Below are 71,755 nucleotides of genomic sequence, written 5' to 3'. Positions count from 1 at the left end.
TAGTAAAAAAGAAATTTAAACCGGGTCAAGTTGAACTACAAACACCACCAAGTGTGGTTCAATTTCTTACTCTTAAAACCCCCAAATTACTATCCAAAATATACAGAATGCTTTCTAAAATAGATGAATCAATATCACTTCCTATTGCAAAATGGGAAGCGGATTTATCAGTTAACTTAGACCAAAACTTCTGGTCTCAGATTTGCTTAAAAACCTTTCATCTAATTAGAAATCCCAGTCTTCAATTAATTCAATACAAAATACTACATAGAGTGCACTATACAGGTCATCGGATGTTCAAGATGGGCTTTACGTCTACCAACAACTGCTCACACTGCCAAACCAATTCACCGGACAATTATATCCACGCTCTTTGGTTCTGTCCACCAGTTCAGAAGTTTTGGCGTGAGATATGTGAAGACTTATCGAAGTGTCTGAAATGTAACATTCCAACTTCTCCTTTAGTGTGTTTGTTGGGCAGCTTAGATAATGTCACTTCAGAAAAGAATATAGCCCACATGGTTTTCACTGCCCTATGCATAGCCAAGAAAACAGTCCTCATGAACTGGAAAAATAAAAATAATCTTAATTCTAACCAGTATAGAAATTATCTATTAGATTACATTAGTCTTGATACAGCCTCTGCCACCACATCAGATCAATTGCTCTGGGCTCCTTTGATCAGCTCCATCACCTAGTGGGGGTGGGGGGGTCATAGTTTGGTCCCGCCTTCACTGTTGTGATTGGTGTGGGGGTAGGGACAGGCTTAGGGCGTCGGGGGGTTCCCCAGGAGCATCTTCCTTGGGGGGCTCAACCCGGGGTAGCGGTCATGGCCAATTAGGGGCTCTGTTGGCTCTTAGGTGACGGTTTCCTCGTGGCTGCGTGCAGCGGGGCTAGGGGAGGGTCTGTGCTGACGGACGTGGGTTACTGACCTGGTAGCCTGGCTGCCCCTGGGTGGGTCCGGGATGGGCGTGAGGTTCTGGGGGCGCTCCGTCTCTGGGCTGGGGCCCTGGCCGGGCCTCGGGGGCTCGGGTCCTGGTTGGTGTGTTGCTGGGGTTGTGGGCGGGTGGGTATATGGGGGCCCAGTCCTGGCGCAGGGCGCCGCCAGTGCATCGAGCCACCTGGGGGACTCTTCAACTGGTGGGGGAGGTTGTCACATCTTGCAGGAGCTTTCCTCTCCTCAGGAATTCTCTCTGCAGGAGGGGGAGATATAGGAGAGGTGGAGGAAGATCTCAGCCTGGGCGTCTATTGTCTTGTGTAGTCTGGAAGATGAGTGGATGATGGGGTGGGTGCAGTTTTCTCTGTGGTGGGGTCGGGTGGGCTGTCCCGGGCTCTGTGGGGCCGGGCGGTGCTGCTGCACTGGGCCCTGGTCCGGATGGGCCTGGGCCCCCTTTCCCTGGCGGGTTGCAGAGCATGGGGGTGCCTACTGGGGTCAGCGGGGGAGCTGGCCCCAGGGAGGGGTCACTTGCCCCTTCCTTTCTTCCCTCCCCATCTCCAGCTGCCTCCCTCTTCCCGCTCCACCACAATCACCCACACATGCAGGTCCTTGGGGTAGGGGTGTGTCACCAGGGTGCAGAGGAGGCATCCCCCCCCCTCTGTCCCCTTCTAGCTGCCTCTGCCTCAATTTTATCTCACAACTTAGACATTCACATTACTCACACTCTCATAACACATACATATAGGATCTTGGGGGTGGGCTCACAACACGGACTCCAAATTACCATCAGGGTGTACACCTCACCCCTGGCGTCGTTGCCCACCTCTCAATTTTAAATACACGTAGACATTGAGGGCTATCAGGAGGGGCTATGCGCTTACCTGCTGCTCTCTGGCAGGTAGCTCCATGCCCTCCTGGGTTTTAATTGCACCTTAGAACACATATACATCAACACTACATATGAGCGGGTAGAGGGAGGTTTGGAGTCTTCTCACACCCCCGGTCTCTGCGGCCTGCTGGAGCGGGGGGGCTAGGAGGAGGAGTTGGCCGTCCGACTGGGGTCTGGTGTGTGGGGCCTCCCTGCTGCTGCGGAGTCGGGGCGGTCTGCTTCTCCCCACTGCAGGGAAAAGGGTAACACCACGTGGGTCTGGGTGCAGTTTCCCCCTCCAGGGGCAAGGGTACCTAGACCCGGTTCTTAGAGTACGCTTGGGGAGTGTGATTGTGTGTACAGCGTCTCTTTATGTCTGTCTCCACGTTGATTGAGTGTGGAGTAATTGCCTATGAGAGCATGAGGGTGGGAATGGATGTTTGTATTTGAGTGTGCCTGTATGTCTGTGTCTATATGTCAGGTTGGGTATCAGACGCCACCTCTCTGGGGACATCTCAGGCCCTCCAAGGTTTGGAGGCCTATCTCCCCCCACCACTTCCCCTGCCGGTGGCAGACGCCCTCAGACATCGATGCGTTGGTGGTTCTTTGTGTCCGGGGGTGGGCGTCCGGGTACACACCGGCTCACTCCTTGGTGGCTGCTTATCCGGGCCTGGAACCTGGGGCTCGCTCGGGCCACTTCGGGGGTGGGGTGCCCTCGGCCTCTCGGCCTGGGGCTCGGTCACTCAGGCACAGCTGGCTGCCGGCGGAGCTCACGGGCACGTCACTGCAACCCCCCCTGGCTTCTGCTCCGCGGCTGCTGAGTGATCCCTCATCTGGGACTCTCCTCAGCTCTTTCTGGGACAGTGGCGCGGCTGCCCCTCTGTTGGTCTTCCTTGGTCTCTTGTGTTCTGGGGGCCTCTGGATGTCTGGAGTTTTGATCTCCTCCATACCTGCTTCATGCCCTGGAGGATGGGACTGTGGCCCCCCACACCCTCTAGCAGATCATTACATGAAGGAACCTTTTAAATACAAGCGCGCTCATGCTCACAGGTGTACACACAGGTGATCACACACACAAACTACACCCTTTTTGGCTCCTACCTCAAAGCACACTGTGCGCTGTCGATCTTACGTGCTGCACAATAATGTTTAATATTAAGTATGTAGTGTTATATTCCCATATATCATTGTGATGTTGTTTATTCTATTACTCTCGTTTTCTTCTGCTTGTTTTCTTTTTTTCTTTCTCAACAGGTGATCCAGGTGATCGATATATGTATTTTTTGTCTGCTTATTTTGTTGGTTTTTGTTTTTTGCCCTTTATCCCCGTCCCTCTTCTCCGCTGTTTTTTTTTTTTGTTTTGTTCTGTTTTTTCCCCCCTCTTTCTTTCTCCCTTTTCTTTTCCCCTGTCCCGTATCTAGCAAGTAAAAAAAATAAAATAAAATAAAATAAACAATAAAAGGTAAATCAAATGGACCATTACGGCAAGGCTGGGATGGTCCATTTGGTAAAGTAAATCCGTTGGGCATCTTTCTTCGCCTTTAGACAATAATTCTGATGGCAAAAGAACCAAACGGGACAGGTTTAAAAAAAAAAAAAAAAAAAAAAAAAAAAAAAAAAAATTGCGGCTACTTCTAACCTATTTTACGCGTATCACGAAGTAATTCTGGCTACAGAAAACCTATAATGCGCATTCTTCTAAACCCTTCCGGCGGTTTAAGACCAAACAGTGTTTTCTCACCCTCAGTCATCTTTTGCTGGTTGTAGGCCGTCTGGATCCCAGCGTCATGGACCAGGACCGGCCTGGATGCGAATTAATGTCCAGGGCTTTCACCTCTACCTGGAGAGGGCTGTCGACAGACTTCGGTGCTGGCTTTCCACGACGTCAGGATACAGCAGTGAGACCTTATTGGAGTCACAGAAATGTGTCTGTTGTTTCCATCGCTAGGCTCGAAGGACCAATTTAAATGACAGGGGATTTCTTTAAATCACCCTGCCGTTCTTCAGCTTGAGACATCTGAGTTAGAAAACACAAACACTGCAGATTGTCTTTCACTCGCCAGGGCAGCCATGGACACATGACCTGCGTCTCATCACTGCCTGCGTTCTTTATTTATACAAGTCTGTGTCTGTGTGTGTGTGACAAAGATGACAACATTATTCTTAGAACTCAGAGCTGAGGTTCCCTTTTTCTATCTGTATGTTCTAGAAGAGAGGAAGCTGCTAGTTGGTAAACAAGTTTATCATCACAAAAGTTATTAGGTGAAAAGTCATGTAGACATTTGCTTAATGATAAATGAAAAAAATACATTTCATGTAGCTGATCACATTATATACAATATTCTCTTGACAGGGCCTAAGGGTCCATCTGTCACCATCGTACAATGCTGTGATTGCAGCCATTCCCCAACTCTCTGTGAATGGGACTCATGGCCATTGATCAGTGTTCTTTGATCAGTGGGTTTTGGTCAGTGATTGTTGATCAATGGTCATGAGAATTTGCATAATTATGATTAAGGAACTGACCTCCCAGCCCATTGTTCCTTCAGTGGGCTGGTTTCAGTCATTATGCAAATGTACTGTTTATAAGATTGGAAACCTGCAGTCAGCTGAGACTGAAGAAGTCACCTGGATGATGACGAAACGTTTCTCCCACAAAACGCTACGTCCAGATGAACAGAATCAACTTTTGGAGATTTACTTTCCTGGATGATTGAGAATGCATCAAGAGAAGCAGTTTATCTCCAGGGAAAGTTGCCTGAGTCTCGGCCCTCTGTGGTACAGGCGCTGTTGACGTTGTTGGACCTGGAACAAAACCCCAACACGTGCAGCCTTGCTCTCAGGTTCACGGCATACTGAATCTTGTTTCTCGCCTGGCTCGGACCTTCCTCAGAGTTTTCTTTAATCAGGTCCAACAACCCCTGCGGCTTCCTGCTGACAAAATGAATATCTACAAAATGCAAAAACTGTTCCTTAAACATGAATCCAGGAAGATTTCCAGACTAAGACCCAGACAGACTTTTAATTCATTTGAAAGCCTGATGCTTAGCCTCGTCCACCCCAGCTGTAAAACTCAGAAACCAGCCTTACTTGTTATCATCTATCGTCCACCTGGGCCTTACACAGAGTTTCTCTCTGATTTCTCAGACTTTTTATCTGATTTAGTGCTCAGCTATGATAAAATAATTATTGTGGGTGATTTTAACATCCATGTAGATGCTAAAAATGACAGCCTCAACATGGCATTTAATCTGTTATTAGACTCAATTGGCTTCTGTCAAAATGTAAAAGAACCCACCCACCACTTTAATCACACTCTAGATCTTGTTTTAACATATGGCATAGAAACTGAACATTTAACAGTGTTTCCTGAAAACCCTCTGCTGTCTGATCATTTCCTGATAACATTTACATTTAGAATAATTGATTACACAGCAGTGGAGAATAGACTTTATCAAAGTAGATGTCTTTCTGAAAGTGCTGTAAGTAAGTTTAAGAATATAATCCACCCACTGTTATCATCTTCAATGCCCTGTACCAACATAGAGCAGAGCAGCTATCTGAACGCTGCTCCAACAGAGGTCGATTATCTTGTTAATAATTTTACCTCCTCACTACGTACGACTCTGGACATAGCTGGACTGGCCGGTGGGCCGATGGTGATTTTTTTGTTTTTATGGTTTTTTGTTTGTTTTTGTTTTTTCCGTAACAGTATAAAAACTGAAAGGTGGTGGATTGGCCAGATGCTGGCAGATGTGTAAAAATAACTCAGTTGTACAGATTCAGTAACATAAGCAAGTGGTGGAGGCCAACAGGTGAGGCCTGTCCAAGTATCAGGTTAACTGAACTTCAGGTAAGAAGTTATGACCTGCAGTCTATCTGGGTCAGATATAAACCAAGTTTAGGTGGAGTTTATTTTCGTTATGCTGACTTTTTACAGTCAGTTACAATAACTCGTACTGCGTGCTAGCTAGCATGACGGAGTTTCTATACAGCTGGGTGGGTGCTATGATGTTACTGATAGTGAATTTTATTTTATTCATAAGGTTAGTTAGTAGAGTTGCCAACCGTCCCATAAAAAACGGAATCGTCTCGTATTCAGAGAAAATACGAGACGATTCCGAGCTGAAAAGGAACACAGTTTGTCCCGAACTTCAGCTAGAATGGAAAAGACACAAAGCTGGATTTATTCTGTCTTTATGCTGCACAGCTGCTTCTTCTTCTCTCATTCTCTCCCCCTCCCTCAACTGTTATTACTTCAATCATGAAACTAATCAATGATCAGCTGATCGGCTTTTCTGTTGCAAGTCCCGTCTTTCTTGTTTGTTTATCGCTTACTTTGCGCCAGAAAGAAGAAAGCAGCGGATGTCGCGTATTAAATTCCGTTCTTTTGAATTCTTTTGGCGACAGAGAAAGGCTGGACTCAGAGTGGTCAAGCTGAAAAAATAATCTTTATTCTTTACATTTCCGGAAATGGAGACCTGCCACATGAACACACAAGCTCAGGTCTGACAGCATTAGAAGCCAGCATGGTTATATAGTTCTGCTGCACATCACACACACACACAGTTTACTTAGTTCCGCTTTTTCTATACTTCCTGTTTTCTGCACAAGACATACAGTCTACTCTGTGACTTTTGGCATACATTCTAACTCACAAGGGCGTTTTCCTACACTGGGCTCTATAAAACAATATAAACAGAAAATAAGCATTAAGAATATATATTCATATCGTAACACGCGTTAAACAACAGCAGCAGCACGTTTAAGCTTGATCAGCTGTTGTTAGAATTTATTTAATATTAATTTCTAGTATCAGCTGATGTTTGCTGGAGCCACAGCTGTAAAGCTGCTGGTCATGATGTCGGTTTGGTTATGTGGTGAGAGGGAAACATGAAGATGAAACCAGGAGATGTCCTTACTGAATCATCAGAGCTGAACAGGTGATGTAGAAACAGGTTTACCTTTTAGGTGACATGAATGAGTTGAAGTTATGAACTGTTTCTGAGAGACAAATAACACCAGGATCCTTTTCTACGTAGCTGACAGCTGGTAACTGTGCAGGGGCGGGTCTAGCAAAGTTTTGCCAGGTAGGGCATTAACAGGGAGAGGGGGGCACAAAGAAATACTTTTCTTTCTTATTCTCATTTAAAATGTCTATTTTTTAATAAATAATTATCTGAATCTTACAACCAAAGTTTTCATCTGATGTAAAATGTATAGAAATCCATTATTATAGTAATTTTTTTCAGGGTCCCATCATAATTACAAACATCAAAATACTGGCATCATATACAGTACTCATATACTGTATATGATGCCAGTATTTTCCCACATTTTCTAGATTCTGTACCAGTACTGTGTGTAAAATGCCATCAAAAAGTCAATTAAGTTTTATTCTTTCTCACCTGTCTTTCTGTCTCCTTTCACTTTTTAAAGGTTGCCATGTTAGAAAAAATATTTTGCCCTGCCATGCTGTTTATTGATGTGGTAAATGAAGAGTTTATGAAAATATATCTAAATCTGTCATTTATTATTTTTAATATTCAGTAATGATCATGTCTCACCTCTAGTCTTCTCTGTCTTAATTTCAGATTTCCTCCATGTGTTGTAGATAGTTCAGGAGGTTAACTCAACCAAGCAGTCTTTGGGTTTCGGCTAAGTACTGTTTAGAATACCAGAATAAGGAGGATGGTGTAGGTTTAAGTTTATTAGATACATATACCAACAAGACAGCGTACATCACTGTCACAACAGCGTTTGTTTTCATTCAAAGGCTTTATGGTTTTTCCTATAATGGTGGGCCGGTCTCTAGTCAGAATGGCCGGTTCTTCATCCCAGTCCAGCCTGTGTGGTGATGATGCTGCGTGGCTACATTTCACCTCACAGGTGAAGCAGAAGAACTCCTGCACTGGTTTGTCCTTCAGTCTCAGACTCTCACACATCATCACTGTATTTTCATAAATGTATGTAACTGAACTTTTCTTTTTCAGACCCTGATGAGGTGACCGGTCCTTCCTCGTCCCTCACTCATCATCATCAGTTTACCTTATAGAGATCAGAGACTTCATCTCAGACTCATCAACCAACAGCTCGTCATCAGATCCATCAGCGGGACAGCCTGGTAGCCCACCTGCCTCCCACCAGACACGGGCACACCTCAGCTTCAGGCGTCTCTTTGACTTTTTACTGCTTCACATTTCACAGAAAATGAATAAACCCCGTTTCACTGCTCTTCATTATTTTGTTGTATTTATTTATTTATTTATTTTAGTCATGGTTCTGGGTCCTCCTGACGCAGCACTTTGTGTTTCCTTGTGATATTTCTGTATTTTGATTTAAGTCTTGGTTCATTAGTTATATTCCCTGTTCAGGTCCTTGATTATTTAGTATTTTGCCCTCTGTGTCTCAGTTTTATATTGTGGTGTGACTTCTTGTGTCGTGGTTTCCTTCATGTTTTATTCTGATATATTTCCTCAGCATGTCATGCCACCAGTAGGCAAACATGGTGTTAGTATTTGGCATGCAGCCAGGAGGCAGCCTGGGATCGAACCACCAACCTTCTGATTAGTGGCTGACCTGCTCTGCCCCCTGAGCTACAGCCACCCAACACACACCTGACGTGTAAAATCTCAATCTCAATATTTTTCAGACTTAAACAGCCAAAGTAAATAAACTTTATTAATAAATTAGTAAATAAACTTTCTTTATACAGCACCTGTCACAGTACTGAGTGTGCGACCCTGGATTTGTGCTTCTGTAACTATATTATTTGATTATTGTTGTTCATAGTTTGGCTCCTTTAGTTCTTAGTGATTGTAGTCCTTCCTGCTCTGAGCCTGTGTTTGGTTCCCATGTCTCCTCTCTGCCTGTCCCGTGTTCCACGTCTAGTCTCTCCCCACTCAGTCACGTCTCGATGCTTCAGTGTGAAGCGAGATCATTCAACTGGAGACCAGAACAACTAACGACGGAGGCTCCAGAAAAGTGCAATCAAACGATGAGTTTATTAACCCAGGAGAGGCAACATCAGCATATGTCTTCCTCTGACAAAAATACATGAAAATGTACGCCCCCACGTACACGTCAAGTACAGGTCAAAAATACATTGTTGACAGACATGGGTACATCTTGTACAGTTTTAATAGCTATAAACAGACATATAACTTCTCTTTTCTATAACACTTGCCTTTTAAGGTAATAAACTTCAAGCCTCAGGGTCTCTAGTGGCTAATTATTGACCCTCGTCACCAATCACTAAGTAGACAGAACTGGCGCAGGTCTTAAAAAGAAGCAGAAGACACTTGGGCCTTCACTCACCCTGCTGCTAGATTTATGTGTATTGTAAGCATGCATGCAATTAACCTGCTATGTTCTCATCCTCCCTCAACATGTATCACCTGAACATCGCGCCAGTGAAGCTTACAACCCTCCTGGATGGAACATCAACTCTAAACAAGCACAGATAAGCAATGTGTATAAACTGAACTAAGCCTGTGAATAGAAAGGTCAATATGGTGACAAACATCTTCAATATAACCCTGTAAGAAATATTACTGATAGACTAATGCTGTAAAACATGTTATTAATGCAGTTATCATAAGGCAGGTTATATGGCAGCAATAAAAGAATTTCTGAATCCTAACATTCTCTCTTTTGACATTCCAACAAGGAATGTCACCAAACTTCGTGTTGTATCACTCCCTTCCCCACTCTATGGGTTCTAAGTTCATCTGGTAGATGCCCTCAACCCAGCCAGGGTTCGCAACCCTCGCCATTATCTTTACCAACAATCCTCTGAGACAAGGAATGATACAACAACCACCGATGACCAGTATTCCCAAAAATGTGGCCAAGGAAAACATCACTGACATAGCCGCACCTTTCCATTGTCCAAACACGGATGTCCTCCAGAACTCCAGCAGGTTTTCGATACCTGAGTGCTCATGCATAGTTTTAGACAAAGTTTTCAGGCCCTCCAGATCTTGGGTTACTGAGCCATCTGGGGCAATATTATTGGGGATAAAGGTGCAGCACATGTCTCCGAACATGGCACGCACACCCTTCTCTGCCAACAACATGTCAAAGGCCATTCGATTCTGCACTCCCATCAGCGAACTCGGACCTAATTGTTCTGCGAACCCCACCATGGCGTCCCTGGTTAGGTTAGAGAGTCTCAGCAAGTTGTAATGAACATAGTTAATGCGATCAGCATTCTTATTAGGCGTTATCCAAATGAATATACTTTCAAATCCTGCAGCTACAGGATTTACCAGCTTGTACTCATTAGGAACTCCCCTGGGCACTCCTATGGAGTCTATCCAGGTCGGCGAGATCAGGCAAGGATCATAAGCATGTGTACCCTGGGTCCCTCTTTTGGCCAAAATGTGTCTCTTACGTCTAGCGGAAACGTGTTTGCCCCACGAGGGGCCCCAAACAGCCTTACGGAAGTGAGTGGTTGACTGGTTACCGTTGCCTTTCTATGAACTTGAAGTAGTCTGGCCATTCTCCTCTGACCTCTGCCATCAACAAGGTACTTTCATCCAGAGACCTGCTGCTCACTGAGTATTTTCTCTTTTTTTGGGTCTTGGTAAACCCTGGAGATGACTGTGTCCATAAATCCCAGTAGATCAGCAGTTTCTGAAATACTCAGACCAACATCCATGCTGCTTTCACTTGCCTTTCTTCCTGATACTCAGTTTGAACTTCATCAGGCTGTCTTGACCATGTCTAAATGCTTTGGATTGCTGATCGGTGATTGGTTGATTAGATATTTGCATTAACCATCAGTGGAACAGGCGTACCTAATAAAGTGGCTGCTGAATGTACGTAGTCAGACTTTACTGGACACTCCAGTAGTTGGTGATATGCTCTCATCTTTGTCTTTTTTCTGATGCTTATAATTTCACAAGTATCATTTTTCTTTTCTCAGTTTCAGCAGTTCTATTGTATAAAGTTTATTGTATAAATAAATCCTTCACCTTTCATGTTTGTGTCTGAACACTTTTTACTCTACATTAGGGCTATGTTTATATAGAACTGTTTCTAGAATCAGTCACGTTTTTAAAAAAGTTATAAACAAGAAACATTTTGATGTTTAAGTCTTAAAATTGTGGTTAAAGGTTTTAGTCATTCATCGCTGAGCTGAAGTGACTGACTGACTTTTTGTGTTCTGAGAAATGTGAAAAAGGTTTTTATTGATGAAGTTTCTTTTGCACAGATGAGTCTGTGTTATGAAAATTATCTTAGCTGTTTTGAGAACAGTATGATGAGTGGTAAAAATGACTTCTCTGTTGTGAGAATTGCACCCATGAGACTGAGAAAAGCTGTAAAAGCTACATTTTAAGCCTACAGCCTATCACATATGGAGTAGAATAGCCTTTTATTATGATTGTACATGTTACATACAAAGTTGTGAGTGCTTTGCACCAACTGTGCATGGAGTAAATATATATAAATCATATGAAGTTACACTTCTGTCTATCATTGTTTGTTTGCTTTTCTGGTCTGTAACAATTATCATTTTCTCTCTCTTCCTTCAGTGAACGTTTTCAAGCATGGCTTGATCAGATAGAAAAACAGAGAGAACTGCTAAAGCTGATTTCTGACTTCACTAAGAAGAAGGAGCGCTGTGCAGAGAAACTGAGGGAACTGGCCCGGGAGCTGGAGTCCATCAGAGGGAATTCCAACATTGCGCAGTGTGTTGGTGGTTCAGCATCTGTGTTGGGAGCTGCATGTCTGATTGGGTCAGGCATAGCCATGATGCTCACAGGTGGAGCTGCTGCTCCTCTTTTAGTTGCAGCAGCAGGATTTGGAGGGACTGGTATTACAGTCCAGATTGGAACTTCACTGACTGAACATTTTTTATCCAGCAGCAAACTGAAGAAGCCGAGAAGCTAACAAAGGAAAGTGAAACAGTTCGACAAGAAATCAATAAACTGTTGGAGAAGCTAGAAGAAAAAAAAATACTATGCTGACTATACTTCATGGGGATGGAAATATCAAGGGAATACTGATGGAAACACAAGGCATTCTAGACAACATAATTGCGATATTCCCAATCCATTTGTCCCAGAAATTTTAATTCCCATTGTAACATTAATCATGTTGTTGTCTGATAAAAGCTTTAGGAAACAACTGAAAAATACTGCAATAAGAATCGGACTTAAAAAAGGTGCCATGGTAAGTTTTTAATAATTTATGTATAAAGGCTGATTATAAATCAGCGATGTCTTTGCATTGGCTACTGTTCACTGATGTATACGAAAGGCTTGCCTGATATTACTCTTATCATTGCTGTACACACACACATATATTATATTTCATCATCAGATTATAGGTGGAGCTGCTGGATTGATGTTTGAGCTCCCTGAATTAATTGGCAACTGGGCGAAAATGATTGAGAAGAATCATGTGACTGAAGCAAGCCAATCAATGAGAGAAACAGCGGACATAATCTTGAGGGAAACTGATGGCATCAGGTAATTTTTAGTTGTGTTTTTTTTTTTAAAGAAATCTGAATAAACAAATTGTATAAGTCAGTGGTTCCCAAACTTTTTTTGCTGGGCCCCCCTTGTTTTACAAGAAAAATGTTCGCGCCCCCCCCACCCCCCGCGCGTGCACGCGCGCACGCACAAACACATCCTCCAACCACACACACCCACATTTTGCTCCTTTGCAGTTTATTTCACACCTCAAACATTTAGTAAACAATTAAGCAAATACAAGTAATCTGCAATAAATTACAGGTAGTAATAAAATAAACTATTAACTCTTTTACGCTGCGTCCGCACCTACACGGGTATTTTTGAAAACGCAGCTGTTTCATCCACACGTAAACGCCGTTTCAAATCACTGAAAACAGAGATTTTTTTAAAACTCCTTTTTTGCGTTTACGTGTGGACGAGGAATACAGAGTTCGTCACGCAACGTCAAAGGTATGTGCCTTTTTTCACGTCACGCTGTGTGCACGTTACTGTTTACATGAGATGAATTGCAGAATGGCAGATAGAGACAAAATACTGTTAATCTGACTGTCTGCAGGTTTTACACACTTACATACACACACGCAGTTACTGTCCCTCCATTTAGAAAGGCAGAGGCATCACGGTGTGATTATTTTACATGTAGTTGTTTTTTTTTCCTGTGTAATAATGTTCAACATTGCTATCAATACATTTTTCAAAAAAATCCCTCTCTGTGCAAAATGGGTTCAAAAACATAAACAACTGTGGGATACTGTTTGTCCGTGATTTGAACCGGGGGAACAAATCGTGGCAGGATCAGCCTGATGTTATTTGTATCCCGCTGTAACTTTACTGTATAAAGAGCTAACATCTCCAAAATGTCAGGAGTAGTTAGTCATTACAACAAGTGTTTGTGAACTAAAAATCAAGAATATGGGATCCTGTTTGTCCGTGATTTGGAGAGCCGAGCGCTGCTCCCGACGAAGGGAAAACCAATTATGCAGGGAGACCTACCTCGGCACTTGTGCAGGTGAAACCAAAGGGAAGATATGCTTCACCATATTTTCTAGTCTTTGGCTTAGAATGAAGTTGGTTTGGAAACATATTCAGCGATGCTTCATCTCCTGCTTTGCGTTTGTAGGTGCCCCGTGCTAGCAGTGTCCAAGCGTTGTTGTTTTTTTTGTTTTGTTTTGTTTCCCTTTTCATGCTGCGCCCCCCCTGCAATGGCTCTGCGCCCCCCCAGGGGGCGGGCCCCACACTTTGGGAAGGTCTGGTATAAGTAATTCTCTATTAATTTAATAAAAATTTGTTTCATGTGTGACTAAATGACAAATATTGACACTAACAGTTTTCAAATAGAGTACCAGCTTTGGTTTGAAGATTCATGTTAGTGTGTGTGTTTTTTATTTACAGGAGGACCTTAGACAAATGGAGTGATTTTTTGTCAGACGGATGAGTTCAAGAAGAAAGCAGATGTGAGGCCAAGAGATCAACACTTTCCTAGGCACAGTCAACATCTGTTTTCTCTGCAGCACACTTTAAGCACATTCATAATATGCACAATAAATGTTTTTTTAATTGACATTGTAATAAATAATGTACAAAGAAATGATATTCATCGTGAAATGGCGTGATGGCGCCGCCATTGCGTAAAATTGTAAAGATTACCTCTCCATAAAGATCTGAGCTCTTTCTGTGCCTCTGCTGCAGTTACAGGGAAACCTGACAACAGATGTTTTCTGGAGAATCTGCAGCACAGACTGTATTTTTCTATCAAAACTTTTAAAACTTCTTTCCTTTTGTTTTCTGAAAAACATGTTAAGTCTGATGGATTTTGTGCTTCCACTGAGTGGATGCGTTTAAAAAAAAAAAAAGATTGTTTTTTTCCTTTTCGTTTCTTTGTGGTGCTTTTTCTTTCATTTTTATGATGTAACACAGATACGATGCTAATGTACGAATCAGTGTGTGAAAAGTTTACATAAGAACGAAAAAAATATTCATCAATTAAAAAGCACAAGAAAAAGAAAAGTCCAGCACCTACAACAAACTATTCAGACTTTTGGCAAAAGCCGAATGCTCCAAATAATTCAGAATGAAGGTCATGATGCACGGATTCATGCCAAGGCCTCCATCTCTGACTAGTCGTGTCTGATACTGCAACTTTTCGTATTGAACCAATAACAAATAAACATAGGACCAGTATTGCTGATACCAGTTCTGATACTGACACTTTTAACTAATAAAGCAGTTTATGTAGAGGAGAGTAGTTTCCCATGATTTATAAGAGGAATCATCATCAATTTGTAAATTCTGAACACATTTTAAGGACCACTAAATCACTGCAAATTTGTCTTTTAAAGCACTTTGAGTCAGCTTCTGTTATTTGAATGTGTTATGTAGATAAAGTAGACTTGACACTGAACACAAATTGTTAATATTGCAATGATGACCGATAACACCAATGACCAATAAACGTATTTCATGCTGAATACCTGGCATCCGTTATAACTGAAATGTTATTTTCAGCACTGTTTATTCTTTGATTCTCTGGAGGGACTGTGACAGTGACCTCTGTGGTCTGTGTCTGTCTGAAGAATTTCCTTCCTTCTTTCTTCGTTTCTTTTGCTGCTTGTTTGCTGCACTGCTCGGTGCTGCTGAGTCACCTGACTGCAGAGGGGGCGGAGCAAGGTGTGTCTGCATGAGAGGAGCAGAGGTTGCACAGACGTGTCTATTCTGTGATGAACAGCAGCCACGTACTGACCTTAGAGAAGGCGAATCACTCGTTTACGGGTGACCGTGGTTCACGGGGTTGGAAAGCTCATCTTGTAACCGGAAGATTGTTCGATCCCCAGCTCTGTCTGTCTTGGTCGTTGTGTCCTTGGGCAAGACGCTTCGCCTACCGCCTACTGGTGATGGCCAGAGGGGCCGATGGCGCGATATGGCAGCCTCGCCTCTGTCAGTCTGCCCCAGGGCAGCTGTGGCTACAACTGTAGCTTGCCTCCACCAGTGTGTGAGAGTGAATGAATAGTGGAATTGTAAAGCGCTTTGAGTGCCTAGAAAAGCGCTATATAAATGCAATCCATTGTTGCGGGAATTGTCGTCTTGTGTGTGGCTGGGTGCAGTGAGGAGTGTATGTGATGTGTGTGTGAGCATGCGCGTGAAGGAAAACGCGGTGAGCGGAAGGGAAAAAAAAAGAAAGTGTCACGGGTAGAGAGGGCGACCGGGAGCAGCGTTCTAACGGGCTACAGCCTATGCAGTGTGTTTTGAAGTGTGAAGTACCGTTATTAAAGCATCATCTCTTCATCTCTTATTGTTTAGAATACCAGAATAAGAAGGATGGTGTAGGTTTAAGTTTATTAGATACATATATACCAACAAGACAGTGCACATCACTGTCACAACAGCGTTTGTTTTCATTCAAAGGCTTTATGGTTTTTCCTATAATGGCGGGCTGGTCTCTAGTCAAAATGCCCGGGCCGGTTTTTTGTCCCAGTCCAGCCCTGACTCTGGATACTGTAGCTCCGGTGAAAACTAAGGCCTCAAATCCGAAGTACCTGACTCCGTGGTATAATTCTCAAACACGTAGCCTAAAGCAGATAACGCGTAAGCTGGAGAGGAAATGGCGTGTCACAAATTTAGAGGATCATCATTTAGCCTGGAGAAATAGTTTGTTGCTTTATAAGAAAGCCCTCCGCAAAGCCAGAACATCTTACTATTCGTCACTGATTGAAGAAAATAAGAACAACCCCAGGTTTCTCTTCAGCACTGTAGCCAGGCTGACAAACAGTCAGAGCTCTGTTGAGCCAACAATCCCTTTAACGTTAACTAGTAATGACTTCATGAACTTCTTCACTAATAACATTTTAATCATTAGAGAAAAAATTACCAATAATCATCCCACAGATGTAATATTATCTACAGCTACTTTTAGTACCATTGATATTCATTTAGACTCTTTTTCTCCAATTGATCTTTCTGAGTTAACTTCAATAATTACTTCCTCCAAACCATCAACGTGTCTTTTAGACCCCATTCCTACAAAACTGCTCAAAGAAGTCCTGCCATTAATTAATTCTTCAATCTTAAATATGATCAACCTATCTCTAATAATCAGCTATGTACCACAGGCCTTCAAGCTGGCTGTAGTTAAACCCTTACTTAAAAAGCATCTCTAGACCCAGCTGTCTTAGCTAATTATAGGCCAATCTCCAACCTTCCTTTCATATCAAACATCCTTGAAAGAGTAGTTGTCAAACAGCTAACAGATCATCTGCAGAGGAATGGCTTATTTGAAGAGTTTCAGTCAGTTTCAGAGCTCATCACAGCACAGAAACAGCTTTAGTGAAGGTTACAAATGATCTTCTTATGGCCTCTGACAGTGGACTCATCTCTGTGCTTGTCCTGCTAGACCTCAGTGCAGCGTTCGATGCTGTCAACCATAATATCCTATTAGAGCGATTAGAGCACGCTGTAGGTATTACAGGTACACTTTTGCAGATATGTGATGTCAGTGGTTTGTATCATATCTATCTAATAGACTCCAATTTGTTCATGTAAATGGAGAGTCCTCTTCACACACTGAGGTTAATTATGGAGTTCCACAGGGTTCAGTGCTAGGACCAATTCTGTTTACATTATATATGCTTCCCTTAGGCAGCATCATTAGAAGACATAGCAGAGTTTCTAAAAATAACAGAGCCTTTATTAATGCCATGCAAACGTACACCTATCTGGAACAATCCAGACATATTACAAAGGAATAATATGATCAACTTGCCAGGTTGGAGTTATAAAGGAATTAAATACTTGGAACATATATTAGAAGGAACAGACTTTATTTCGTTTGACAGACTAGTTACACAATATGGGATCAACAAGAAAAGATTTTTAGAATATCAACAAATGAAATCCATAGTAAAAAAGAAATTCAATCCCAGTGAAGCTGAATTACAAACACCACAAAGTGTGGTACAATTTTTTAATCTAAAAGCCCCCAAATTATTGTCTAAAATATACAGAATGCTTTCTAAAATAGATGAATCAATATCCCTTCCTATTGCAAAATGGGAAGCAGATTTATCCATCAGCTTAGACCAAAACCTTTGGTCTCAGATTTGCTTAAAAACCTTTCAATGGATCAGAAATCCCAGTCTTCAATTAATTCAATACAAAATATTACATAGAGTGCACTATACTGGTCATAGGATGTTCAAGATGGGCTTTACGTCTACCAACAACTGCTCACACTGTCAAGCAAATTCACCGGACAATTATATCCACGCTCTTTGGTTCTGTCCACCAGTTCAGAAATTTTGGCGTGAGATATGTGAAGACTTATCGAAGTGTCTGAAATGTAACATTCCAACTTCCCCTTTAGTGTGTTTGTTGGGCAACTTGGATGAGGTCATTACAGAAATAAACACAGCTCACATTATTTTTACAGCCCTATGCACTGCCAAGAAAACGGTCCTCCTTAACTGGAAAAATAAAAATAATCTTAATTCTAACCAATATAAAAACCATCTAATAGATCAGATTAGTCTTGATACAGCCTCTGCCACCACATTTGATCTATCCCTTTGGGCTCCTTTGATCGGCTTCATCACCTAGTGGGGGTGGGGGGTCATAGTTTCGTCCTGCCTTCGCCATTGTGGTTGATATGGGGATAGGGACGGCCTTAGGGCGTCTGGGGAGTCCCTAGGAACGTTTTCCCTGGAGGGCCTAACCCGGGGGTTGTGGCCATGACCTGGTTAGGGGCTCTGGTGGCTCTTAGATGGTGTTTTCCTTGTGGCTGCGAACAGATGGGGAGGGTCTATGCTGGCGGACGTTGGTTACTGGCCTGGTGGCCTGGCTGCCCCTGTGTGGGTCCGGGATGGGCGTGAAGGCTTGGGGGTGTGGGGGTGCTCCACCCCCGGGGCTGGGGCTCAGGCTGGGCCTTGGGGGCTTGGGTCCTGGTTGTTGTGTCGCTGGGGTTGTGGGTGGGTGGGTTCATGGGGGCTCAGCCCCGGTGCGGGGGACGTCTGGTGCATCGGCCCAACTAGGGGGCTCTCTAACTGGTGGGGAGGCTGTTATATCTTTGCAGGTGGTCTCCTCTCTACAGGAGCTCACTTTGCAGGTGGGGGAGAGATATAGGAGAGGTAGAGAATGAACTCAACCTGGGTGTCTATTGTCTTGTGTAGTCTGGGAGATGATTGGATGACGGGGTGGGTGCAGTTTTCTCTGCGGTGGGATCGGGTGGGCTTCCCCGGACTCTGTGGGGCGGGGTGGTGCTGCTGCTGTGGGCCCCAGTCCGGATGGGCCTGGGCCCCGTTGCCCTGGTGGGTTCCAGAGTGTGGGGGTGCCTACTGGGTTCAGCGGGGGAGCTGGTCCCAGGGAGGGGCCGCTTACCCCTCCCTTTCTTCCCTCCCCATCCTCAGCTGCCTCCCTCTTCCCGCTCCACCACACCCACCCACACATGCAGAGCTTGGGGTGCAGGTGTGTCACCAGGGTGCAGGGGAGGCACTCCCCCTCTGTCCCCTTCTGGCCACCTGTGCCTCAATTTTATTCCGTAACCTAGACATCCACATTACTCACACTCTCACATAACACATACATATAGGGCCTTGGGGGTGGGCACGTTTTACAGCATCCAGAGGATGGTCTGTGTATTCAAACCCACCTCTGGCGCTGCTGCCCTACCCTCAATTTTAATGCATATAGACACTGAGGGTTTTCAGGAGGAGCCGTGCTGCTCTCTGGCAGGAAGCACCGTGCCCTCCTGTGTTTTAAATGCACTTTAGAACAGCACACAGCAACACTACACATGAGCGGGCGGAGGGAGGTTTGGGGTCTTCACTCACCCCTGTTCTGTTAACCGTCGGGGCTGGGGGGCTGGGAGGAGGTGCTGGCCGTCAGATTGGGGTCTGGGATGCGGGGCCTCCCTGCTACTGCAGATAAGGAGGCGGTCTGCTTTCCCCCACCCCAGAGAGAAGGGTTACATCTCCTGGGTCTGGGTACGGTTTGCCCATCTGGGTGCAGGGGTACCTGGACCTGGGATATAGAGTATGTTTGGGGAGTGTGAATGTATGTACAGTGTCTATTTGTGTCTGTCTCCCCGTCGGGTGAGTGCCGAGTATTTGTTTGTGTATATGGGGGTGGGAATGCACGTTTGTGTCTGCGTGCGCCTGTTCGTCTGTGTCTATATGTCAGGTTGGGTCTTAGACTCCACCTCTCTGGGAACATGTCAGGCTCTCCGAGGTATGGAGGCCTATCTCCCCTCACCACACTCCCTGCCGGTGGCTGATGCCCTCAGACGTTGGTGTGTTGGTGGTTCTTGGTGTCTGGGGCTGGGCGCTCATGTATGTACCAACTCACTCCTGGTGGCCGATTGGCGGGGCCTGGTGCCTGTGGCCCAGCTGGGCCCCTTCTGGGGGGTTGGGGTGCCCTTAGGCCTCTGGCCTCTGGGCCTGAGGCTCGGTCCTCTCTGGCACAGCTAGCTGCCGGAAGAGCCCGCGGGCACGTCACTGCAATCCCCTCTGGCCTCTACTCCGTGGCTGCTGGGTGACCTCTCGTTTGGGGCTCTACTCAGCTCTTCCCAGGAGGGTGGCATGATTGCCCCTTTGGTGGTCCTCCTTGGGTCCTCGTATTCTGGGGCCTGGATCTCCTCCATACCTGCTTCATGCCCTGGGGGACGGGGCTATGGCTCCCCACACTCCCTAGCAGATTGTTACATGGAGAAACCTTTTTTGTCTCAGATTGACGCTGAAAAACTAGTTCATGCATTTATTACTTCCAGGCTGGACTACTGTAATTCATTATTATCAGGAAGTCCTAAAAACTCCCTGAAAAGTCTTCAGTTAATCCAAAATGCTGCAGCAAGAGTCCTGACAGGGACTAGAAAGAGAGAGCAGATTTCTCCTGTATTGGCATCCCTTCATTGGCTTCCTGTTAAATCCAGAATTCAAAATCCTGCTCCTCACATACAAGGTCTTAAATAATCAGGCCCCATCTTATCTTAATGACCTTGTAGTACCATATCACCCTATTAGAGCACTTCGCTCTCACACTGCAGGCTTACTTGTTGTTCCTAGAGTATTTAAAAGTAGAATGGGAGGCAGAGCCTTCAGTTTTCAGGCCCCTCTTCTGTGGAACCAGCTTCCAGTTTGGATTCAGGAGACAGACACTATCTCTACTTTCAAGATTAGGCTTCAAACTTTCCTTTTTGCTAAAGCATATAGTTAGGGCTGGACCAGGTGACCCTGAATCCTCCCTTAGTTATGCTGCAATAGACGTAGGCTGCCGGGGGATTCCCATGATGCACTGGGTGTTTCTTCTTCACTCACCGTGTGTTAATAGACCTCTCTGCATTGAATCATACTTGTTATTAATCTCTGTCTCTCTTCCACAGCATGTCTTTATCCTGTCTTCCTTCTCTCACCCCAACCAATCACAGCAGATGGCCCCTCCCCTCCCTGAGCCTGGTTCTGTCGGAGGTTTCTTCCTGTTAAAAGGGAGTTTTTCCTTCCCACTGTCGCCAAAGTGCTTGCTCATAGGGGGTCATATGATTGTTTGGTTTTTCTCTCTACCTATTGTTGTGGGATCTACCTTATAATATAAAGCGCTCTGAGGCAACTGTTGTTGTGATTTGGGGCTGGATAAATAAAACTGAATTTAATGTTAGTGGGAGCTTCTCCTCGTAAGGCCATGAAAGTAAGAGATTTGATTTAAAATTGATATCTGAAGCTAACTGGAAGCCAGCGCAGACACTTTAACGATACGTTACAGAATGTGATGCTGGTTGCTGCTAACAGACTTCAGTTTGTTCGCTAACTAGTGACATAACTGACAACTGTGGCAAAACGAGGAGGCTGGCACTAAAAATCATTTTACTGCCCCTCCACGACCTTTGACCCTGCTGCTACTTCCTATCAACATCACTCTCTTCCCCTTATTTAGGCTGTAATTTTGACATCATGTGACCTCTGACCTCAAATGTTTTCCAAAAACACACCTAGAAGACCAAAAAAAGGTGGTGTCCAAAGAACTCAGAGAGTTTGTCTGTAGACTGATTCAGAGGTTGAATCCAGACTGTCAGCTGTAACTGAGTCTGAGTTGGGTTAATGCACCGCCTCCTCACTTCATGGAGAGGAGTCAGAGGTCACAAAAACAGCTGGCGCCCTCTGCTGGTGCAAACAGAACTGACACCACTGCGAAGTTCAATCACAAACATGCCACCAACATTCACACCTGTCTGAGAATCAGCGGTTAGCCTCACAGGCAGGTGTTCGGACTGTGGGAGGAAGCTGGAGAACCCAGAGAGAACCCACACAGGAAGAACCCACACTTAGATTCACATCAAACTGCAAAAAGAGCTTTTGTAGAGCTTCTGCGCTCGCCGACCACTTTATTAGGTAACCTTACTACTGCCATGTTGGTCCTGTGGTGCTGGAAACGTTGGTCAGAGGCTTCACTCCATGATGGCATCTCTGCTGCCACATGCTCCCCCTTCAGAATATTAGAAAACTGTTTTATTTTAAAAATAACATGATTTCAATTTGAATTTGATGCTCACTCAGCTCTTTATCACACACACACACACACACACACAGGGCAGACTCACACAGGCTCATGTGTGGCCATCGTTCTGACCTATGACATAAGACTTTAAGCCTGGTTTTAGTTATTGGGTTTTAGACTCCTCAGGAAACATCATAATTCTGGCTAAAGTTACAGTCTGTAACATTTTTCTCCTCTAGATGTCAGCAGAGGGCTGTTTTCTTACTGTTATTGGACAAATCAAAAACATTCAGTATTGAGTAACTGTAACCACAAATGGCGTGGACATGTTTGTGTAATTACACAGTATTTTATGGATACTTAAGAGCAGTGTTGGTCAAGTTACTTGAAAATAGTAATTAGTTACTAATTACTGATTACTTATTTTCAAAAGTAATTAGTTACTTTATTACTTAGTTACTTTGTAAAAACATGATGCACAACCTGAATACAAAGTAAAGCAATTGACTTTTCAGCCCAATTCTACTTTTTCTGCACAATACGTCATATAAAAAAAATGAAAAAGCCTCTTTTTAAAAATTGTTTTATTAGTTTTAATCTTTTAACTTCATGCATCAAACAAACATTAAATTATATGCAACAGTCTTTGACTTGAAGAAATTTAAATAAATAAAATAATGTTTTGTGTTTAAACTCACTCTTTCACTCTCACAAACAGAATCACTGTTTAGTAACGCAGCATGCTTATGGGAAAGTAACAATAATCTAATTGCTTTTTTGCAATAGTAATCCCTTACTCTACTCGTTACTTGAAAAAAGTAATCGGATTACAGTAATGCGTTACTTTTAACGTGTTACTGCCCATCTCACAGAATGAGTACAGCATCATGTTTTTTTATTAAATATCTTCAAAACATGACTGACTGTACCTTTAGGGGCGATCGTGGCTCAAGAGTTGGGAGTTCGCCTTGTAATCGGAAGGTTGCCGTTTCGAGCCCCGGCTTGGACAGTCTCGGTCGTTGTGTCCTTGGGCAAGACACTTCATCCGTTGCCTACTGGTGGTGGTCAGAGGGCCCGGTGGTGCCACTGTCCGGCAACCTCGCCTCTTTCAGTGCAGCCCAGGGTGGCTGTGGCTACAACGTAGCTTGCCATCACCAGTGTGTGAATGTGTGTGCGAACGGGTGGATGACTGGACGTGTAAAGCGCTTTGGGGTCCTTAGGGACTAGTAAAGCGCTATACAAATACAGGCCATTTACCATTAGTTTATGATGATTCTTCAGGGTGCCACATGTACACTGTACCACTCACTGTCAGCTGGACAGGCTGAGGCTTCAGCTTTCAATCTGACAGCTAACGTCACAGCAGCCAGTTCCAGTTTATCCAGCTGAGGTGAAGCCTAGCAGACAGCTAGCAGCTACAGCTGCCTGTATAATATTAATGCACACTTTCAGCTGTAACACAGGTTAAACAGGTGAGTTATAAAAACAGGTGTTATAAAGGAAGAAATGATCTACAGAGTGCAAACAGTTTGTGTTACTGGCTGTGAACATGTTGACTCTGCTGTAACAAACATTTTCATATAATAAATATTCTATTCTATCCTAAAGTTTGAACAGGGAGCGAATCACTGCTGCCTCTGCTGGACACCAGACGAACTGCAGGCTCATGAGCTGCTTTCTGTTTTCCCAGCATGCACTGCGAGCGAGTCCTCAGTAAACCAAAATGTAACCCTAACACTAAAACCACATTTTGAGTGTGAAAAATGCCTTCAACCCCGTGGGGAACTGGATTTTGGTACGTATGAGGACTGTTGGTCCCCACCAAGATAGTAAGAACCTGTAGACACGCGCACACACACACACACACACACACACACACTTCTGTTTTTCTGGCCGTTAATATGAATATTTATGACCTGCAGGGGGCGGGCTGCAGCGCTTATATAAATGTGTGATTGGCAGCTGCTGATAGCCAATCAGTTGGCAGGCAGTGGCTCCTCCTCATGAATATTCAGCAGCAGGTGAAGCAGAAGGATTCCCCCCCCCCCCCCCCCCCCCCCTAAATGAAGCTGATGAAAAGAAGAAGAAAAAACAAACGGCAGTATCTTTGTTGCCGTGGTCACACACACTGCCGTAACCATGGTGATGGGCTCATTGACACTGTGACTGACAGCTGAATGTAGATGATGATGTAAGGACTTCTGAACAGGGGGAGCTTCCTGCCTTCTAATTGGCTCCTGATCTGTGATGTTAGCAGCGAGCTACCTCCTGCTGTCTTTACATGAGTTTTACTTTCACATGATTCATTTTTCTCTCCTTTCTGTTAAAATATTTTTTTAAATCTTTGTCAGCTTTCTGTGATTTCGTTCTTATTCTCTTATTTTTACTTTGTCTTGGATACTTTAGTTTTTTTTTTTCCATATGTGCAGGATTTATTTCTTCCCTGTTGGTTTGATTCTTTTTCAGCATTTCTTCATTTGTCTGGTTTTACTGGCCGAAGCTTTTTGCTGCTGACTTTCTGTTTAAACTGCTACAGTGTTGCAGCAGCAGGAGGATATTAACAGTATTAACGGAGGCCCACTGTGTCAGCTCCAAATCTCAAGCTTAGACAGCTTCGTCTGTGTGCAGCACAGATGATGATGATGATGATTTCAGAGATTTGTCAGGACTTCACCTGTTTGACCTCAGAACACCTGAACTGTCTGTGTGCAACCAGAGACCACTGAGCATGTACAAACGTGAGCCCCAGGAGTGACACGCGCCATGTTGGGTCAAACATGAACACACACACAGGTCACAGTGTACCTGTGTAATAAAGCTTTCTTTCTTTTTCCGTGAAATCACCTCGTCCTCCAGCCTCACTGTAGAAAAACAGAAACACTGGGTTCAAATATTAGAAAAGTGATGAAGATTATTTGGTAAAAAGCTGCATCAGAGAAAAATAACGCAGTGTTAACAACATGGGGCAGAGGACACACACACACACACACACTGACGGCGGGTTCAACATTAACGAGTTACAGTCAAAGTTAAAAGAGTCGTCCTGCTGTTATAATGTGTAATGATCAGTACAAACGCATACACCATGTATATAGTTCACTCATACATATATATCGCTTATCATTATTATTATTATTATTATTTTTATCATTGCATATTGTTTTCCCCTCTTTACTTTTGCACCTTGTGGTCCAGCTACCCAATTTCGCTGTGCAAGACAATTACAATAAAACTCTCTAAGTCTAAGTCTCGAAACTGCTCCTGAATAAGTCCCGTCGGCTGCAGTCTGGACTCTTGGCTGTGGGGGTCAAAGGTCAAAGGACAGCTGGGATCCTGTCCAATCAGGTGTGCTCCTCAGCCTGCTCCCTGCAGGGATTGGTGATCTCGCCCTGATCATTGATCCTGTACACAGACACGCGTGAGAGCAGCTGGAACATGTGTGTTAGTGTGAGTCGTGTCCTCAGAGTCCGAGCTTCAGGTGAGCAGACCTGAGAACACGCTGTCATGCACAGGTGAGGTCATCCAGACGTGTTCACGCTGAAACAGGCGTGTGTGAGGGAAGCTGGTGCTTGCCGTTATAATCATCATCATTTCTTTGTTTTTATGCTCATGATTTGTGTCTGTGGTGGAGGTGTGGTCTCAGGTGATGGGGGTGTGGTCTCAGGTGGTGCGGTGGTGTCAGGTTACAGCAACATGCTGCTGGTTGCTCCTGCAGGAAGAGGAGCAGGGGCGTGTGTGTCGGGTTACAGTTTGCTGTTCGGCTGATTGTTGCGATCATGTTCCAGCACACAGATCAATAAACGGTCAGGTGACCTCACAGAGAGTCAATAATGTTGGTGTGACACTCAAACCAGGTGACCTCTGACCTCTGTGAAAAGTCCTGGCTGGTCTTTGATCGTGGTTGTGCTAAAGGTGTGTGCGCGCGCGTGCAGGTGGATAAGAGTAACGTGATCTGGAGCTGAAGTCTCGCGGTACTTCCGGCTGAAATGAGCGCTCCTGTCGTCGGGGATATTTCCATATCCATCAATTTTACACCACTGCAAGTAAATGTGTCTGCGCGTGCCCGCCCTGCCCGTGCCGCGGGAGCGCGCAACTGCAGCAGATGAGCGCGGGGAGGGCCGGGGGAGCGTGCACGTTCACACTCACTTCTCATCGCTTTAATTTAGCAGAAGGGGAGGAGAGAGAGGGAGAGAGAGGCAGGGAGAGAGTAAGAGAGAGCTCGCGCACAGTCTCGCGGACCGTCGGAGCTTCCGCAGCATCGGACCTGGAAACCAAACCGAACCAGCACCGCTGCCCAAAAAACCCACAGTACCGGAACGCAGCGCCGGGCGCGTGCTCAGGTGAGGAGCAAGAGGAGGAGCGGACCGAGGCCGAAGCCCGAGCGGAGAGGCCGGGGACGGTGCAGCTGAAGCCGGGGCCGTTGCCACGGAAGAGTCGGTGTGAAAGCAGGAGAGGAGCACGGAGGAGCACCTCCGCCTCCGCCGATGGGGTAGAGCCGGCTGGCGTCCGCAGCAGCCCGCAGAGCCTCGGACGGTCCGCGCTCACCTGCCCGCCCCGACCCGCGGGGCCGGTGATGTAGCAGCCGCCCCCTCCCATCGCATCCACCCACCGAGCACCGCCGCCTCCTCCGCCCAGACTCCCACCATGCCTGCGGGGATGAAACCTCTGGAGAAGTTCCTGAAGAAGCAGACCACGGCGCTGACCCGGGCCGGGGGCTTCGTCGGCGGGGTGGCGGATAAAGCCAGCGGCGGCACCGGGGCGTCCCGCCGCAGGGCCAGCCTGTCCCGGGTCGTCCCGTTCTTCAGGGAGACGTCACCGGAGAGCGGCCAGGCTCGCGAGGTGTTCAGGTGAGACAGAGCGGGTTCGTGGGGGATGAGCAGCAGGTGGACCGCGGTCCTGAAAGGGGTCCCGGGACTCCCCGTCTGCAGGTGAACCCGTGATTCAGTCACGTGATCGCAGACACCTTGTGTAACCCGCCGGTAACGCTGCGGTTACAGTCAGACCCGCGTTACCTGAATGTTACCTGCGTGTTTCCGACACCTGTGACATACTCACACTGTTCACCTTTAAATACAAGCCTGCTGTTGTGTTGTTAACTCCTGTGAGCTGGATTTATTTACACTGTGAGCAGCTGGCGACAGTGGGAAGGAAAAACTCCCTTTTAACAGGAAGAAACCTCCAACAGGCTCAGGGAGGGGCGGGGCCATCTGCTGTGGACCAGCTGCAGGCTTTTCAGGGAGTTTTTAGGACTTCCTGATAATAATGAATTACAGTCGTCCAGCCTGGAAGTAATAAATGCATGAACTAGTTTTTCAGCGTCACTCTGAGACAGGATATTTCTAACTTTAGAGATGTTGCACAAATGGAAGAAAGCGGTCTTACATATTTGTTTAATATGTGCGTTGAAGGACATGTCCTGGTCAAAAATGACTCCAAGGTTCCTCACAGTGTTACTGGAGGCCAAGGTAATGCCATCCAGAGTAAGAATCTGGTTAGATACCATATTTCTAAGATTTTCAGGGCCGAGTACAATAACCTCAGTTTGATCTGAATTAAGAAGCAGAAAGTTAGCGGCCATCCAGGTCTTTATGTCTTTAAGACATTCCTGCAGTTTAACTCATTGGTGTGTGTTACCTGGCTTCATGGACAGATAGAGCTGGGTGTCATCTGCATAGCAGTGTAAATGTATGCTATGTCTTCTAATGATGCTGCCTAAGGGAAGCATGTATAATGTAAACAGAATTGGTCCTAGCACTGAACCCTGTGGAACTCCATAATTAACCTCAGTGTGTGAAGAGGACTCTCTGTCTGAGTATTAATTCTGTGTGAAACTCTTTGTGCTCGTTGTTTCAGTTTTTCTGAAAAACATAAATTCCTTGATTCAGACTTTAGTTTACATCAGACTGATTCACAGCAGGAACAGCAAAAAGATCACTGACATCAAAAACGCAAGAAACAAAACATCAGGAGAGAACTGAGTGAAAGACTGAAACTCTGTGAGTATAATGTTTGGAGGGTCTGCAGGTGGTCTCGGGGTGTTGGGTCACGATGACTCAGACCGGATTTTCTGTAAAACATTAGTCGGTTTAGCCGTCAGTAACAGCTGACTCTGACTCTACGCTGCCACTCTGATGTTGATGTGATGGACGACACTTTAACAGTCTGGGATCTGTCAGCTCCATGTTTTACTCTTGGACTTGTTCCTGGCTTTGCATGATCCATAGTTTATAATAATCCTTCTGTATCTGAGCCTCAGTGCAGCTCCTCACTTCATCCTCTGTGTGAAGCAAGCTGTTTTACCTTCTCATCAAGGTAAACTTCTTCTGATTAGGGGCCTCAGCAGGTGGGTGGGGCTTCTGTCCTTTCTATGACATCATTCAGGTGTGCAGTGTATAAAACGGATAGAGTGTTTCCAGCAGTCTGAGCTCCCAGTGATTACTGTTTACACACTGAGCTCATTACTGGAAACTTAATAGTTAATACAGCGCCTTCTCAACAGGCTTCCAGATACCAGCCAATCAGAACACAATGAGCTTTCAAAGAGGCGGGTTTTAAAGAGACAGGAGCTAAAACGGCTTGTTTCAGCCGGCGATGAGCTGAGGGCCGGTTTAGGGTGAATGAGGATGGTTTTGAATCATGCAAAGCTGACGTCCTCAGAGGTCTCGTCCAACTTTATCGACTCAGTGACGACTCTGATTAAATAAAACATTCAGATTCAAGCCCAAAACTAAACCACCACACACACTCTTCAATAAATCTGCGGCAGAGACAAACTCTGATGTTTGACCTTTGACCACCCCACAGCCCTGACAGTGAGGACCCACCCTCCTGGCCCTCAGCCACAGGGACCGGTGTAGTGACGGCCCCCAGCAGTGCTAATGGCTCTGGCTCTGGTTCGGGGTCCGGTTCTGGTTCTGGAGGAGGAGACGTCCGCAGCCCGTCTCTGTCCAGTGACGAGCAGAGCTCTGAGGCGAGCCTCATCACGGATGGGGGAGGAGGAGGAGGAGGAGGAGGGGGGGGAACACCTGTTCACGCCGATACCCCAGAAAACCTGACGCTCGCAGTGCTGGACAGCGTGGTGGGAAAACGCTTCGGACACTGCAAAGGTAAGAAGTGAGATTCACGAGCCCGGCTCACGTGTGACCCCAGGACCTCCTAGTCTGAAGGTCCGGTTCTGGATCTCTAAGGTACTGAACGTCTCTGTGAGTGATGGAAGTGTGGAGCAGCAGGTCAGCAGGCTGCCCACAGGCCGCTTCGACCAGTCAGTGAGCACGTTCAGTCTGCTGATTGGTCAGACGTCCATGTTCACATCTGACCAAACAAACGGCACCAGAGTTCAGTCAGTTTATTGTTTGTAGCACGACCTGTTTTATACTGTGTGTGTTTCTGAGGCTCCTCAGCCTCCAGCAGGTGTGTGATGTAAACGTGTCGCTTTCGAAGCCTCTGGTCTCCCGGAGAAAAGAACGCTGCAGCGGCGTGAGGCCGTGAGCTGTTTGTTTGGACTCGACTGCAGAAACTCTGAGAGAGAAAAATCTGCTGTAGGATGGAGATCGGGCCGAGTCGGCTTCCTGCAGGAGGATTTTCATTTTTACAGCTCATATCACACAGACCGCAGCCTCAGCGCGGGGTGTGAGTGTGTGTGTCTGTGTGTGTGTGTGTGTGTGTTCAGCTCCAGCGGTTACATAATCACTGCCGTCCTCTTTCAGAAACGCAGCCTGCTTATTACAGCTGAAGTGGGTGTGCAGGCATGCGTATGTGTTCCTGCAGGAATGTTTGCCTTCATGCTTGTGTGTGTGTGTGTGTGTGTGTGTGTGTGTGTGTGTGTGTCTGTGTGTGTGTGTGTGTGCTGTTTTCTGCTGCAGAGTTTTTGCATTTCTGCTTTTTCACAGATTAGAAAATAAAAAAGGATATTCAAAAAGTTCATAAAAATATCAAATGCACTTAAACATTTTAACAATTTACAATTTAAAAATCTGCAATAAGACATCAAATGTTTTAAAATTGTAATTAAGAAAAATCCAGAAAAATCATTAAAATAAAAACAACCAGAATGAAAATATTGAGTAAAAAACTTTATTTCATGTCATTTTGTAATTTTAGAAACACAAAATAAAGCTGAACGTGTCCTGATGAGTAAAGCTTTGATGTAACATGAAGAGTCAAACACTGATTTCATGCTGTGGAGCTTCTGCTCAGTAACACTGAAGTGACCACCGAGCGACGTCTTTATTTTGTTCTATTTCTATAATAAAGACATAAATGTGTGTGTAGCTTCCTGCTGCTCGGAGGATCCGGATGGTCGGCTCGCTCCGTGCGTTATGTAAGCGCTCGGCGTCACGCTGCAGAAACTAGAGAAAAACTAGAGAATTTTCACTTGTTTCAAGGTAAAATATCTTGTATTAAGTGAAAAAATCTGCCAATGAAACAAGTGAAAATTCTCTCGTTTTTTTCTAGTTTCAAGATTCACTGTCTTGAAACAAGTTCCTTTATCTTACTGGAATGATGCTTTGTAGCTGGTTTTGTCTTATTTTCAGTGTAATAGATAATTTTGACTAGTAATAAGACAAATATACTTGGTAAGATTTTGAGTTTTTGCTCTTCACAGTTTGAGCTGTGAGCTCCATTTTCCTCAAACGAGTCATTTGTTCACACGAGTGAAGACATCAGAGCTGCTGAGGACATGAAGACCTTCACACGTTCCAGCGTTTTAATCACAGCTCAGTTTCAGTTACACGGCTCTGCAGAATAATGTTTTGCAGCTGCACGCGACGAGTTTGGTAAATGCGACGTGTCTCAGGGAGTTGAATCAGGTTTGGAAACGTATCAGCAGATTGAATCTGGGCAGTGATGCTTTATTGTGAAAAAGCTCCACTTCCTGTTATCAGCTGTTAGAGGATCAAACTGAAATAATCTCACAGATTGGCGTCCCTCGCCGTCCTGCTGCGGGGGCGTGTCTGAGGGGGAACCGCTGAGTGCGAGCAGGCAGGACGCCACTTCCTGCGGTCGGGGTCGTCGGTGTCAGACAGGACGCTTAACACTTCCTGTCTTTGAACGTGTTTGGGACAGAGGAGCCAGAAGCAGCTCGGTGTGTGCGGTCAATGGCCCACAATGCATTGCACACACACTAAAGCTGCGTGTCAGAGTTTCAGGTGTTTGTGAGAAACTGCGTGAAGCAAACAGGCGCCGATGTCCGGCGAGCAACCGAATTTTCTACAGCCTGATTTAAAACACGTGAGAGAGAGAGACGGGGACACGCTGTGAGCGTTTGTGTCCATCACCACATGAAACCGTATTAATAATAATAATGGATTGCATGTATATAGCGCTTTTTGAGACCCTCGAAGCGCTTTACAATACCACTATTCATTCACTCTCACATTCACACACTGGTGGAGGCAGCTACAGTTGTAGCCACAGCTGCCCTGGAGCAGACTGACAGAACCGAGGCTGCCGTATCGCGCCATCGGCCCCTCTGGCCATCACCAGTAGGCGGTAGGTGAAGTGTCTTGTCCAAGGACACAACGACCAGGACAGAGAGAGCAGGGGGATCGAACCAGCAACCTTCCGGTTACAGATGAGCTTCCCAATCCCCTGAGCCACGGTCGCCCCTTAAATTATTATTATTATTAACGTGCTCTGCTGTCTGTGTTCACACGCTCACCTTAATCTGAACCAACGTCTGCTTTGTGGAAGATTTCAAAGATTTTCTGCAGAATTACAGAAAATTCTGGATCTAATTCAGGGTTTTGTTCCCTGGAGGTGGGTCTTTGTCCCCGTGGGTCTGTGTCACCTTTGGGTCCTCCCCACTGTCCTTGCTGCGCTTACACACACACACACACACACACACACACACACACACACACACACACACTCACACACACTGTGGCACAGTGTGTGTGTGTGTGTGTGTGAGACCCAGCGGCTGAGTGGAGCAGCACTTGCTGTGATGGATGCACGCAGCGCTCCAAAGGTCTGTGGTTAGCGGCTGTTTGTTGTCCCAGCAGATTAGCGGCCCGTCTGTGGACGCAGGTTTAATGCGGCGGGTTTGTGTCGGAGTAGAGACGCGAGGCGGCTGCGTTTCTCTCTGAGATGAGGAATAAAAGCTGGGCTCGCCCTCAGGAGCGTCGCAGCTCTGCAGGATTCAACTCCTTCTGTCACTGTGCTTCTGGTCGCTCTGCAGGACTACAAATATGGAGAGGCAGTCATTTACAAACTACAAACCCAGCCAGTCTGAGTGTAATGTAACAAAACACTGACAAAATCATCAGAAGCAAAGATGAAGATGTTTTTTCTCAGGCTGTGAACAGTTTATGGATCCTTATTAAAGCGAAGCTTCAGAATGTCTGTGGCGTTAACTGAGTCCTGTGCTGAGCTCAGAGGTCAGAGGGTGTCGGGCAGGTGAGCTGCAGCAGAGCGACAGCGTCTGTGAATCTGTGCCGTGACGGAGCGACGAGTCTGCAGCTGGAAATCACTGCTTCATATTTAACACTGCAGAGCCTCAGCCCGTCAGCCTGACCCACATCCAGCCTTCACTGCTCACACACACACGCACACACACACACACACTCGCTCAGGAAGTTCGGCTGGTTTGAGACGGTGTTCGTTGTGTTTTGCGTCGCGATCGTCCTCACCTTTCTGGTTTTACCTGCTCGTAACACACACACACACACACGCACACCTGCATGTTTCAAACGTCACACACTTTGACGTGTTGCCAAAACCGTTGATTGAGAAACAAAAATCTGGATTTCAGATTCCTTCACTCTGCTCATGTGACCTGTTTACGGGAAAGCTCAGGTTTCCTTCATGAACACTGGGATTTTTGAACTCCTTCTGCTCAGTGGGACCTCCTGACTTTACAGCAGCCACTCTGCTGAAGTGCAGCAGAGCGGCTTTGCATGATCTTCATAATAATCCTTGTCTGTCTCCTCCCACAGCACACTCATGTGTTTGATGGGGATGGATGGAGGCGCTGCTCGTGTTTAACGTTGGAGGGCGACCCTGTGAGAAAGTGTAACCATGAATCACCATCAAGTATTCAGGAGCGCTCGCCCCTCTGATCACTGACCAATGACTGTGACCAGTCAGAGCGGCTGACAGGGGGCGTGGTCCACCACAGGGCTGCTTCAAACAGACAGAAAAACTCAAACTGATGTCAGGTCAGTTATGTTGGACCACAGACTGTATATAAAAGATGTATGCAGTACCATGATGCCAGCGTGCCGGTCACGAGGCGGGGGACGGTGTAAGTGCCACACAAACAGTTCCTCTTTCTTTAGAAGTCGTTTTTACATCAGTTTGAACGTTTGCTGCCTGGTTTGGAGATGTCGGAGTCGAGGGCAGCATAGAGGTGAGCAATAACAGTGATGTCACTTCCTGTTGTGTACGAGCGACAGATCGAGCCCGGCACCTGCTGCAGGTACAGAACAACTTTGTTCCCCGAGCGGTGTTTCTAAATCCCTTTATGTGGTATCTGTTTGAGTTCCCTCAGCGTTCCCTGTCTGTGTGGATTTGGGTTTATGCTGCGTGTCTCCGCTGTTGTCGAATACTTTCAGCTTTGCCCCGTTCTCCACCCGTCTCTGACCTTCCCGTGTGAACGCTCTTGTGTTCGCCGTTTAATTCCTGTTTCCATGTCTGGATTATTTTGTCCTCGGCTCTACATTCGCAGGATTTGGAGACTGTGATTTTTATGAAAACTGTTGGTGGCCTCAGGCCCTCTTAAAATCATCACAGGTCAGCGTCCCCTGAAGTGATGTAAACATGAATGTGTGTGTGCAGACTGGGGCTGTGACGCTGGTCTAGGTAATCCTGGTTCAACGTTCAGCCTTTCTTCACACCCACAGCGATGACTGACGGACTAACGTGTGTGTCGGGCTGGGAAGATTTGAAAAAACACTTACCTGTGCGTACCTGCCGCGGACGCGCCTCTCATTAATGACATCACGTGCTGTGATTGGCCCCTGGGGCTTTAAGCACTCATTGTTTTTTTCATATATAAAGCAACAGCAGGGAGTGATCGGAGATCATAAAGAGCTATAAGCTGCTGCTGCGTAGTTTACAGGTGAGACTCCGCCCCCTGAGGGTGCCGCATCATCGCACTTGAAACATAAAAGCAGAAAACTCCTCGGGTTCAGCTCGCCGTTTTTAAATAAAGCTGTGGGAAAGCATGAGCCAGCGGTCGCTATGGAGACATGCGTCTGCTACCCCATAATATTATCATAGTGTGGGTGTGTGTAAACACCTGGTTCACAGGTAACACAGAAAGATGACAAGTTTCACGAAAGAGGAACATAGACACACACACACAGACACACACACACACACAGGCGTGTTGGGGCAGGCAGGTATTCAGGCGTGTTACTGTCAGAGGAAGAATGTAAACACCAATTTCGAGTGAGCGAGCGCTTCATTTTCAGAACAGTCGTTGCATTTTGTGCGTTGGCGCCGCTCTTTGTCTCTTTGTGAGGACTTTGTGCAAAGCGAGGACCTCGGCTGTCGTCCTGACTTGTTGCTGTCGGCCCGTCTGAGGGTCAGGTTAGCGTCACGCTCCTGTGGACACATTGTTCCTACAGCGTCCCCACAAATACAAAGTCTGTGAAACGCAGTTTGGTCACTGTGTGTGTGTGTGTGTGTGTGTGCGTGTGTGTGTGTGTGTGTGTGCGGTGGACTTTTCAGTGGTTTTATTGGCAGCTGAGCCCAAAACAGAAACTTTAAAACCTCAGAGTTTTATTCTGGGCTACAGCCAGAACACGTTTACATGCTTCACATTTCAAAAATCCCCGGATGTTCTCACGCTCCGTGTCGTCGTCTTCTGTTTTTGTCAGGAATGAGCCCGTGGACAGGGACGGGCCGTTATACACAAACCTCCTCAGGAAAGACGTCAAACTGAAACAAACATATTTGATGGTTTGATTAGAATCCGGTGCTCAGAGGCAGAGACGCTCAGCTGTGCATCTGAAGGCTCTGCCTGCAGATGATTGAAGACGTCGACTGACATCACGTATTAGCTTTGTTGATGTACTGGGATCAGTGGTGTGACTCCATATTGGCCTGGTGGTTTGATGAGCAGCAGGAGGAGAGCTGGATGGGGACAGAGGAGGCTCAGGTGTGTTTTGGCTCTTTCACCTGCACAGAAACTGAAAGGTCTATCTGACAGAAAGGAAAACCCCGCAGCGTCACATGACCTCCTGGAACAATCATGTGGTGTGTTGGTGGAGCTGAGCACAGCTGCTGGGTTATCTAAGAGTCTGTAATAAGAATAATTATGCAGCAGCCAGTCAGTCATACAAACACAAACAGAAGAAAAGCGCAGCTCCGAGTGGGAGGAGGAGTTTGGTTTTCTCCACTACAAACGCAAAATCTGCCCCCCCCCCCCCCAGAAGCTTTTACGTTCCTCCTCCTCGTCTTCCTCGACCCCTCAGAGTCGCAGGTTTCCTCGTTTTAGGAGTGTGTGTACGTGTGTGTGTGTGTGTGTGCAGATAACATAAGAGGCTCTTTAGCACCTGTTCACATAGCAACCAGCTCTCAGTAAGACATTTGGAGAAGAGGAGTGGGAGGCAGAGAGAGGAAGAGTGAGAGCAAGGCGGTGGGAGGGAGAAACACAAAGAGACTGAAATTAGAGCTTCAAACTTCTCTGCACAAAAACACAATTTCATCTCAGTGAAAGCGAGGCAGACAGGATGGACCCCTGACCTCTGACCTCTGACCCAAAGCTGAAGCATATAAAATAAAACGGAGCACAGAAACAGCTGCAGTAAACATCTGTATGTATGCATATGGAGTGTAAATGACCAACCCACATGACAGCATGATGCTGAACATTGTGTGTGTGTTCAGCATAAAACACACACTGTTCAGCAGTGTGTGTTTTATGCTCGCCATCAGCAATGCTGTGCTCGCCGTGCGTGCCGTGCTCGTCTGTTCTCCATCATGGAGTGTGCTCGCACAGTTGGAGGTCTGGATGTTTGAAAAGGTTTTGATCTGAAACGCAAACTGAGAAAAACTCTGCGTCTGTGTCGCAGAGTTCAGTCTGGATTCAGAGGAACAGGAAGTGCTTCTCACCGTCTGCTCCACATGTGTGAGGAGGTGAGGACAGAAACCTCAGAGCAGTTGGGTAATTAGCAGAAGGTGGATGATGGATGTTGGTTGGATGATAGTCGGATGGATGTTGGTTGGATGGATTATGGATGTTGGTTAGTTTGATTATGGATGATGTTGGTTGGATGGATTATGGTTGGATGTTTGTTGGATGGATGTTGGTTGGATAATGGTTGGATGGATGTTGGTTCGATGGATGTTGGTTGGATGGATGATGGATGGATGTTTGTTGAATGGATGTTGGTTGGATAATGGTTGGATGGATGTTGGTTGGATGGATGTTGGTTGGATGGATGATGGATGAATGGATGGATGTTGGTCGGTTGGATGTTGGATGGATGTTGGTTGGATGGATGATGGATGGATGTTAGTTGGATGGATGATGGATGGATGTCTGGATGGATGATGTTGGTTGGATGGATGGATATGGATGTTGGTTGGATGGATGTTGGTTGGATGGATGATGGATGGATGTCTGGATGGATGGATGTTGGTTGGATGGATGTCTGGATGGATGGCTGCTGGTTGGATGGATGATGGATGGATGTTGGTTGGATGGATGATGGCTGGATGTTGGATGGATGTTGGTTGTATGGATGGATGATGGATGGATGCTGGTTGGATGGATGATGGATGGATGTTGGTTGGATTGATAATGGATGGATGCTGGTTGGATGGTTGTATGGATGGATGATGGATGGATGTCTGGATGGATGGATGCTGGTTGGATGGATGATGGATGGATGTCTGGATGGATGGATGCTGGTTGGATGGATGATGGATGGATGTTGGTTGTATGGATGTTGGATGGATGTTGGTTGTCTGGATGGATGATGGATGGATGATGGATGTCTGGATGGATGGATGCTGGTTGGATGGATGATGGATGGATGTCTGGATGGATGGATGCTGGTTGGATGGATGATGGATGGATGTTGGTTGTATGGATGGATGATGGATGGATGTTGGATGGATGTTGGTTGTATGGATGGATGTCTGGATGTTGGATGGATGATGGATGTCTGGATGGATGATGCTGGTTGTATGGATGATGGATGGATGATGGATGGATGCTGGTTGTATGGATGATGGATGGATGCTGGTTGTATGGATGATGGATGGATGGATGCTGGTTGTATGGATGATGGATGGATGCTGGTTGGATGGATGATGGATGGATGTCTGGATGGATGGATGCTGGTTGTATGGATGATGGATGGATGATGGATGGATGGATGCTGGTTGTATGGATGATGGGTGGATGATGCATGGATGTTGGTTGTATGGATGATGGATGGATGTTGGATGTATGGATGGATGTCTGGATGGATGGATGCTGGTTGGATGGATGATGGATGGATGTTGGATGGATGCTGGTTGAATGGATGGATGTCTGGATGGATGGATGCTGGTTGGATGGATGTCTGGATGGATGGATGACGGTGCAGTCATTGCTGCACCTCTGCAGTCATTTTGTCGAACACGTATCGGTTTCGTGCCGTCACCGTTTCATCCTCGGCGCTGTGATTCCTGTCCTCTCTCTCTCACCACCTCTCTCTCTCTCTCCTGTGGGCGTTTGGGTTCGGCTGCTCTCTCTCGCTCTCCTCCCACGTTCACACTCTCTGTGTTCTCGCCATCGCTCTGCTACCCCGTGATCTGCGCTGCACATGCTCCACGCCGTTGAATAATCAGAGTAATGAGTACAGGTTTCAGCTTCAGTGCGGCACTGCCGTGTGTCCCGTGTAAAAACTAATTGATGTGTGTGTCAGCTGACACGAAAGATAAGCGCCACCTACTCCCCCCCCTAAATCTGGGACATACAGCTGTTATAGGGGCGGGGCCAGGGCGTTACAAACTGGGACTGAATAAACTGAACTCGGATCAGCTCTGTGTTAATTTCACCTCTTCTTCTGTCTGAAACAAGATGTTCTTGCTCCTCCTCTTCTTCACCAAACTCTCTTCTGATTGGCTGCCCATCAGTGTGCTTCCTGTTTGCCCTCTTTCATCAATGTTTTAATGCAAATATGTTTCAGATACTCTGAGAATCACTGAAATAAGTTCTTGTTTTATTGTCGATGTTTGGCTCTGGAAACATCTGGATGCTTATTTCACATTTTTAAAAAATCAATTAATGAATTAAAAATGGACATTATGTTACAAACACAATAGTGTTTAACATGAATATATCATTTTGAGCTGACGTTTTACATGGAGTACTCCTGTTGGTACTTTTACTGCAGCTGATTACTTCAGTCAAACTTCCATCATCGGTGGATTATTGATCGGTGATCAGTAGTAAGCATGAAGCTCTCATCCTGTTTCGTTTTTTTCTTCTCGCACATTTCCCTCTTCATCCTCCCACTGTCGACAACGTGGTGTCGCTATGGCAACCGCCTGCAGAGAGGCGGATCGCCACAGGCCACGCCCACTGCAGCATGCTTGTCACACACACAGCAGTGTATTTTTGGAGATGTGACCACAGGTTTTGGCTGTTTCAGCAGCTTTAATTACAGCTGTAACTGCAGCAGCTGCTTCACCTCCACACTCACACACACACCCTCCTTTTCTGTGTGCGTGTGTGTGTACTGAAATCTCTGTGCAGCAGACTGAAGACGAGCTAAATGTAGGCCACGAGGACGTGTTAGCCTCAGAGCGGCTCGCTCAGAAACCAGACATAAAGATTTATTCATATGTATCTGTTTCACACACACGCACACATGAGTGTCACAGATAATAAAAATATCCACGTCTGTGTTTCCTCCAGCTCACTAAATCAAAGTGAGCGTGATGACATTATGATTATTATCAGAGTTCTGCAGCAGAGGTTCATATGCGCCTCTCCAGCCGTCGGTTCCATCTGTCCAACGTGTGACGGTTCGAAGCAGTAGAAATATTTCAGAAACAAACAAGTAAAGAAACATAAATGTAAAGCGGTCGCTCGGAGGGCCGCCGACCAGCGCAGCGTCATGATTCTCATCACGTCGATCAGATTTTCATGTGAGACGAGATACCGCTGCCTCGCACTCGCGACGCTTTCCTGACCTGATCGATGGTCCAAAGTTACTGTCGGGAGCACGTTCAGATTCGGTTTGAGTCATAGTTTAGACATCTGTTAGTTTTACTCGGCTACGTGTCGTAGCCTAAACCTAAAGAGTTTTTAGCTCCGCACGTATGAAATGTGTGCGCAGACAGATCACCAGCACGTCTAACTGACTGGACAACCAGATCACCTCTGATTGGATCACTTCCAAACCTGTGTCTCTGATTGGATCTGGTTGTCATCGCTGTGTTTCTCTTTATGTTTTTATTATTTATCGTCGTTTTTGTTTGGAAAAAACGTTTGTTGATGAAAAAACGAAAATGATAAGAACACTCATTGGTTACGCCAACTCGTGATGTCATCCCCCTGTTAAAAATGCAGCGGCCCATAAAAGCTGGACGCAGATCTAAAAAATTGATGCCTTAAACCTGCGAGCAGTCTGACGTCCAGCAGGGGGCGACTCCTGAGAGTTCCTCTGGATTAGCATTGCTGCACGCGGCGTCTACCTCAAACCCGTTTCCCTCAGCCCCGCCCCGTCGTGACATTGGCCGGGCCTCTGAGCGTGTTTGCGTGTGTGCAGATGTCGTGCTTCTCTCCTGGCTGCAGGCCTGTGTTGTGATCAGGGACAGTCTGTACAGATAATCTCTGTGTGTTTGTGTCTCTGTGCAGAAACGCTCCTGGATGACTTTATGTTGACACATCCCATCTTCCTGGCGGCGGACAGGCTCCAGCAGGTCCTGCTGCAGCAGTATCCTTCACGCGCTCGCAGGCATGCGTGCCTGGCTGTCGAGCGGTCGCCTCGCAGCATTATCTGCTGCGGGTTCTGCAGGTTTGTGTCTGAACAGCTCCGGTGTTGTTTTGTTTCGTTTCTGCAGCGTTCCCAAGTTGTTGGCATTCCAGTGACGGGAATGGGAAGCTCCCGTTTTCTGCTTCAGTGGAAAAACAAAACCTGGCTGGCAGACTTCCATGAAACCTCCATGATGTCATTGTTTTACCCTTAATGACCTCTGACCTCAGCGGTTTTATCACCACGCCTTTGAATTGTAGATCCCAGGAACGGACGAATCGTGCTGTGACGCCTTCACAGATATCAGCTGTGATTCTGTCACCAGAGGACAAAACCTACGTGTCGAGTGCTGCTGACCAATCACGCTTCAGCAGGTTAACGGTCAGCGCTCAGAACAGGAAGTCCTGAAAACCTGTGGGCGTACACACAGGAAGAGACCGTCATCACCGGCTGAACTACCTCAGTCTCCTCAGCCACTGAGCGCGCTCTGTAGCATCCAACAGGAACAAGACTCAGACCTGAAACTGATCTCAGATCAGCTGAGCAGGACGCTCACATCTTATCTTTACCGTCAGCTCTTCGTCCTCTAACCCAGTTTAAAAATGAATAAAGAGCACGTTTAATGATTGGTGCAGCAGCTCGACACTCACAGTGCAGAAAAGCAGATTTCTGCTGCAGTCGCAGATCTGCGTCCACTTCCAGCCACAGAGAGCGATGAAGAGCTGAGAGGAAGAGGAGCAGAGGGGGATGTGGGCGAAAGAAGAAAGGGAAGGACAGGCGGAGAGAGAGCTCCATGTTCAAGAACACGAGACGTTCAGGAAGGGGTGAAGGGATCAGACGGGGCCCGGGCACATTTAACCTTCTTCGTGGACAGATCCGTGATCAGAGAAATGCCGCTCGTCAGGCCTTCAGTCTCGCCGCGTTGAACAGTCGTGATGATTCACCACGAACGCGAGCGTCACTCACAGCTCAGCTGCTTTTAACTTTTCTCAGCTCTGCACTTCCTGTGTGCATTCCCAGGGGATCATGGGAACTGTAGTTCTGTTTTCATAAAGAGGATAAAAAACAAAAAGCAGCATCATCGGCCAATCAGAGGAGAGGAAAAAAAGAGTCTGTGTGAGGCAGATGTTTGTGTGTGTGTGTGTGTGTGTGTGTGTGTGTGTGTGTGGTGATATGTGGGTCATCATGGCGGCGTCTCCAAGCTGCAGCTCTGTGAAGCTGAAACAGCTGATTATGTGCTCGTGCTGGCTGCTGTTTGTTTGTGATGACAACAACAATCACACCTGTAAGATTTGGTGCAGACGTCCTGGTTTCAGAGCGAAGCTTCAGGCGAACGCCACAAATGTGTTTCCTCCTTAACTCGACTTTTCCAGATTCAGCCTGGAGGGAGATGGAGGAGGGAAGGACGGGGAGGCGGAGGGGTGGAGGAGAGAGGGAGGAGGGAGAGGAAGAGGGGAGAGGGACGGAGAGATGGAGGGAGTGATGGATGGAGCAGAGAGGAAGCAGGCGGTGCTGACGGTGGCGTTTCGATACCTGGACACCTACAGAGAGCTGCTGCAGGAGGAGGGCGAGCGCAGCAACAGCTTCCCCAAGGTTACACACACGCAGACGCAGACACACACACGCAGACACACACGCAGACACACACACACGCAGACACACACACACACCCTGAGTGGTTCCTGCAGGTCGGATCCAAATTTCTGGAAAAACAATAATAATAATAAATAATGTTAAAAAGCTCCAAATCTGCTCCCACCTGCATGTTTCCACACCTGTGACTCCTCCCACTGTCAGCGTGACGACTGCATCATGGTGGTCGATGCACAAACATCCATTTTTTATTTTAATACTTATTTTTCACAATCACTGCTGGGATCTGATCTGTGTGTGTGTGTGTGTGTGTGTGTGTGTGTGTGTGTGTGTGTGTGTGTGTGTGTGTGTGTGTGTGTGTGCAGGAGCTGTACATGTGTGCCGTACAGGAGTTGGCCCGGTATCCTGAACTGGTGGAGGACGTCCTCAAACTGCAGCGATGGACCGAGATCTTACACTGCCCGTAAGACACACACAGTAACACACACACAGTAACACACACACACAGTGCAGTCAGCGGGTGCAAACTTCCATACAAAGTTCGGGCGTCTGAATCCATCACAAGTGGTTTTTAGGTGACGCGCCATGTTTGCAGCCAGTTTCATGCAGGGTTACAGACTGGTCTCTAGCCCCGTGTGACCTACACCTGACCAATCAGAGCGCAGTAACCTGTGTACAGTCTGCACACAGCACGCTTATCATGTGTTGATTTCTGCATGTTGCCCTGTTTTCCTGACACGTTCTGAAAGGTTTCTTTATGACTTTGCTGCGGCGCTGCATCGTGACTCACAGTTATTATATTATTATTCCTCATTAATGTTGCGTTTATATTTTCGTACTCTCACAGCTTAAACAATGAAACACTTTTTATTAATCATTTTTATACTCTGTTAAATATTTACTGTAATAATTACCATTCATTGATTTGTTATATTTTATGTGAATTACTCTCAGTTTCTATGTAATTATTGTTTGTATTTATGACTTGACGTGTGTGTTTGCTCTGCAAGCAGCTGTGACGAGGAGAAGGAGAGCAGGAAGAAGCAGGTCCGCCCTCTGTTCAGACACTTCAGACGCATCGACGCCTGCCTGCAGCCCAGAGAGGCCTTCAGAGGCTCCGACGAGAGTACGCCGCCCTCGCACGCACGCACACGTGCACGGACACAAACACAAAAGTGGTGTAATCTGTAAACACACACAGAGTTTGAATGCAAACACACCTGCAGTCTGTGGCAGGGATAAACAAATCACACAGCGACACACCCAGAACACACAGACACACACACTCACAGCAGGAGGAGAGCAAAAACAGCAGGGCGCTCCGTGTGTGTGTCTGTGTGTGTGTCCTGCAGTCAGTCAGGTTTATTTACAGTCAAGCCCATAATTATTCATACTCCTGGCAAATTTTGACTTAAAGTTACTTTTATTCAACCAGCAAGTTGTTTTTTTTTCCTCTTTATTTATAGAGTTTTTAATTTGACGTATGAGGCCCAATAAAGCAAGTCCCAACGATACAAAGAAGCAAGTTGTTTTTTGACTGAAAATGACACCAGTGTCTCCCAAAAGATAATAAGATGATGTACAAGAAGCATTATTGTGGAAAAAAAACATTTATCAGCTTTTTTATACATTTGAGCAAAAAGTGTCAGAATTATTCATACCCTTCTCAATGATCAATAGAAAAACCTTTATTGGCTATTACACCAATCAAACGCTTCCTATTATTGCAGAGCAGCTTTTTGCACGTCTCCACGGGTATTTTTGCACATTCATCTTTAGCAATGAGCTCCAAATCTTTCAGGCTCTTGCCATCACCCTGACCTTTCGCTCCCTCCACAGATTCTCAGTTGGATTCAAGTCAGGACTGGCTGGGCCGCTGCAAAACGTTCATGTTGTCTGCTAACCGTTTATTCACCACGTTTGCTGTGTTTTGGGTCATTGTTGTGCTGAAATGTCCACTGGTGCCCAAGGCCAAGCTCCTCTGCAGACTGCCTGATGTTGTCCTTCAGAATCTTCATGTATCGCTCTTTTTTTCATGCTGTCGTTTACTGTGATTGGTTCCCTGGGTTATTGGCTGAAAAACAGCCCCAGAGCGTTAGGTTCCCACCACCATGTCGGACAGTGGGGACGGTGTTCTTTGGGTTGAAGGCTTCTACTTTTTTACGCCAAATAAAGGAAACATCATTGTGACCAAACAATTCAATTTTTGTTTCATCTGACCAAAACACAGACGACCAGAAGTCTTCTTCTTTGTCCAGATGTGCATTTGAAGGCCAAGCGAGCTTTTGTGTGCCTCATCTGGAGGAGTACCGTCCTCCTTGGTCTGCACCCGTGGACCCCAGCAGCGTGCAGTGTCCGCTGGACTGTCTGCCTTTTCCACCAGCAGAGCCCAGATTCACCAGGATGGCCTCGGTGGTGATCCTTGGACTTTTTCACCTCTCTCGCTGTCCTCCCGGCCAGCACAGGCGTCACTTTGGGCTTCCGACCGCGTCCTCTGAGATTTTCCACAGTGCGGAACATCTTGTATTTTGTTAATAATATTAGGAGGCTTCAGAACAGCTCGGACTATTTGGACTGGTACAGAACTTTGGATTTTCCCAGAGATTGTGGCAGTTTGAGAAGGGCAGGAATAATTCTGACACTTTTTGCTCAAATGTAAATAAAAGCTGAGAAATATTTTTTCCACAATAATGCTTCTTGTACATCATCTTATTTCCTTTTGGGAGACACTGGTGTCATTTCCAGTCAAAAAACAACTTGCTGGTTGCATAAAAGCCACTTTAAGTCGTCCGGTGAGCGCTCCAAGATGGCGGATTAACTTTTTGACCGCTCCTGATCATAAGTGAGGAAAACTCCACAAACTCGATATAATAGACGTATTCATACTGACGATGATATACAATGGGTGGAGGCAGATGTAAAAAGACACAGGGGGGCTCCAAAAGTTATGGAGAAGCAAAAGACACCTTACAGGACGACGACAACGAAGCTAGCACGAAGAGGAGCACGGAGCAAAGCGAGGAAAACGAGCTAACAATGGCTAACGGTACAAATTTTGAGCGATAACATCCGAGAGATGGGAAAGGAATCAAAGAAGATCTGAATAACCTAAAGGCCCAGATGAACCAGAAGCTACAAGATGCCATCGTGGATATTCGTAATCACGCCACGAGGTGAACTGAAGCAGAACAACGTGTGAACGAACTTGAGACAGTGAATGTGGACCTGAGAGATGCGCTAACTGTCTGGACCAGCAGAAAACTCTCCAGACCAAAGTCACGGACCTGGAAGGAAGATCGCGTCGCAACAACCTCCATATGTACGGAATTAAGGAAGGTGCTGAGGGGAATGATGGCATTCATTAACTGCTTCATAAAGAAAGAACTTGCCCTTCCCGACGATGAGGATTTGCAGATTCAGCGATCTCACCGATCACTGGGACCAAGGCTGCAAGGCACAGCGATTGCAAGGTCTATTGTGGTTAATTTTCAGAGGTATGACAGAAAAGACAAAATCCTGAGAGCAGCCTGGGCCTCTTACGAGGGCAAAACTGTCACATTTACACAGGACTTACCGACTGAGATTAACAACAAGCTCAAAGAAAACAAGGACATTAAGAAGATCCTCAAAGAACAAAAAATACGTTTCCAGACACCATCAGCTAAACGGAGAACTCATTGGAGAGCGGTCCACGCCTGCACAAGAGTGCATCAGAAGCGGCGGAGGATATGAAGAAGCGGGGTTACGCGGTGGAGATGCCGCGCTGCGGGGACGTCAACTGGGAACAAGTTCTGACCTGAAGCGCACACTGGGAGAAAACGGATAGCTCACACTCTGAGCGTGTCCGTGGAAGGCTTCGTGGATTTCTCAGACAAGTATAAACTATCTTGTGTTGCTTCACTGGACTAAGCGGCCAAAATGCCTGTTTTTGCTCTGTAAGTGCTGTTTTCTAATCTCAGTTTATTATAATAGAGGTTTTTAATCTCTCTATTACATCTTATTTAAGATTTATAAAGAAATGCCTCTCCCACGTGCTGGCAGTGAGCGCATTGCTCCCGTAACGTATTTACTTTTTACTTTACACCAGTTTGTTGTGTTAGACCTGTGTCATGGAAAACAGACTATGCTGATCAGCTGATCAGGACTGAGAGAGATGCTTAAAAAGTTCAGAGAAGAGAGAAAGCTGCTGGATGCAGCAGCTCCTACATGTGGTCGGACTTTTCCTCCAATATTGTGAGAATGGACACCACAGAATGATGTAAAGCCCAGGAGTGGAGGTCAGGGTGACATCTGTTCAGTTTCTGTGCTTATTTTGTTCTTATAGTTCTAACTGTGTTCAGAGCGTCGATAAGTGGTTGGAAATACCGGTATGAGTAACAACAAGCCATACAAGCCGTGATGTCACGTGACTGCGGCCATCTTTGATGCTGTCTGCACGCGCTCAGAGGACTCACTGACATCATGGCGGTTCAGCTGCAGCTGACGCGTGTGTGTGTGTGTGTGTGTGTGTTCAGTCTTCTGCAGGGTGTACACTCCGGATCATTCCTACGTCACCATCAGGAGCCGTCTGTCCTGCCGGGTTGGAGAGATTCTGGCTCTGGTCAAAGAGAAGCTCCAGTACAGCGAAGACCAGCCGGTCCTGCCGGGAAACCTCATACTGGTGGCCGTGACGTCAGCCGGAGGTCTGCACACACACACGCACACACACACACAAACAGCTCTGTCTGTGTGTTATTAATGGGTGTGTTGTGTGTTCAGAGAAAGCCGTGTTTCGTCCCAGCGACGAGGCCGTCTTCACCACGCTGGGAGTCAACACTCACCTGTTCGCCTGCGAACCCTCCGAACTCGACTCACTGGTGAGGATCTGATTGGTTCATGGTTGTCGTTGAAACAAAGGTTACCCAAACATGCACACGTGCACCTGATTCCTGTGCATCCAGCTGCACACGAGGACCTTTCTGCAGAGCTTTAACTTCGCTGCTATCACCTGATGTTTAACCGACCAATCAGGATGCAGTAGCAGCTTGCTGGGGTTTTATGAATAAAATCTGTCTCACTCCCTCTCTTATATCTTCTGTGATTCTGATGAGATCATTTCCTGTTTCCTCAGCTTCCTCTTCCTGAGGAGATCCACTGGACGCCGGGCGACAGTAAACTCCACGACATGTCGGCAGAGGAGGTGGCCAATCAGCTGGTGGTGTTCGACTGGGAGCTCTTCAGCTGCGTGCACGAGGTCGGAGTGCGCCGCAGGATTTGAAGGCTGTTCTGTCTCAGTGACGCAGCTTCAGCCCACAAACGAACAAACGCACGTCTTCTTCATTGGTGTCTCCTGCAGGTGGAGTTTGTGTGTTACGTGTTTCACGGAGAGCAGTCGCGCTGGCGCCCCCTGAACCTGGAGCTGGTACTGCAGCGGTGCAGCGAGGTGCAGCACTGGGTCGCCACGGAGATCCTGCAGTGTCAGTCGCTGCCGAAGAGGATCCAGCTGCTCCGCAAGTTCATCAAGATCGCAGCGCTGTGAGTCCACGCACGAACACACCGCGCACACACACAAAACTGATTTGAGTTAATGAGGGGACTCAGGAGAGGAGCTGCGCCCCCCTGAGATCATGAGGCAGTCCGCTCTTCTTCTTCTGTGGTAGGTTTAAAGATGATCGTCTTCTTCTGTGTTTCAGCTGTAAGCAGCAGCAGGACCTGCTGTCCTTCCTCGCCGTGGTTCTGGGTCTGGACAACCCCGCCGTCAGCAGGCTGAGGCTCACCTGGGAGGTAGGACGCCGTGTGTTCTCCAGCAGAGGTGTTAGAGCTGTGCAGACCTGAAGGGGGCGCTGCAGGAAACTTTACAGGGCTGGCTAACTTTTATAAACCGTGTGAATACGCCTCTACGATGTGACGATTGATCGCAACCGGAGGTTACCACGGTGACCCTGTGGTAACCTCCAGTTGCTTTGGTAACATGTTTCCAGAGCGGCTGGCGAGTGGTTGCTGGGGGGGTTCTCTGCTGCAACAAAAGCCCCCATGCAGGTTGCCGCTGTTGCCTGTGCTTTACACGAAGGACTCCAACTTTTCTGCAACTGTTTGCGAAGCGGTGGAAAAGTTGTACCTTCCCACTACAACCAGCAACTTTCTCTTCCGGTTAGCACTCATTAGTAAAGGAAACTTTGCAGCACAGCGCCTTCTGTCTGACCGACTCCCTGCCGTTTGTCCGTATTTCACTCGTCACGCTGACCGTGTGGTCTAAGATTGATCGTTGAGTTGTTGTTCTGCAGCAGTGAAATATGAAGCGCTGATAAATGTGTGGCCATGTGTCCGTCAGTGTCTCACTGCTGTCCTCTCTGTTGTTCAGGGTCTGCCGGGGAAGTTCAGGAAGCAGTTTCAGCAGTTTGAAAGCATCGCGGTGAGTCACACGTTTTTATCTCTAATGCTTTCTGACCCGAGTTAGAACGATGACGCTCTGACCGTCACGCTGTCCCACAGGACCCGTCCAGGAACCACAAGTCCTACAGAGACCTGATCACCAGCCTGAGGCCTCCGCTGATCCCCTTCACTCCTCTGCTGCTCAAAGGTGAGCCTGCACGCTGACATCAGCACATTACCAGGTGTGACAGCAGCGTCTGCGGTGCTTCGGTGACGCTGAGGTAAATACTGATGAATCACTACAGGTTTGACTGCAGGATTTAGCTGAATCTATGAAACTGAGGAAAGCTGAAAATCAGGAAGTCAAATCTTCTGGAAGTCTTCCATTATTCCAGTTCTCAGACTCAGCGTGGACTCTGAGATATAAAAAGCATTTTTAATGGAAGCGCAGAAACCCCGGAGACGATTTTCTTCTTTAATGTTCAGGACGTTTGGTTTGTTTCCCTCTGCTGATGAAACCCGCTGCAGCTTTCTCCTCTCCAGGGTCTCCTGGAATCAGGAGCACGAGGTAAACACATCTAGGTCCACCAGTTCACTCATCGATCGTTCATAAATCGCTCTGATTGGTCCTCTGAGACTCGCACACCTCCAGCTGTGGACCACAGCGGCTAGCTGCACCTCGCTAATTAGCACCTTTGGCTAATCAGCTGCTGTTAACCTGCCACACACACACACAGACACACACACACAGCATGCCTCTCACTGTGTGTGTGTGTGTGTGTGTGTGTGTGTGTGTTTTAAGAAGTAAAAAAGTTAAACAAGATGAAAGAAAGAAAAACTAGAGCGAGGACGACCTCAGAACCAACGAAGAAGAGGACTCTTTGAAGTGTCTGAACCTGTGTGTGAGTGTGTGTGTGTGTGTGTGTGTGTGTGTGTGTGTGTGTGTGTGCTGCCTTTAGCTCTCTGTCTCCATGGTAACAACCATAGAGATGGAAGTGAAGAGTTAAAATCAGGAATCTGGGATTACAGCTGATATTTTTGGTTTCCCTCGGCGCCCCCTTGTGGTGATGACAGCGCTGCACTTGCACATTAACACGTGATCGATCGCTGTCCCGGTTTCTTTGTTTGGTCGTTTGTTCTTTCATTTTTGTGTCTTCCGTTATCTCCTTAATCAGGTTTTATGTTATTTGTTTTGTTTTTCTCTCCTTTGTTAATATGTTGCTTTAAAAACACGTCTGACTGCAGTTTGTTTGATTGTTGTGTGCATCACTGATTCTGTGGCTCGTCACGTGTTCTGTGTTTTTGTGTCCTCGACTCATCGCCGCCTGACGTCTCGTTTTTTCCTGCCAGACTTGACGTTTCTTCACGAGAGCTGCAAAACGTTTCACGGTGAACTCGTCAACTTTGAGAAGATGGTGAGTGGCGTCACGCTCGCACCTAAAAACCAGCTCAGAGTTTAAATGTTGTGATTCAGACACTTTCGGTCGCGGGACGAACAGGATAAACATTTATTGAACGTACTAAAATGAAATGTTTTTGAAGATAAATATGAATAAAAACAGACGAGAATATTACTCCAGAATAAATAAGCTTAAACTTTAAATATTTTGGTCTCCATTCAAATATCTCCTGTCAAAATTAGATAAGTTAGAAACATGAATGTGCTGCAAAGAAAAAATAAATACAATTTGTGTCCTTTTCAGCAAAAGCTAAAATAACAACAAATGAAAACACTGAGTTTTCTTTGCTCTTCGTTTTGTCAGAGCTGCTTCTGCTTTTGGCAACAAGTTCGTTAGTTTGGTGTGAGGTCGTGCGTCGTGGAGTTCGTCAGGATGGACCGCAGGTGTTCATCTGTGTTCAGCTTCTCACAGATATGTGCTACCAAACAGGCACCAGGTTCGAGCCGCATGTAGACGGAGCTGCGGCTTCAGGAATGGAGCGAACAAACCGAGCGTCCCGTTACACTGCAGCTGCACCTGCACGGGTGCAGTTTCCACGTCAATGAGACGCGAAGCAGCTCCAAATTTTCTTTTTGTGCTTCAAAGTCACCAAAGCGCTGTGCGAACTCACCACAGTGTGCATCTGGGAACAAGGTTGAGCCGACTTGGATCAACATTACTTGGCTACAGGATATGATGGTGGTTATGGTCATGATGCAGTTCTCCTCCTGCATCCTTACAATCAGCCTGATTTCACCTCAGTAAGTCACATGATAGGGTGGAGCAACAACGGGTTCACCTGAAACTTTGGCTGATTGTGACCCACACCTCTTTCCACACCTTGGCTCATATGATTAGGTTGAGGATCAATAGTGGGCCCATGACCCTCTTGGGGACTCTCCACCCGTTGCTCTTAGAACTGAAGAAGCTTCTCGGATGAAACTTTTTCAAGGAAACTTAAAGACGACACTTTTCTTTCCGAGCTCCTTAGACTACTCAGGCTTTGCCAACATCTGCGTTTTGTTGGGTTTATCTGTAACAGTGTACTTGTACCATGAAAGGCTCTGATTTCAGAATCCACATTTCTCCACTGTGAGGGGCTAGCTTCACAGTAACTTTACAGTAGGGTTGTGTACATCAACAGAAGCTTGACTTGATTAACGTTCTCAGGTAGCCTAGCGCTCGGCGAGCATGGTGAAGCGCTGCATTATCAGATCTGTAGTTATGTGTGCCTATGCCAAGAGGCACACATATTAGTATTCGTCGGATTTATTATGTGTGCCTATGCCAAGAGGCACACATATTACTATTCGTCGGATTTATTATGTGTGCCTATGCCAAGAGGCACACATATTACTATTCCTCGGATTTATTATTATTATTATTATTATTATTATGTGTGCCTATGCCAAGAGGCACACATATTACTATTCCTCGGATTTATTATTATTATTATTATTATTATTATGTGTGCCTATGCCAAGAGGCACACATATTACTATTCGTCGGATTTATTATGTGTGCCTATGCCAAGAGGCACACATAATACTATTCCTCGGATTTATTATTATTATTATTATTATTATTATGTGTGCCTATGCCAAGAGGCACACATATTACTATTCCTCAGATTTATTATTATTATTATTATTATTATTATGTGTGCCTATGCCAAGAGGCACACATATTACTATTCCTCGGATTTATTATTATTATTATTATTATTATTATTATTATTATTATTATGTGTGCCTATGCCAAGAGGCACACATATTACTATTCCTCGGATTTATTATTATTACATTTTGTGCGGCTAGATCAGGAATGGTGTGCTATGACTTTTGGTGTTTATGACTATTATAGTTTTTTAAATATTAATATTTTAGTGAAAATTTTCCCGCGCTTCTCTGCCAAACAGTTTTGACAATAGGGTTACATATGTTAGATCATTTTGTGCGGCTGGAGCTGGACTAGTATGGTATACACTTTTGGTGTTTATGACTTTTATAGTTTTTTAAATATTAATATTTTAGTGCAAATTTAGAAAGATTCTTCTTTTGGCGCCATAGAAACAGACTTCATTTCTGGTGTGTTGGCTCCATCTTTTGGTCCCACTGATACAAATTTCAAACTTCATTTGTGGTGTGTTGGCTCTCTCTAGTGGTATGCCGGGAGTAGTACGGCCTGTCTACCCTTATTTGGATTACCGTAATGATGACAATATCAACGGTGCGCACAGCGTCGCTGCTTTCAGGAGCCATTGGAATTTTTAAGGTTGCGCAAATCATTCAAAAGTTACGGTAATGCTTGGTGGAAAACTCAATATCCCACAATTCATAGCACGCCTCTGCCGAGTCAAACAATGGCGGCCATCACTTAGTTTTTATTTTCCTCTTAATACTGTTTCTAGGTCACAAAATAAACTTTTAAGATATTTTCAGGCGAGAATATAGGTGTGTAAACTTCAAATATCTGCTCGTTTTGTCAAAACATCCCATATTAGCGACAATGTTCTGACGATGTCGTTTCTGCTTGAGGCTAGCTGGCTAGTGTGGCTAGCGTGGCTTTGCTAACAAGCTACAGCCGGCCTGGATGACAGTGAGAGCGGCTTACTCTGGTTTCACACCCGGTCCTTCGTAAAGTCTCGTGGTCACAGCTGGACTTATTTTTCGTTTATATGGACCGATGATTTATTTATTTATTCATTTTAGTAACGGTATAAACAGTGAAAGGTGGTGGATTGGCCAGATGTAAACTTCAAATATCTGCTCGTGTTACCAAGACATCCCATATTAGCTCTGATGGTTTCGGTGCCTGCAAAGAGCTAGACAGCTAGCTAGCTAACCGGAGTTGGCTGTCTTTTTGACTCAGGGTTATAGCTGGACTTATTTTTCGTTTTTATGAGCCGATGAGGGTTTTTTTTTAAGTAACGGTACAAACCGTGAAAGGCGGTGGATTGTCCAGATGCTGGTCGATGTGGAAAAAATAACTGGGTTGTTTGGTGGTCGCTGACACGGAGCTACAACCGAGGGCAGCTATCCACCGGTGTGTGTCAGACAGAGCATGCAGGGAACGAGGCGGCGAGGCGACCGCCGATCGACCGGTGGTAGATCGTGGATCAGGGAAACCGAAGGCAGGAGAAGCAGGCGGCTGCCGGTCAGAGCGTGAGGTGAACTGAATTTCAGGTAAGAAGTTATGAACTGCACTCTATTTGGGTCAGATATAAACCGAGTTTAGGTGTAGTTTATTTTCGTTGTGCTGACTTTTTACAATCAGTTATAATAACTTGTACTGCGTGCTAGCTAGCACGACGGAGTTTCTATACAGCTGTGTGCGCGCTAAGTTACTGATGTTGAACTTTATGACAGCCTCCCCTGTCATTCTCTCGCCTGTTCAAACTTCAGTCATGAAACTGATCAATGATCGGCTTTTCTCTCTTGTTTGTTTATCGCGCTAAACAACAGCAGCACGTTTAAGCTTGATCAGCTGTTGTTAGAATTTATTTGATTTTAATTTCTAGTATCAGCTGATGTTTGCTGGAGCCACAGCTGTAGAAGCGGCTGGTGGAAACCAGGAGATGACCTTACCGAATCATCAGAGCTGAACTGGTGATGGAGAAACAGGTTTACCTTTTTTTTAGGTGACATGAATGAGTTGAAGGGAAGTTATGAACTGTTTCTGAGAGAAATAAACACCAAGCTCCTTTTTTATTTAGCTGACAGCTGGTAACTGTGCAGGGGCGGATCTAGCAAAGCTTTTGCCAGGGGGCCAGGTAGGGCATCTTACAACCAAAGTTTGTATAATAATACACAAGATTGGCTGTAGACCATTGTTAATCATTCAGAACACTGTGTAAAAATAACAAAAAACAAAAAGTGAATGCAAAAGTGCATAAATATTTATTTTACGTGATTGATGTGTGTGGCGGGGCGTGGTCTGCAGTGCTGCTGCAGGGGAGGTGGACCCACCTGAGCGGCATCTGCAATCACGCCTCTCTGGCGTAGTCTGTGCTCTCTCGGCTGTTTTTTGGGTGTGTGTCGGGCTGTGTGTTGAAAAGCTACAGCCGGCTGTGTGGGTACACCAACCATGTGTGAAAAGTGGTCCATAACGTAATGCTTCAAAGCGTGTTCATGCAAACATTGTCGGGTCTGCCGTGGTACAATGGGACTTCTGCTCATGAAACTATGTGCACAGCGTCTGCAAATCGGGGCTGTACAAAGTCACTTCATCTTTACCCAAAACTGTAAGCTGTCATCTGTGAGGCGCGAGCGGTGTTTGTTTTTACCATAGTTCATGGTGGAGAATGGCTGCTCTGCTGAGTTTTGCTCTCTGTAGCTGTATGAATGGCAAACTACACTGATTACCAGCGGCATAGGCACACTTAAAATTTCTTTTGAAATTTTCGCTTTCTAGTTAGTTTCAGCGTTTCATATCGCCGGGACATGAATAATAATAATAAATCTATATGCAATGATCTCGCGGGCCGGATATAAATGTACACCGGGCTGGATGTGGCCTGCTAGCCTCGAGTTTGATACATATGCTTGAAGTTGTTTGCTGTGATGAAGAGGGAATAACAGTTACAGCCGCTGCAATTCTTCTTCACTCAAACACTCTCACTTCCTGTTTGTCAGCCTGAAACAGGAAGCACTAAAACTGCAGTTCCTCTGACGTCCAGCAGAGGCAGCAGAGAGCTAGTCCCATAGACTCTGTGTTAAAATAAACACGTTAACATGCTGAAACTCTCAGCAGACCCCACAGTGTCCACACTGCATCACACTGCAGGGATCCATCAATCACAGACAGGAACTGACTCCTCCCCCTCTGTCTGCAGCACAAAGTGGCCGAGATGGTGAGGAACATCAGACGATACAGGAGCAGCCAGCTAGGTAACACACACACACACACACACACACACACACACACACACACACACTCAGTAAAGTTACAAATAGAATAAAGTAAAAGCAGGAAGTCTGCAGCTCTGTGGGGTTTGTCTCCCCCTGGTGGCAGCTTTATCACACTGCAGCCCTGCATCACTAACAGCTGTTTCTTTTTTTTCTGGTAGCCATAGATACGGAGATGTCTCCCTCCCACCTGCAGACCAAGGCCTACGTGCGGCAGCTGCAGGTGATCGACAACCAGAACCTGCTGTTCGACATGTCTTGCAAGCTGGAGCCCAAAGACACATAGAGGGAGGAAGGTGGAGGAGGAGGAGGAGGAGCTGAGGACGGCAGAGGGAGAGGAAGACAGGACACCAAGCCTGGACGCTTCAGTCCTCCTCCTCCTCAAACAACACTACAGAGGACTCGAGCTGCGGGTCCAGACTTCACGTTTACACCCTCAGAGGAGTTCTGCTGGGACCCGTCCAGGGACCGGTAGTCCTCGCTCTGCACTCAGAGGCCATTTACCCCTAAAAACTGGGAATTCTCATTCACAGGAACGTTCAGGAAGCTTTCAGGACTGAAAGGATTTGGAAAAGGATTAAAAGTAAAAATAAAGAAAAAGCAGATCTCGCGAGACGAGCGTTCGCGAGCCCAGACCATCCAGAACCTGAAGCCTAAACCCAACAACTGTCCTGCATCAGCACCACACTTTGAAGCTGGAAGCTGGAGCTGCAGTCAGAGTCATTTCAAAGTCCGAACACCGAAATTCAAACCTCAGTTTATCTGTTTAGTGGACGTCTGAGCGCCGCGGCACGAAACCCCCAAGTGCTCATCGAGCCAAACATGATGTGAAATCAAATCAGAGTAAACTGTAAATCAGGAAGTGCTGAAACCAGACGTGGAGAGAGAAACTCCAAACACGAGTCGGGACTGAATGCTCTCCGACTCCAGGCTCCGCCTCCTGCTTTTCCTCCTGTGGCACTCGACCACTCAGATTGCAGACAATCTGACGGCTGACCTTCAGCCGCTGTGAGCGCCTCAGATGGCGAGAGTAAAGACGTTCCAGGTCTCAGAGCACCTCGACCACGTGAAATGAGCAGAAGTGTGGAGCTGACGATGGTGGCGTTTCTTTAACAGCCATCTTGGATTCTTCAGCTCTGAGATCCACGAGCGTCCACAGGCTGAGGAGCAGCTGCAGGTTTGGACCCGGTGAAACCGGAGCAGCTCTCCTGCAGGTGGAACTGGTCCAGTTTTCCAAACTCCCGGATACGAGTTTGGATCTCGTGCATTTCATCGAGTTTTCTGTCAAAGTCACGCCTCACGGATTCGTGGCCACTTTCTCACACATCAGAGCTTTCCAGAACATTCCTGTACCTGAACACACCGGACTCTGATGACGCATTCACTGACCATGTCAGACTCACGGACACTGTGAGGTCATCGCGGTGCGTTCGTGGACGTGTAGATGCTGGTTTTCTACCGTACGACTCCGGAGAGCTCCTCGGTGTTTCTGTTTCAGGACTTTGATGAACGTCAGCGCCCGTCAGCTTTTAAAGGACCACGCCCGTGTTTTTAAACCTCTCGGCCATCGCTCAGTTGAACGTGGGAATGGGGTCTTTTTTTTTTTACCGGCAGCTTCAGTTCTGTTCACTGTGAGGCTCTTATACTGAAAGGGTTTCTAGCAGCTACAGTCTGATCTGAGAGCAGATGAAATGAACCAGTAAAACCAGTGTGTTTTGAGCAGTGCAGACAGGTCAAAGTCCAAACGCCAAATCTGTGATCAGGCTGAGGTGCAGACAAAGTAGAGACATGAGGAAAACCTGAGGAATAAAAGAAGCAGGAAATGCAGAATAAAACAGAAGCGACATTAATTCTGATTTTCAGTCGTTCTGATGTAAAAGGGAGGTTTGAGCCTGTTCGTGACGCTTAACTGCGAAACTTCAGTGAAGTGTGAAGTAACACAAATTAAACTATTTTGTTTAAAAAAACACATTTCCAGATAACCTTCTCTGATCCTCATCAAACTAACAATCCTCTGATTCTCTGAACAAAAGTGGATTCACACCGATGGTTGGAAGATTTTAGGGTTAAAATACTTCAAGCATCATTAAATTCATATTGAATAATTCATCTCTCATTAATCGAGCGGTCTTGGCGGCTCTGGCGTAACGTCCCGCTTCGTGGTGGTTTCTCAGTGTGCGGCGGCGTTTTGTCCGGTTAAACTGATGGTAGGTCCCACCGGTGACCCGGAGGAGCGCTCTTACGACGATTAACAGTGTGCGTCACAAACCTGCATCCACACCAGCTTCACCCACTCGCCGCAGGTTTTACTTATCTTTGGGCGAGCTGATTCTGGCCCTCAGGCCGTATGTTTGACACCGTGCTGTAAAACCTGCGAGTTTAAAGGAGAAGTTGGTACGATGCTCGGAGTTTATCAGGTTCTTTCTCTCTACCCAGAATGCACCTCTCCTCTGAAGGTCTGAACGTCTGGCTCGGGAATCCTTCGAGCTGAAGGAAAACACGGGTCTGGTCCTTTAAGAACGCTGCTGGTCGTTGGCTGATTGGACTGATGATCACGTGACAGCCGATCGGCTGCGCTCATGCCGATGTCACGGACACAGAGAAGTGGGCGGAAACACTTCTTCGCTCAACGCTTGGATCTAACTGCTGTCACACCGACCGACCAATCGGCTTTAAGGAAGGACCCCTGACCGCCCCCGCCCCCACAGAGCTGCCCTCCCATCGGTTGACTCGGCGCATCGGGGTGGTCGGGGTCCACGGCAATAAGAGTAGTGACGGGAAGCGAAGCCGGTCGGTCAACGCATGGCGTCAACGAAGCACTTTGGCGAACCTCAGGGCTCAGAGACACACAGAGGTTTTGTTTACTCCTTTTCTTGCTTTCAGTAGAGTTCAGTTCAGTTGTGTTGCGATTGATTGGTTCTGTGTTTGTACAGCTGATCACACTTCAGTCATATTTACTCCAATAATAATAATAATAATAATAATATTAATAATAATAGAATCTACAGAGCTGTTGTTTTTATGCTGTGAGCGCCGCCAGGCCTGAGCGCAGACGTTTACCTTCTGAGTCAAAGAGCCGCTCACCTGACGGCAAAGAAGAAGAAAGTTAGTCTGAGTCCTTCTGCTCAATTTTTAAAGGCCTGCGGGTCAGGTGGTACAGAAGGTTAGACCCTGGACAGGTGTGCCGGAGAGCTGACGTCGCTCAGCTGGTTCGGCTACACCATCGTATACCCCCCGCCGCTCTTTGCCCACAGAGTGAATGTCCTACGTGTCCTCTGTGGGCCTCTGTAGGCGGGCTGTTCGAAGCACACCTTGCCGACCGTGACCTGCTTCACCACAGTGTGGCGCTGTCATGTTTCGGAGTGTTTTTTTTCTGGGTGAGGACTGATGTGTGCAGGAAACAAACTGCACAAGGTTTTAGGAGTCGAGACAAAAGGACAAAAGGCTGACACCTTCTTCTTTCTTCAGTTCACGTCGAGTTTTAAAAAAATCAGATTCCCAGGAAAAGACTTCCAGACGTCCGTGCTCGCTTCTCTCGGCCGAATCCTCGATTGTGAGGACAGTCTCAGTGATCTGAGGCGTGTCTCGTTTTGCCTCTGTCTCCTTTTTCTGATCCGGACACTTTTTGTTACTTTCCCTTATCGCCTGGACCCTTTTAGGGGAACGTAACAAAATCATCAAGTTTACAGCATCCTTCAGTTTTTTTCTGAACAGAAGGTTGTTGGAGATGTGAGACGTTCGGGAGCTGGAAGTCTTTTCCTGCTGCGTCATCACGTTTTTCTTTGACTCGGTCTGATGAGCCCGATCTCTTTGTTGGACTGAAGCTTCGCTGCGTCAGGGCGGCTCAGCTGAAAATGTGTAAATGGTTTGAAAACGTTCTTTGTGCTCAGCTCTGGTGGTCAGTGAGACTTCTTCATTCTCCATCTGTACCATAACATCCTGTTTGTGAAAGCGAGGCCGGTCCCGTCCAGAAACGAGTCCTCGGCACAGCCCAGAGCTGCTCGTACCTCTGTGAGTCCCGTTCACTTAAACCAGGCTTTCATTTTGGGCATTTGGGAAGAACCTGGTGGTTTAAGCACTGAGTAATGCCCTCATTTTCACTCGTCAAATTGAGGCTTTTAGTCCCAGCTTGACCGTGCAGGACTTAAACTGAGGTTACTTGATTCTGGACCGGACGAGAGCTTCAAAACGTCTTCAGCTCAACAAGACCTTTTATCCAATATGGAGCTCCGAGGAATGCAAGTTTGAATTTTCAGGAACACGTTTGCGTTTCCCAAAAAATGAGACAGAAATCCTGATTGAAGACTTCAAAAAGTTAATTTGAGGTTTAAGTCCAACTCTGAATTTCACTATTTGAGAGATGCAAATTTTACAAGAAGTCCAAATGTCCAACAGCAAACCCAAGAAAGCAAGTCTGACTAAAGCTTCAGTGCTTTTTCATGGATTCAGTAAAGGAGGAGAAGTTGAGGTGGCCTGCAAAGTGGCTTGCAGATTTGCAGAAACTGCTGGTCACTGTAGGAGAACAGGCGGTGTGCTGGGATAGCTATCTGAGCCTGAACGTTATATTCAGTCTTTCTCACTCGTCAGAAATCAGAGCCAAACAAAGTTCGCAGGTTTGTCTCAAATTAGAAATTCAAGTAGAACCTAAACGCTGCCGTTTGAGTCTCAACTTCCAAGAAAATGAGTTTTAAACTGAAGAAATTTGAAGTTCAATGGATGATGACTCAAAATTCGCAAGTGCGCTCTCTCAGTCTCGAATCCCAACAACAACACGTTCAACGTTTGAACTATAAAATGTTCCCAAAAATGGGAGGTCCAGAGCAGCTCCCTGTGATTTGCGTTGTTCCCTCCAGAGTTGAAGAACTCTTTATTTGATACTAAAGGTCTTGTCGAGGCGGCGACGTTAGCGGCGGTTTTGGCGGGTACAAAGTGTGAAACCCAGCGAAGATTACTATTAGATCATCACTAGTCTGCCGGTGGCTCTCTCAGGACCACTTCCTGGGTGTCAGGCGCTCTATCGTGGATCCCACCGTCGTCCCCGGCAGAAACGGATGTCCTGAATCTCGACTCTACCCTGATTTAAGCTAACCTTATCTCGCACATTTCCGACCTCACATCCTCCTGCAGCAAACCTTCCTGTTTCACGGACCAATCACGGTTTCTGCCTGCGCTTCGCTGGGATCCATGATTCTGGAAGGCGGGCGGCCTCTTGGGTCGAGGCCGTCTGCGCTGTCGCCTGAACAAAAACACTGAAAAAATTAAAGTGTACATATTGCAACCGTGTAAATAGGAAAATACTAACGGAGACTATATTTTATGTATGAGCGGAGAGAGAGCAGCACTAACTCAAGGAGAAACTTTAATTTGGTGTTTTCTATTTGTAAAAGTGAGATAAAGTGTAAAGTGATGACAGGAAGAAATGATTCTGACTTTATGAATTGTACAGTTAACGCCTCAGTTTGACCGTTCTGTTGTTTTCTATCTAAAGCTTTGGGTTCTTTTTGTTTCTTCTTTTTTTGTACATAAGTGGTTGTTTACATCGATAACGAGTCCTTATGTCTGTGAACGTCAGACAGTCAGTGGAGCAGAGGTCTGATGGGGGCGGGGCTCGGAGGGATGGCATCGTAACACAAAACACTCAAAGAATCAAAGGAGATAAATGTAAAGATGATTTTCATGTATGGTTAAACAGCACTTTAATAATAATATAAAAATAATAAAATATTTCTTTACAGTAAAATAATTTAACAGGGAAAATGACATTTGCAGTTTTACAGGAAAAAATGTAATCGTTAGATTTTATTTTAGATTTCCAGAAATAAGAGAACAACAATAAAAAGAATTTGATTTTAAGAATGAAGTTTTTCTGTTATAACTGTCTCTGATCGTTTTAAAAAGTCAAAATGTCACATGAAATTTGGATAATAAGAAACATTATTAATATTATAAATGTTAACTTGTGAGAATAGCGTTGAAAAGTGTTTAAGATTTTCTCAGGGTTCAATATCATGAGATAAATAAATGAACTTTATCACATTACAAAAAGTTTTATTACACAAAGTAATTTTAAGCTGAAAATTAGGTTTCATTTTTTTGTGAGTTTTATAATTATTATAACTAATAATTATGCAATTTAATGATTTCAAACGTCACGAAATAAGTTGTAACACAGTGGTCCCTCGCTATAACGCAGTTCACCTGTCGCTGCTTTGTTTTCCTTCTTCTTCTTTTTTTTTTACAGCACATTGTGTTCTGCGTCCTGATTGGCTGTAGACCACTGTCAATCACTCTCCTCCATGCCGTGTCTCCTGTACAGTACAGAATGCATTCAGCTTGTCACATTTACATAAATCTTCAATCTTAGCAGTGTGACTCTGCAGTGCTGTACTGTGTGTTTGTAAGTTTTCTCCCCAACAAACACAACAATGTCGACGAAATGTTTTGCACCATCAAAGGCTCCTGAAGTAGCACCCAGAAGGCAGAGGAAGATGCTAACCATCGCACAAAAAGTTGGACTTCTGGACAGGCTAAAGGAAGGTAGAAGTTACCATATTTTTCTGATTATAAGGCGCATTAAGTGAAACAAAACAGTCAGAAAGGTCAAACTTTACTCGACTCGTTCTTCTTGCTTCCTCCACTTTTGTATCATTGATTCATTAATTCCATGTTCTGGACCTGAAAACAGGGTTTGAAAACATTCTATAATACTCGGCTTATTTTCTATGAAGGTTTGAACTTTCAGAGTGTTTAAACAAGAGAAAAGTGTCAAAAGTTGGCTACTTCGCGGATTTCACCTATCGCGGGTTATTTTTAGAACGTAATTCCTGCGATAAACGAGGGACCGCTGTATTACAAAACTGTGACTCTGTTCTTGAAATAATTTCTGTATAATTGTACAAAGAGAAGCGTCAGACTGGACGGACGTTTCATAGTGAAATTACAATTTTATTTGTAATTTTTAAATCCATTGTATTACATTATCATGGAACAGGAGTCTTTCAAGAGCAAGTTTCAAATTTTTAAAATATATCAAGTAAAAAGCTGAACCATTAAAAAAAATTACAACCCACAGCTTTCATACTGTTGTGAAAATATGTTTTTAATTGTACATCATTGAATTAAGCTCATAATTATTAATGTTACAGTTCAGGTTGTTCTCGTTACTGTTTTATTTCCTATAATTACAACATTACACATACAAACGCACACACTCACTTCTTAGTTGAACCTTTTGTCATATTTGTTCCATAAAATGAAAACACTCAGATTATTTGTATCACTGCACTTTATCTTGAGATGTTTAATTGTTACACATCAAATGTTAAAGCAGAGAGAAGACGAGCGTAGAGAGGCTTTGGCTGTGGATAATTCCACTGATTGGAGAGCTATTGATTAGGCAGCTCTGAGGGGAGGGTTGAAAGTAAAGCCAATCAGCGAGAGGCCCCGCCTCCCGCAGACCTGCGCTCCCTCTGCTGTCACACTACAGACACTGAAATAAAACCTCTGGACAACAACACAAAGCCTCGTCACTTCCTGTTGGTGTTCTTTTTATTAGTCATTAGTCGTCAGAGACTCATCACAAAAACACACCAGCTGTCTTCGGTGGGGCCTCTGTGAGCCTCAACTCAGCTGATTAATAGTAACTAATGTAATGATTGCAGCTAATATAAAATTATAGAGACGGACGTGTTATCACGTGAGGAACAGTATTCTGTTTGTTTTTGTAACAGGACACTGTTGATCCACAGGGTGGAATATGATGTCGGCCCACCGTGTGCAGCTCCTCCTGGAAGGATTTCCTCAGGTTCAGGAGTGTTTATGGGGAGTGTTGATCATTCTTCCAGAAGCACATGTGTGGGGTCACACTGATGTTGGAGGAGAAGGCCTGGCTCACAGTCTCCGCTCTGATTGGTCCCAAAGGTGTTGGATCAGGCTGAGGTCAGGACTCTGCGCAGGCCGGTCCGGTCCTCCCACACCAAACCGGCTCGTCCATGTCTTTGTGGACTTTTCTTTGTGCACTGGTGTGCAGCCATCCCCACACTGTTCCCACATACTGGGAACATGAAGGTGTCCACAGTGTCTCGGTCTGCTGAAGCACGAAGACTCCAGAAGAACACCCCACACCATAACCCCCCTCTACCAAACTTTACACAGTGCAGTCAGACAAGTACCGTTGTCCTGGCAACCGCCAGACTCGTCCATCAGATCGCCAGATGGAGAAGCGTGATTGGTCAGTCCGGGGAACACGCTGACACTGCTCTAGAGTCCAGCGGCGTGTTCTACACCACTGCATCAACACTTGATGATGTAAGGCTTGGATGCAGCTGGTCACCATGGAAACTCAAAACTTGTTGAGCTCATCTGAAGGCCATGTGACGTTTGGAGGTCTGTATCTGTTGGCTCTGCAGAGCCTACCACAGCACCACGCTGGAACAGTCTGCATGCCTAGATGCTCGAGTTTATACACCTGTGACCGTGCAGGTAAATGATACACCTGAATGCAATGATTTGGATGGGAGAGTGAATTTTAGACAATATAGTGTCTGTCCAGATGTTCAGAGTAAAAGCTGTGCAGTTTTACTTTTTCAAAATAATCATTACAAATTCTGCCATAATCAGAGCCCTCACAGTTACTCTTCACTGAAACAGCGCAGATCAAAGCACTCGTTCATGTTTACTGTCTGCCTTTCAGTGAAAAAATAAAAACATATTCACTCGGAATAAATGGTACAAAGTCATCAGCTTCTTCCTGCAGCATCCTGTAAATTGCTGCCATCTTCTGGCTGCAGTTTGTTACTGTCTCTGAGCTGCTGGGAAACCTGACCCTTGTATATGATCCTGGTCTGGATCTGGTCTGGTAACCAGCATGATAGGCCAGCTCCATCCTGTCACCCACACACGGTCTGAGGAGCTTGGAAAGAAGTGATTGGACGTCTTCAGTATGGTTTCACCTCTGATGAGATGTCTGCTCAAAACTTCAAAAAGTTCAGTCACTTTCTTTCCAAGCTGCTTAGACTGGCATGACCACAGCCGACACAGCACCTTTATTTGTTTTTATATTTCGAATCCCTTCATGGTATTGATAGTGACCCATGCTGCACAAGGCTTTTAATTCAGATGATTTTTTTATTTTATAAATATTAAATTGAGGTGTAAGTTTCTGTTTCTGGCCTCACAGAGCAGCCAGCACCAGCACAGGATTTCAGAGAATATGACTTATTACTGTAGAATAACCTTAAATGTCTGCAGTAGTAATACTACAATAATTATTATTGAAATACATATTTTACTTATTTCTTACTCACTGAAGTATATTCAGTGTTTTTTTGCTGCTTTAACTTTTCTTTGTTTTTTTTTTAAGTTGCACCACATGCATATGAATACTGTGTCCTGGTTTTCTGATTAGCAATGATCACCTGACATTGAGCAAGGCAGCTTTACTGTAACAGTTGGTTGAACAGCCACACTGATCATTTTACTGCAGCTGAAAGAATCTGGAGGGTTTTTAACTCTCAGGTCAGTCTGCCCTCTGGGGAAGATTTGAACCTGAAGCTAAGACAGGCAGCAGTCCTGAATTAAAGGAGTCCTGTGGGGATAGTGGGACTCTGTGGGTCAGTGAAAGGAAAGAAGAGGTCTCACAGCTGTGGCTCTGCAGGTCCAAGTGCATCACAGTATAAGAGCATTAGCAGGTGGAGTGTGTGCGTGATCAGGGGGTGTGTGTTTTCATTTCAGCTGATAGGATCCTTTTGTCCCCTCCTCAGGACTGTTGACCCGACGGCGTGCCCCTTGGGAGGAGGGTGATTTCCATCCCTGATTAGGATAAGGTTTATATTTAGGGTCAAATTGGGGGGAGGGTGAAGGTTGGAGCTTTGGATTAAAGACTCGTACAGAAGTGCGATTTCAGTTGTTATATAACAATCGCCCTCCCTTATGTAAGAATCGCACCTCTTCAACTTACAGAGCAGCAACGGAAAACAGCGTAAAGGGTCGAGGAAAGGATAAAAGGAAACTGTATTATTACGAGGAAAGGATAAAAGGAAACGGTATTATTACCAGTTCACAGATTTCTAACAATCAGCATCCGGGGCTGCAGTTCCTTTAATGACCAGCAGAGGCTCCAGCAGTGAATGAACAGCACGATTTATTCAATAAGACTTGAAATCTATTATTGTAGGATCTACTGTGCAATATAAAGCGCCTTGAGGTGACTGTTGTTCTGATTTGGCGCTGTATATACAAAATTGAAATTGAGATCAGACAAGACAGAAACAGAAACGTGTTCAAGGAGCTCAGAGATCAGAACTACAATCGAGGTTCAACACAGGCAGAAACAACAAACCCTAAAACTCCAGTCGGAGATAACAGATATCACAGCGAGGATTTCAGCAAAGATGACGGTTAATGACGTGCAGCGGTGGCGTTCAAGCACCTGGGAAGTGGGAAAAAAAGAGCTCAGTGCATCATGGGAATGCCCCAGCAGCCTACTGCAGCGTAACTCAGGGAGGATTCAGCCCTAACTGTGGGCTTTAGCAACAAGGAAAGGCTGATCTCAGAAGCAGATGTCTGTCTGCTGAATCCAGACTGGGAGCTGGTTCCAGTCTGTGATGTGCTCGTTATATAAAACAAGTATAAATGAATTTAAAATGCTGCAGCTGCTTTAACCCTGACACACACCAAGAAGAGAGAGCACATTACTTTGATTCTCAGCTCCTTCCACTCACGTCCTGCTAAATATAGAAAAAAATGTAATGCCCCACTTTTTGTCTCTAAGTCTCTCGATGGTATGGGCCCAAAATATATCAGGGGTATGATTGCTGAGCTGGGTAGGTGTCTCAGATCCGCAGGGTCGGGTCAGCTTGTGGTGCGCAGAGTTCAAGCCAAACATGGTGAAATGGCTTTTAGCCATTAAACCGCTGCTGCTTGAACATATTTCTGTACTAGCTCATCACTTTATCTTTCTCTCTGCTTTTGTAACTGAGCCTCTGCTTGATGATGATCTACAATCACTGTTTGATGATTTTAGAGATAAAACTGTTAAATGTGTATGAAGACATTTTGTAGTTACACACAATAAGATATTTTTAACTCCCCAAAAAGTGAATAAAGGAGGTCTTTTAAAGTGGAGACTTTTTATTAAAGTTTGCAGTTTTTAGAAGAATGTTTGCTGTTTGAGGACATTTTGGATGGTTATGGAAAAGACACAGGTCCCCACAAAGACAGGCAAACAAACACACATACACACACATAAATATCTGTCAACAACTGACACAGATTTGGACCAACTGTACACACACGCACACACACACACATATATATATATATATATATATTTCTGGAGCCCCTCCCCCGCAGAGAAGCCTTTAAATAGAGCCGCTCTGTGGCGTTGTGCCTTGGTGATCGCATCCCCGCCGCCAGCAGATCGTCTCCACAAGTTCTTCTCCCATCCCAGAACCAAGGTAGCTATCAAACACAGACGCACACGTAAAGCACAGGTTTGTGGGTAAATGCACATTTCAGTAGCGCATGCTGCTGAAACGACATGGCGTGATTTGAAAGTTAATCATGAAGATTTTCTAATATTTTAAAAAATTATTTTTTTTATGCAGCAGATCACATTTTTATTTGATGAGCAACTTTCTCCTAATATTAAAAATATGTTTTACAAAACATTTTCAAACTCATACATTTGATGTAATATCTTAAGTTTTGGTATAAAATCAGTCAAAATAAAAAATTTAAGCTTCCAGTTAAAATCTGATCTGCACAGAAACTTTACAGCTGATAAAAAATAATCCACTTTTATATAATATCTGCGCCTTCACAGACTAAATATGATAAAATTATTTAGTGACATCGTGTGTGGGATTCTCGTTTTGCAGGTTTATCGTTTCTAGGATTAAAATGAAAGGTTGGATTTTTCTCAGCAGTTAAGCTGCATTAAATTTAAAAGTATGAAGTTACTTCAACACTTCCTTTGTTGGCTTCTTTTCTCCTTCTTTTTGAAATGACTTCAGTCTTGCAAAACTTTGCAACTTTGCAGCCCGCTGCACTCGTGGTGTCACAGCTCTGCTAATGTGATATGAAGGTGCATTTAAAAACCAAAAGGTAATGGAATCAAATCAATGCTACTATAACTCGATTTTTTTTAACTCGAACTTTCCAAACATGCCCACCAGGGACAGAACTTATAGAGTGTCTTTGACTTTAAACATGATGCTCTCCTCAGCCTGATATTATTCCCACAGGCAGAGAGACACCACATCAGACATAGATTTATGGTCAACTGTTAGAAACTAGTGAATTTCTAACAGTAAAGTTTGAACTTGTCTTAAAAATGTTCAGTTTAATCAACTCAGTTTAGGGAAAACATGTCAAAGGAATAATGAATGTTTTAAAAATGTTTATTATGTCGCAAGTCTGCAGCAGAAATCTGCAGTTTAAATCTGGTATTTCAAAAAATGAAGCGTTAAATTGGTGATGTAGGAGCAGCAAATGTTTTTTCTCTGACCGTCTCTCCAGCTGTTTCCTTGTGCATGAATGAGCTGCGAAATCAGTGTTTCACAAACCAAAAACACGTTTTTTTCATCAGAATTCTTGTTTTTAGTTTGACGGGCCTGTTGGAGGTTTTTGTAAATTTTCAGCAAATAAAATAATTTCTGCACATCGAGGCTGAACTTTTAAAACCTCAGAGCACATTACAATCATGACATCTTTAAAGCTTAAATTTTAGCCTCAGAGGTGTCAGATATCAGGGTCTCACTTAGTTCACTGAAATCTCAGATTATCAGAATCATCTTTACGTGGCCAAGTTTGTGCAGACAAGGACTATTTTAAATATGCATATATGCACAATGAGAACATTCTCTGGAGGTATAAAAATGCTGAGAGCAGCTGTTCTCTAACAGCAGGCCGTCACACCTGCTCTCAGCTGCTGTCGGCGTCACGCCAGCAGATTCCGGCGGGCAGTAAAATTAGCAGCGGGACCTCCGGCACGCCGGGGCTTTGTCCAGAGTTATGAGCAGGCTCAGATTCGAGCGGCGGTTGCTACGCCGGGAGAAGAAGAAAATGTGGTCCAGGAACCTGAGAGGCAGCTCTGGTTTCACATCGGGGGAAATTTAATATCGGCAGCTCTCACTGAGCTGTGACTGAAGGAGACGATGTGATGAGATGTGGCAGGATAAAGCAGACACACCTGAGAGGGAGGAAGAGGAGGAGGAGGAGGAGGAGACACTCACAGAGACAAAGATGAGACAAATGTGGTTTTCGGGGTAGATGGGTCGTTTCCCTCCTTCTGGCCGTGCAGTAACTCGTGTTCAGCTCAGCGGTGTCTCTGTCTCCTTCACACATCTCCAGCTTCTTTTTCATTCTGTCCAAAAACACTGAAGCCTTCGGCCCTGCAGGCTCCTCCTCCTCCTCTGCAGAAATCTAAACATGTTTAGGAAACTAAAAAAATATAAAAATAAAAAAATATTTTTTTATATTATAAAATATTTCTGTATGGTTTAGTTTGAGGACACACTGTGTGCTGTCAAACAAACACTCATCAAAGAACTCATCACGTTTCCTGTGGGCTGACTGATCACTTCCTGTTTCCTGTGCAGCCTCCTCAGCAGACATGGAGCGTACCTTCATTGCTGTGAAGCCCGATGGCGTCCAGAGAGGACTGTGTGGCGAGATCATCAAGCGCTTTGAGCATAGAGGCTTCAGGCTGGTCGCCGCCAAATTCGTGCAGGTAAAAACGACGCCAGGCGCCACAACTCACATACAAACAACTGATCAGCACATACTGACCACCAGCAGGGGGCGTTTCCTCTCTGCTGCAGTTCATTTGTTTATAAAAGTGCAGCTGTCAGCTTTAAACCGAGACTTTGAACCAGCTTCATCAGAACAGAGTTACAAAGCAGCTTTGCATGAATTCCATTCATAATAATCCTTCTTTACCTCACACCAAGCCTCGTTGCAGCCGCTCATCATCTATGTCTGAAAGCTCCTCCCCCTTTAAGGCAGCTTTCTTGATTAGCAAAACTTTTTGAGCAGCAGGTGGGTGGGGCTTCTATGCCCCCTCTATGACATCATACAGATCCCTGATTAGAAAAAAACAGCATAAAGTGAGCGTTTAGAGCAGCCTGAGCTGTGCAAAGCGAGCTCATTATTCGAGACTTCAGTTTGTTTAGTGTGAAAGTCCACACAGGAACAGGAAATACATGACAGGAAATAAGACGAGGGTCACTACCATTTTGAGTTTTTTTTCCTGTATCCTACATGTAAATTCTGTAATTTCAGAATTTTGCTCATATGAAGCCACGCTCACGGCTCTCTGATGATCTGCAGAGTCCAAGTGTTTGAGCCGGTACGGTATAAATATTAGAGACGATGTAAAAGGCTGGAGCGAGCCAAGCAGCATGGTGTGACAGGAGGTGTTCGATTAGAGGCGATGACAGGCGCTGAGTGCTTGGCGTTGCTGAAGTGAAGCCAGTCGTCTCGGTGGATTCATGATGAACATGCAATAAAACACCTGATACCCCCCTCCCCCTCCAGCCCCCTCCTTTTGGCAGTCAAAGTGTGGCTAAAACATGCATGTAACCTCAGGTTTAAAAAAACTGAGGCTTGTTTCAACACTTGTGCTCATAAAGAGCTCGGATTGGACAGAAGCCTCATGCTCAGCTGATGAGTTTATGGTCTCAGTGTTGTTGCTTTCAGGCCTGACTGAATAAAACACAAAGTTCATTTTTAATACTGGTCCCGTCGTTGGGGCGTGGCCACCCAGTGACTGACTCGCCGATGAATGTGTAACTTCCTGTATTTGGTGTCTTCAGGCCTCTGAGGACCACATGAAGAAGCACTACCTGGACCTGAAGGACATGCCTTTCTACGCTGGACTCTGCAAATACATGTCCTCTGGACCCATTCTCGCCATGGTAACACACATACAAACACACTCAGCTCGCCTCTAGCGCCGCCATCACACACATATCTTTCTCACTTTATCTCTTTCCATTGCCTCACTCGTCTCTCCATCTATTCACACCCTCTCATGTTCAAGGCTTCGCGCTCCGACTTCCACCGGACAAACGAGGCGCACACAGGAGACTTTAATCATCCAAGCTTTATTTAGCCTGACCTCGCACACGTTTGCAACCAAAAGGGGATAAAAACAAAACTGCATGCAGCTCTTTGCAAACAGTTTGAGTTTGATAGGAAATATGAGGCACCTAAAACTGCAGTTCCTCTGACATCCACTAGAGGCTGCAGCAGCGAGTCAGTCCCATGTTAAACGTTTACAGCAGAAATAAACACGTTTACATCCTGATACACAAACAGCTGTTGTTTTTTATAACTCACCTGTTTAAATTGTATTAAGGCTTAAATTTTGCATTATTAGGGGCGTGGCCTTTTTGACTGACAGGTGGATGATGGCGGCTTAGGTTTTAGGCTGTAGCTGCTAGCTGTCTGCTAGCTTCACCTCAACTGAACCTCTGGACCTTGTTTGTGCAGCTGGAGCCTTCTAATCACGTGATCTGACCATTAATATGGCTGCTGTGAGGTTAATGGATCTTCATTCTGCTTTGGGTGCAATCACCAAGAAGGTGCTATCAGCAGGGGCGCCACTAAGGGGGCGCCATCCCCCCAAACAGATCATTATATATTTCAAAATCTTATTTGGTATTCATATGTATCTGTTTTCAATTAAATCAACTTTAATAATCATTCTCTCTTTATTTACATATTTTTCAATAACCTATCTTTGTCAGTGATCTTGAGACTTTTTGTCAAAAACTGGAAGACGGTGTTTACATTTTACTTCTATTCTGGGCGAGTTCAAGAGCGCCCCCTATAGAGCAGCAAGTCCACCGAGGAGGCAGTTCCTGACAGTTTAGAATATTTAATTTGACGTGGTGGTGACAGAAAACTGAAACGGAGTCTTTTTAAAACAAGATTTTAAATTCCAGTAGGTGACGTCACAGTGGTCTCGTCCATCTTTTCTTTTTAGTCTATGGATTACACTGGTTTCACATTTGTTCTTCCTGTGTCACTAAAGTAGAAAAAGAATTAAAATGTTCACCTTTCAACATAAACATCAAAATTCAGTTCAGCAGTTTGTGAAGTGTGTGTTTGTGCATTCCAGGTGTGGGAGGGTCAGAACATTGTGAAGCTGGCCAGGATGATGCTGGGTGAGACCAACCCCGCTGACTCCAAGCCCGGCAGCATCCGTGGTGATCTGTGCATCAACATCGGCAGGTGAGCAAGCGACCACGACATGACTGCCTCTGTTTTATAACACAACATCACGTAGAGCAGACGCACCCACACAACTCACAACACTGTTGTTTTTCAGCCAGTAATAACTCCGTGTACTAAAGATTAGGATCTCAGTGGGATAATAGTGTCTCCTCCCAGGCCTCCATCCCGGCTCCCCCTGGCCGTAGCATCATCAGTATCACTGTACCATATTTCACTCGTATCAAGACTTATTTAACCCAGCCTAACTGGACATACACACCGTGGTCGGGTGTCGAACCCCCGACCTGAAGTTCCAAAAGCAAGTAGTGTTACCACTGCATTGTCCAGCTGCTGTGTGCGCATGTGTGTGTGTGTGTGTGCGTGTGTGTTAAGACATTAAAAAAATAAAACACTCAAATACAAAATGTTAATGAGATATCTTAACCCTTTATTGACCGGCCCTTCAAATTTACCTGTAAAATGGGCCCGCCGGTGGGCCCATGGTCAATAAAGGGTTAAATTCATAATATTTTAAAGTATTAACAAAATGTGAAAAATATTAACGCATTTTTGAAATGAGACATTTTCTATTAGCTTTCTGAAAGAACCCCACCCCCTCCCCCCACAAACCCTGAAATCATTGATCAGTTATTGATCCGCACCGATCACCTCTGTCTCCACAGGAACATCATTCACGGCAGCGACACCCTGGAGAACGCCAAGATGGAGGTCGACCTGTGGTTCAAGGCCGAGGAGTTTGTCACCTACACCCCATGTGCCCAGTCCTGGCTGTACGAGTAAACCGGCCCCACCCACCACCATCCGTCAGCCCCGCCCTCCCTGCAGTCGATCGTCGATCAATCCACAACATGTAGCACTTATCAATAAAGTGTCATGTTAACAACAGTCTGGATGTTTCTGTGTTTCTCTGGGTAAACGCGGTTACTACTGTTATCACCAGCAGCAGCAACCAAATCCCTCCGCCTCTGAAAATAGTGCCCATCAAATCCACTGTCTCACCGTGTTCATGTGATAAAAGGCAGGATGCTGCATCAGGTCGGCTCAGGTGCTGATTATTGTTATTAAGATTGACTAAACAGATGTTTTTGTGGTTTCGAGCAGCGATGGCGGCCTGGCTCAAAACCTTTGATGAGCCTTCCTGATGTTTTGGTTTTTACACAAAATATAATACAGAATATACACAAAAACGTCTTAAACTGAACCAAATGAGATATTCAGGACGCGGCTGATGGGCATCGTTACTGCTGCCAGATCCTCATGAGTGTAAGAAGCCAACCTTCAGCAACTCGTATGACGAGTAAATAACCATTTGATGCCACTGTCAGCAGCAGCGTGCAGGTATATCTTTCATTTAGTTTATTGATATTTAAAGTTGTGATTTTGAGTCAGGTTGGTACAGGTGCTGTTGGGTTAGTTCTTAGTGGCACCTGTGACAGGAAAGGAGCGGCTCGTGGCCGTAAATACATCCCTCCGTCTGTGCTCTTACCTTATTAATTTCACTTCCTGATTCTCTTCTTGAGACGGCGGTCCCTGCAG

The 71,755-nt window shown here is 45.6% G+C and overlaps 2 protein-coding genes across 2 annotated transcripts; both read left to right on the top strand.

The window, feature by feature from the left end:
• Positions 1–25,952: 25,952 nt before the first annotated feature.
• Positions 25,953–61,487, top strand: rapgefl1 (Rap guanine nucleotide exchange factor (GEF)-like 1). Its single transcript, XM_063472585.2, has 16 exons — positions 25,953–26,610; positions 28,568–28,869; positions 39,570–39,648; positions 41,061–41,280; positions 41,646–41,743; positions 42,294–42,406; positions 45,795–45,962; positions 46,039–46,136; positions 46,391–46,513; positions 46,616–46,794; positions 46,953–47,043; positions 47,621–47,671; positions 47,752–47,839; positions 48,982–49,046; positions 53,905–53,959; positions 54,139–61,487. Exons 1-16 carry the CDS (start codon positions 26,408–26,410, stop codon positions 54,261–54,263), a joined length of 2,058 nt encoding a protein of 685 aa, XP_063328655.1. The 5' UTR covers positions 25,953–26,407; the 3' UTR covers positions 54,264–61,487.
• A 157-nt stretch (positions 61,488–61,644) lies between these two features.
• LOC134625652 (nucleoside diphosphate kinase B-like) lies at positions 61,645–71,067 on the top strand. Its single transcript, XM_063470907.1, has 5 exons — positions 61,645–62,458; positions 67,579–67,709; positions 68,794–68,895; positions 70,104–70,216; positions 70,882–71,067. Exons 1-5 carry the CDS (start codon positions 62,296–62,298, stop codon positions 70,997–70,999), a joined length of 627 nt encoding a protein of 208 aa, XP_063326977.1. The 5' UTR covers positions 61,645–62,295; the 3' UTR covers positions 71,000–71,067.
• Positions 71,068–71,755: the final 688 nt, after the last annotated feature.

Source organism: Pelmatolapia mariae, linkage group LG4 (assembly GCF_036321145.2).
Source record: "Pelmatolapia mariae isolate MD_Pm_ZW linkage group LG4, Pm_UMD_F_2, whole genome shotgun sequence".
NCBI classification, from domain to species: Eukaryota; Metazoa; Chordata; class Actinopteri; order Cichliformes; family Cichlidae; genus Pelmatolapia; species Pelmatolapia mariae.
This window is presented reverse-complemented; position numbering and strand designations above follow the sequence as displayed.

Excerpts from the sequence above, each read along its gene's own strand:
- rapgefl1 (XM_063472585.2), top strand. The coding sequence starts at position 26,408 with ATGCCTGCGGGGATGAAACCTCTGGAGAAGTTCCTGAAGAAGCAGACC. Across the intron at positions 26,611-28,567 it reads CAGGCTCGCGAGGTGTTCAG|CCCTGACAGTGAGGACCCAC; the intron begins GTGAGACAGAGC and ends ACCACCCCACAG. Across the intron at positions 42,407-45,794 it reads CTTCAGAGGCTCCGACGAGA|TCTTCTGCAGGGTGTACACT; the intron begins GTACGCCGCCCT and ends GTGTGTGTTCAG.
- LOC134625652 (XM_063470907.1), top strand. The coding sequence starts at position 62,296 with ATGCAGCTGGTCACCATGGAAACTCAAAACTTGTTGAGCTCATCTGAA. Across the intron at positions 62,459-67,578 it reads ATACACCTGTGACCGTGCAG|CCTCCTCAGCAGACATGGAG; the intron begins GTAAATGATACA and ends TTTCCTGTGCAG. Across the intron at positions 68,896-70,103 it reads CTGGACCCATTCTCGCCATG|GTGTGGGAGGGTCAGAACAT; the intron begins GTAACACACATA and ends TGTGCATTCCAG.